This window comes from Dipodomys spectabilis, unplaced genomic scaffold (assembly GCF_019054845.1).
Source record: "Dipodomys spectabilis isolate Male_0828 unplaced genomic scaffold, ASM1905484v1 ptg000019l, whole genome shotgun sequence".
NCBI classification, from domain to species: Eukaryota; Metazoa; Chordata; class Mammalia; order Rodentia; family Heteromyidae; genus Dipodomys; species Dipodomys spectabilis.
The window spans coordinates 205033-272686 of record NW_024870696.1 but is presented as its reverse complement, the minus strand read 5'-3'; the positions used below and the strand labels follow the sequence as shown (position 1 = coordinate 272686).

Here is a 67654-nt window from a genome sequence, read left to right as displayed (position 1 = left end):
TTGGCTCAGGATTTACAATGATGGCGCATGCGCAAAGCTAGGGACCCGCAGCCCCGCCAAGCACTTGCCTAATATGGAGTCGTTTACCTCTAAGCTGAAAGGAAGTGGGCGCCATCTTGTAATGGCGTTTGTCCCGGCTCCCTGCAAGGTGTAAGTGAAGACTGCTGGGGATTTTTGCTTGAGATTTAAGTGATATCTTTTCCTCTCATAGGTAATGCAATCTTCATTTTGCTTGTAGCTTATGGCTGTGTTAATAGGTAAAAGAGGATTATTACTTGGATGATAAACATGGTAAGTTGGTTGATGATTAATTCACAAAGAATATTTTACAGTTAAGGTGGGTGTAGGCCTGTGTCAGCCATGTGTTTCTTAATGTACTTGCTTAATATTTGAGGGATAATGTGTGGCTTAGTTAAGACAATGTATCTCTGTGTAGTCAGAATTTCAAGCCTTGAATCTTTGTTTAAGTCTATATTCCACAAGTAGCTTCAACAAAGCTAAGTAACTTGATATATGTACCCCACATATATGATCCATATAGGTAGTCTGCATTTATTGAATAAAATCCATACTCAGTTCCTTGTACATGATATTTCTTTGATCATTAAGAATGATCAAAGATTCATTCCTGGTTTGGGATACTATTCAGTTTATGTATAATGCATCTGATCATTATCACTCCTTTCATCTACTCCCCCTTCCCTCCCAACCTCCCCTTTTTCCTCTACACACAGGGAGGTTAAAAATATCAATATTCTGGTCTCAGAAAATATGAATTGATTCTCTAATAATGTCAACTTTCCAGTTACCTGAGTTTACAGGATTTGCTTTTTATTTATTTTTTACCTGGGATTTGCTTATTCTTGACACATTACTCCTTATACCTTTCTGAAGTTCTTGACATTGTCTTTATTTAAAAAACAGAACAAACCCAGTTTCCAATCAAGGGTAAGTATAGCAGCTATGATCTCTATTAGAACAACCTAATGAACACTCAAAGCCCATCAATGGGAGAATGCAGGTTTGCCTGCAGCAGAATTTAAAACTCAGCCTGAGCCAATTAGTACAGGAAATTTATAGTATATATGAATAGTATCTTTTTCCTATTCATTGTTCATAATAAAAAGGGCACTAAATTTTTAAGAGTAATGAAGATTCTAGGATAAACTCTGAACAAAAACCAGGAAAACTCAATCATTTTAAAAGATTTTGGATAGTAGCCACATATTTAAAAACATATTACAAGAGACCGGAGGAAGATGGCAGAGTGGGGAAGCAGGAGGCTAAACAAGCTCTCACATAGAAAGCAATTTTAGTGTTCCAGTGAACAGTCCTAGTCTAGAGAATCACACCAAGTGTGCCATCACAGAGAGTTTGGCCAGAGAGGGAAAATCCAGGCAACTTGGTCAAGGAGACAGATCTGAGCACTTGCCGGTAGCTGTGGCTGCAGTAGCTGTGGCAGAGGCCATGGCCACCATACCAACAGAGAAAGTCCAGGACAAAGGTACAGACGCGGCATGCACTACCAGCAAGAATTGACAAGGAGCAGAACTCTTCATCCTGCTGATCACAGACCAGGGATGGCCCAGGAACCAAGAGTATGGCTTGAATAGAACTCTAATATCCTCCTCATGGAGCCTCGGTGGGAAGGCAGCTCCTCCCCCACCACCAAAGAAGATCTCCATTTTTGATACTGACAAAGGCCTGGCCAAGCATCTAGCTCCAACCCAGGCCTTGGAAGGAAACAATTGGAGCCATTAGCATGTCCAGGAACCTGACCTGATCTGCCAGGCTCAGCTCTACCAAAGGGAAAGTCACCCCACCCAGGCAAAGGAAGCTTTGCCCCCGGAGGAGTGACTCTTCATTGGGTAAACCAAGCCAGAGGCTGCCCCTCCCTACAGCAGACTAGACAAACAATTGAAACTCACTAAACATAAACCCTGAGAATGGCTCCAGGCTGGGCTCTGTGAACGTCTCAGGAGCTAGCCTATCGGAAAAGCTACTGTTTGCTGAAAGGCCTGAACCCTACCCAGAACCTAGCCTCATCACAGCATCTCCAGACTAGAGAAAACAGCCATCTCCCACTTTTGTGATACTCAAAGTAGATCTCCCTCCCAATGAACTAGCCTGGGAGGAGGATCACAAAGTCCTGGGTAAGGCAGAGCTGAGTTACCTGCTCAAACAGACTTAAGAAATCAATCAAGCCACAGGAAAACCAAACACCACAAGCAGACCAGAGACGAGACTGGTTACAGACACAGGGGAGATACAAGATCTTCTTCCCCTCCCAAAAAAAAAAATCAAAGAACTCTTTTTTCTACCTATTTGTTCTTATTATTTATTAATTGTTTTCTATTTTTTCTTTCATAATTATATTTTAGGAGTGTGTGTGTGTGTGCTTTTTTAAAAAAATCATTTTTGACCTCTTGGTCCTTTTTTTTCTTTTCTCTTTCATTCTTTTTTGCGTGACTTAATTGCTGTTCTGCTCATCCCCAGATACATACCCATTGTTGATTATTAGACCTTATCTCTCATTGTGTACATACTTAATCCAGAAACTTCTTACTCATTACACAACCTCCTAGACTTCTGTAATAGTAGTATTATTTCTTTATACCTATATAACTTTCAAATATTCCAATTTTAAGAATTTTTACTTTTTATTTTTTCATTTTTCCTTTCCCCTCTTCTCATCCTATACTTTTCTTCTCTTAATATAATTTCTTTAACCTTACATAATTTTTAAGTGTTTCACTTTTTAAATTTAAATTTTTGTTTTTCCATTTTTTCTTGTTTTTTTTTTAATCTCTCCTATCATTCTGTCCTATCCATTTCCCTCTGTGAGATTAGAACTTGGTTAAATTCACTATCCTTTAACCTCTCCACAACCCATTAATCCTCTTTTTCCCCACAATTCTCCATAAACCTAATAATTTCTTGTTTGCTGAATACCTCTTGGATGTTCATAGCCCATTAATCCATAGTTTTTTTTATGTTGAATAGATTGTATCTGTTGAACTAGATTGTACCTGCAACCATTTTGACTGTGCAACTACAGGACTCTGGTTGATGCTTGCCTTTATATAGTATACTAGCACAAAATTGGTGTCACTTTCATACTAAATGGGCATAACAAGCCAGAAAAACACAAGAATAATGACAAGTCTCAGCTCCCACTCAAGTGACAGAACAGTTAATGAATAATCCAGAGGAGAGTTCTCAAAAAGCTCTACAAATACTACTGGTAAACATGGTGAATGAAAAGATTGAAAACCTGCAAAGGACTCAGTGCGAGCATGATAGGAAGTGAGAAGAGCAAACCAAAGATTAATACAGGAACATTATGAGAATATTGAGGTTAACCAAAAATTACTACAGGAATCTGTGAGCATGAGGAAGGTACTCAAAGATTAATACAGGAATTGCATGGGCAGGCTAAGAACAGTCAAAGAGAAATACAGGATATACATGAGCAGGCTGAGAACAGTCAAAGAGAAAGACAGGATTTGCATGAGCAGGCTGAAAACAGTCAAAGAGAAATGCAGGAATTGCGTGAGTGTGAGAAAGCTAATCAAAGAGTAATACAGGAATTGCGAGAGCGGGATGAGAATAGACAAAGATCAATAGAGGCATTCATGGAATCCATAAACAGACAGCTGAAGGAATCCAGGGAGACCACAAAGGGAGTACTGAATGGAACCCAACAGAAGGAAAGGGAGTCCAAAGAAACCATAACGACTCAACTAATTGTTTTGAGAGTAAACACTGAACACCAAATTAAGGAAGTAAAGAAGTTAATACAAAATCTAAAACAGGAAGTGGCGCTGTAGCTCAAGTGGTAGAGCGCTCCCATTGAGCTGAAGAGCTGAGGGACAGCGCCCAGGCCCAGAGTTCAAGCCCCACGACAGACCAAAAAAAAAAAAAAAATCTAAATCAATGCTCTAACAAAGAATTTGAAGCCATCAAAGCCGACCAATTAGAAGGAAAGGAAATAAGATCGAATCTTGGGAATTGAAGACAGCCTAGATATTATAGAGAAAGAACATACAACCATCCAAGACAAATCCAAGACAAATCCAAGAAATCTGATAGATCTATTCAACATTTGGAAGACACCATCAGAAGGCCTAACCTGAGGATAATGGGTGTAGACGAGCACCTAGAGACAGAAGTTAATGGTCTAGGAAATTTACTTAACAAGATTCTAGCAGAGAACTTCCCAAACATGCAAAATGATAGGCCTATTCAGATACAAGATTCTTTTAGAAACCCAAATAGACCAGAACAGAACAGGACATCCCACCGTCACATTATAATCCATACAGGATCATTTTAGACCAAGGAGGATCCTTAAAACTGTCAAGGAGAAAAGATCAATCACCTATAAAGAGAAACTAATTTGAATAACCTCAAATTTCTCAGCAGAGACAAAGCAAGAAGAGCCTGGAATGATGTATGCCATACCCTAAAGACAAAAAATTATCAACCAAGAATACTGTACCCAGCTAAACTCTCCTTCATAACTGAAGGTCAAATAAAAACCTTCCATAGCAAAGAAAAACTGAAATAATATATCTCCACCAAACCAGACCTACAAAAGATACTTAAAGATGTCCTACACATAGAAAACCAACAAGACTACAATAAAGGCCAAGAAACCTCGCCAAACTGAGAATCCAAGAACCATAGGAAGAACCCAGCTGTCCCAGCCCCCAGGAAGATGGATAACATGGCAGGAACTCCCAAACACCTCTCAGTCCTAACTCTCAACATTAATGGACTTAACTCTCCAATTAAGCGACATATACTGTCTAGTTGTATTAAAAAAGGAAGATCCCTCTATCTGTCATCTTCAAGAGTCATTAAAAACATACATATTTTGAAAATGAAAGGCAGGAATAAAATCAACCAAGCAAAAAGGAGTTGCAATCCTAATATCAGCTAAAATAGTCTTCAAATTAACATTAGTGAGAAGAGATTAAAAAAAAAAAAAAAGAAAGGTCGCTACATATTAATTAAGGGATCTCTCCAGGAAGATATTTCCATTCCAAATATCTATTCACCAAACAACAGAGTACCCAAATTCATCCAAGAAACACTACTTTCCCTCAAATCTCACAGAGATCCAAAGACATTAATTGTTGGGGACTTTCACAAACAACTATTCCCATTAGATTAGATCAATGGCAAAAACTCAACAGAGAAACCACAGATCTAAACAACTGCATAGATCAACTAGATTTAACAGATATCTACTGAATATTTCAGCAGCATCATTCAGCAGCACACAGAACATTTTCCAAAATAGACCACGTTTTAGGTCACAAAGCAAACTTGTCCGAATTCAGAAACATTGAAGTTATGCCCTGCATTCTCTTAGACAAAAAGGGAATAAAATTAGAACTCAACACCAAAAGCCACCAAAGAAAGCCCTGTAACACATGGAGACTGAGCAACACACTGTTGAATCACCAGTGGAGCATGGAAGAGATTAGAAACGAAATTCAAATGTTCATGATATTCAACAAAAATGAACACACAAATCACCAACTCCTCTGGGACACAGCAAAGGCAGTACTCAGAGGCAAGTTTATAGCTCTGAATTCTATATCAACAAACTGAAGATATCTGAAACCAACAATTTAATGAGACATCTGAACTTCCTTGAAAAAGACCAGCAAGATAAACCCCAAACCAGTAGACGGAAAGAAATAAAAATAAATCTGAATTAAATGAATTAGAATTTTAAAACCCATAGAAAGAATCAACAAAATGAAGAGATTTTTCTTCGAAAAAAATCAACAAAATTGAAAAACCCTTAGCAAATCTTATCAGAAAAAGAAGAGAACACACCCAAATAAACTCAGAGATGAGAATGGAAACATCACCACAGAAACAGCCAAGATCCAGAACATTATGAGGGAATACTTCTCAAACCTTTATGCTAATAAGCTTGAGAACCTGGAAGAATTGGATGATTTGCTAGCAAATCTAAAACCAAGCAAAACTAAACCAAGATGAGTTAAACCAACTTAACAGGCCCATATCAAGCATTGAAATACAAACAGCAATAAGAGATCTCCCATCTAAGAAAAGCCCAATACTGGATATATTTACAGCAGAATTCTATACCAAAGTAGAACTCACACAAATACTCCTTTAACCCTTCAATGAAATTAAAAGAGAAGGTTCACTACAGAACTCTTTCTATGAAGCCATCATAACCCTCATCCCCAAACCAGGCAGGGACTCATCAAAGAAAGAGAACTATAGACCCATTTCTTTGATGAACATTGATGCAAAACTTCTCAACAAAATTTTGGCCAATGAACTTCAACAATTCATCCAAAAATCATACACTACGATCAAACAGGATTCATTTCAGGGATGCAAAGCTGGTTCAATACATGCAAATCAATATAATTCATCACATCAACAAGAGCAAGGATAAGAACTACATGGTTATCTCAATAGATGCAGAAAAAGCATTTGACAAGATCCAACACCCCTTTATGATGAAGGCTTTGGAAAAACTAGGAATCCATGGAACATTCCTCAATACAATAAAGGCTGTATATGACAAACCTACAGCCAGCATTATACTTAATGGGAAAAAAACTAAAGCCATTTCCTCTAAAGTCTGGAATGAGACAAGGATGTCCACTCTCTACACTTCACTTCAATTTAGTATTAGAATGCCTAGCTACAGCAATAAGACAAGATGCAAACATAAGGGAATCCAAATAGAGAAAGATGAAATAAAACTCTCCCTCTTTGCAGATGACATGATCTTGTATTTAAAGAATCCCACAGACTCCACTCCCAAATTATTCGAGCTGCTTCAAAACTTTGACAAAGTGTGGAGCACATGGGCAGCAAAGATGGCGCTGGGAGGGGGTTGAGTGGGCAGAGCCTAATTTACTGGAGAGCACATGGCCAGCCAAGATGGCTCTGGGAGGGGTTGAGTGGGCAGACCCCAATTGATCTTCTGATCAGTGCCTAACCAGCCGGTGAGGGCTCAGGTGAATGATAGGGTGTGACCTTGACAGTGATTGGTTCCTCTTCCTCCCTTACCATACCACCCACCCTTGTTGTCCTTAAAAGGGGCTGCTCTCTGTTAAAAAACGAGTTTTTCTACCTGCTGGATTTGGCTCCCCGCTGTGTCTGATTGTCTCCTGGGCTGAGGGAGGCTAGGGAACGGGCGAGCGCCGCACTTACCTTTCCTCGGACCCCGTCTGTCTTTCGTGGGACGGACGAAGACCCAACATCTGGCGCCCAACGTGGGGCACGAAAGGAAAAGATACCGGCCGAGGCTAAGCGGTCTCTCGGGGTAAGTGAAACCCTAAATATGGGTAATGCTATATCACAGAAGGAGGAGGAAGAGGCAACAGGCCTAGAAGGAGTACAGGAGGAGTTGGGAAGTGAGAAGGAGAAGGAAAGTGTCAAATCCAATCGAGAACGCACTGAGACGTGCACAGTAGAAGTCAAAACGAGGGTAAAGATTACCCCCTCTGACCCAGCTGATATTACTCCCTCTGACCCAGCTGATACTGACGGTCCTAGGCCCCCTCCCTATTCCCCTGATTGGACGGGAGGTACGGCGCCCTACGAGACCTGCGAGAGGGACTTGCAAAACCCAGACCCCTACCACATGGAGGGACCAAGGGCTGAGGAAGTAACCTACTCGGAGACCTCCTCTGGAAAGGAAGGGCCACCCAAGAGCTCTGGAAAGGAAGGGCCACCCAAGAGCCCAGACTCTCGGCCACAGGATTCGCTTCCCCAAGCGTATCCGGTCAATGTGGCATCAGGGGCTAACAGGCCCTTGGAATGGTATCCATGGGAAGCTAAGGATCTTAAAGAGCTCCGCAAGGCGGTGCCGGAGGATGGCCCAAACTCTCCCTGGGCCCAGACCACTAGTTCTCAGTTCATTAAATGGTGTGCTTTCTTTAAGGAGGAATGCAGAGTGCAAGCGGAGAGTAACCGGCAGGCTCAACCAGCAAAACCTATTACTTATGCCATGCTAGCAGGGAAGGGGGAAGGGTACTCCACCGGCATCCAACAGGCCGCAATACCTGGCCCGTACTGTGACCAGGTGAGGCAGGCAGGACTTGCCGTGTGGTACAAACTAGATGATGGGCCTACTGAGTCCTCCATGGCAGAAGTGAGACAAAAACTGGGTGAGCCTCGACCTGATTTCATAGACCGAGTCCAACAGAGTGTTCACCTCAAGCTGCCGACAGGGAACCTCCGAGATCAGTTTGTAAAGCTGCTGGTCTGGGAAGGGAATGCAGACCACCGCATGGCCTGCACGGGATTGAGAGAGAGTTCCCTGAGCAGATGGGTAGTGGCCTCACAGGATGTGGGAACGCAACAGCACCAGTCCCAATCACTAGCTTTAGCTTTACAGGCTCAGGCATCTACAATGACTGAGGCCATTACTCAGGCGCTGGCAGCCCAGGGCCAAGGAACCCCAAGGCCATCGGGGAGAGGGACTTGTTTTAAATGGGGGCAGGAAGGGCACTTTAAGAGGGATTGTTTACAACAATCCCCTGCCAACTGGCCCGTGGGCAAACCGCCCCCTATACCCTACCCCAGGGGCAGGGAGGGATACAAATTTGATTTAGATGGGAAGTCTTTAAACTTGGGGAGGGGCATCCTCTAGCCCCTTTAACTCAAGGAGGAACCCCCTCTGCTGTGAGGCCCAGGCAGCCTTGTGGCAGGGCGACCCAGGCCCATTGGACCATCCCCCTGGTGGACAGACTCCGCCCTAAAATGATTCTCATAGGCGGAAAGAGGTTTCACTGCTTAATTGACACTGGGGCAGACCAAACCATACTCAGGGAGGAGGAAGTGCGCTTGGACTGGAAGCTTGCACCTCGGCCCCCAATATTGGGGGTAGGGGGCAACTCCCAGACCAAAGAAACGGTTGCCCTTATGACATGGACTAGCCCAGATGGAGAACAAGGAAAGATATGCCCTTTAGTGGCAAAGAACCTCACTGCCAATTTACTAGGGCAAGATATGCTAAGACAAATGGATGCCGTGGTCACTACAGACCATCGAGCATCATATGATGATATCTTGGATGGGGAAGAAGCACAAAGGCTTAAACAGGATCTAGAGGGAGTTAAGGAAGGGGATTTTTTTAACTTTCATAATTACAGAGAAGAACATAGGGGATCCGCTCGGGTGCACCCCCAATCCTAAAGGCCACTGCCCCCAAGTACCTCCCATTAGGTGGAAGCCAGGAAGCCCAATCTGGGTGGAGCAGTGGCCATTGACTAAACCTAAACTTGAAGCCCTCCACCTTCTGGTGGAGGAACAGATAAGCCTCGGGCATATCCGCCCTTCTATAAGTCCTTGGAACACACCCGTATTTGTTATTCAAAAAGCCTCTGGGGCTTGGCGGATGCTCCAAGATCTACGGAAGGTGAATGAAAGGATGGAGCTAGTTGGAACGCCCCTAAGAGGCATGCCCTGGACTCCTGCTATACCTTCAGAATATACTTTGGTTGTGATTGATATTAAAGATTGTTTTTTTTCTATCCCTCTGCATCCAGATGACTGCGAGAAGTTTGCTTTCTCTATACCTTCTCTTAATTTTTCCCAGCCTGATCGGAGGTTTGAATGGACAGTGCTGCCACAGGGTATGGCCAATAGCCCGGCCTTCTGCCAACAATACTTGGCTACACTTTTAGGGCCTGTGCTGGGTTCAGATACCTCCCTTGCCTATGCCTACATGGATGATATAATTCTGGGGCACCGAGACCCAAGCTGCCTGGAGGGCCTTCTGGCCCAGGTCCTCGACATACTAAAAAAGGGGGGTTTTACCATAGCCCTTAATAAAATTCAAAAGGTAGCTCCTTTTAAGGTGCTCGGGACCCACCTTACCTTGACTCAGGCCAGCCCCCTTAAGCCTTTGCTGGATATTCCAGCCTCTCTAACCTTAACCCAACTTCAGAGTCTTTTAGGGGAAATCAATTGGCTGTTGCCATGGGTTTCTGTCCCTAAAGATAGTCTTGTGCCCTTATTTGCCCTGCTAAAAGACAGGATGCCACAAGAAGTTATTACAATTACAGACAGCCATAGGGCAATATTTTTGCAGTTCCAAAAAGCCCTGGATGAAGTTTCCCTAAAGAGGTATTCTATTAGTGAGCCCATTTCCCTTTGGTTGTTTGCAGGGGTCACATTAATATCTGCAGTTTTAACTCAAAATGGGGAGCCATTAGAGTGGGTTCACACTCCCCTGGGGGGCACACCTCGGGTGTACTCTCAAGCAGACCAACTTGCAGATGCTATTGTGAAGGGAAGGACTCAAGCCCAAAGGCATTATGGCCTCGACCCTCACTCCATTGTTTTTCCTTTTCGGATGGCAGACGTTGAGTGGCTCACTCGAGCCAATGCTCGTCTTGCTCTCTCCTTGGAGGGGTTTCTAGGCCAAACTGACTGCCATTATGGGCCATCCAAATGGACTGTCATGTTATGGCGACTTCCCCTCAAAATACCATCCCTATTTTCTCCTACGCCTATTCCTGGCGCCCTCCATGTTTTTACTGACGGAGGTAAAGCGGGCTCTGCATATGCAGCCTTTGAGGAACAAAAAAAGACCCCGAGCCAACAAAGATTTCAACCTTGTCAAGGGTCAGCACAATATAAGGAAATGCTGGCCGTAATTATGGCTCTTCAGGACATTCAAAAACCCTTTAATTTGTATGCTGATAGCCTATATATGATTAACTTGCTCCCTCATATTCCCCAGGCACATATTAAGCTGGATAAAAACCCTATTTCCCCCCTTATGGTTACCCTTAAGGGCCTATTAGAAGGGCGGGGAGCCCCTATTCATATTCAGCATTTGAGAGGGCATTCAAATCTTCCTGGGTTTTTCTCCCTAGGCAATAAGTGGGCGGACCAGTTAGCTACTGGCCCACAAGCATTAACATTACAAGAGGCTACCTGTTTGCATGATTTAACCCATATTAATTGGAGAGGTCTTCAGCATAGATTTCCTCAGATTCCTGTAAAGGACCTCAAAAGGATAGTACATACCTGTAAAACATGCCAGCCTTTCTTAAAAGTACCCCGTTACAACCCCCGGGGGTAAATCCCAGAGGCCTTAAACCCAACGTCCTCTGGCAAACGGATGTTACCCATTTCCCGGCCTTTGGTAAGTTTAAATATATCTTTGTCTCTATAGATACCTACTCAGGAGCATGCTGGGCCACAGCACATACTGGAGAAAGAACTAAACATTCACAAGCACATTTTCTTCAATGCTTTGCTACCTTGGGTCTACCAGCACAAGTTAAAACCGATAATGGACCCTGTTTTGTTAGCAAAGCAATGTTAGAGTTTTTTGACAAATGGCATATTAATCATACTACAGGAATTCCCTATAATCCCCAAGGCCAAGCAATTATAGAAAGAAATCATCAATGTCTTAAAGAGCAATTATTAAAACAAAAAATGGGAATTAGCCCCCATGTACAGTTACAGATAGCTTTGTTTACCATTAACATCTTAAATTTTTCAAAAGGGGCAACTGAATCCAGATTTCAGAAGCACTGGGGACAACTAAACCCTAAGCCCCAAGTGAAAGTCAGGTGGAAGGACCCCCTGACACAACAATGGAGAGGACCTGACCCCCTAGTTACTATGGGCAGGGGATTTGGATGCGTTTTCCCCATAGGGGAGTCTGCTCCCATTTGGATCCCTGCCAGGAACCTTAAGTTTTTACCCATTTCCTCTATACAGGAGAATGCCCAAGAATAAGCTAACCAAAGACAAAAGCCAGAAAGACAATTATTAACCATCCCCAAGGGCAACCAGCCCTTGAGAAGCTCTTGTGTTCTCTAACAATTGCAGATGGTGACACTCCAGCTGTTGGCTGTCCTGACTCCGAATCCTGTGAACGGCCCTACGGAACCTGCATCAACCTCAACGGGTGACCTGGGCGGTGATCAATGCTGGCAATGCAGAAATCGTCAGGAGCACCACAAGAGAAGCTGTCCCTTCGAGCTGGTGGCCTGACCTTCATTTTGATCACCACCCTATGGACTGTTTAATATTTTTGTAGGAGTTAATTATTTTAATGTTACCTGCTTTAATTGTTCTTTTATTGTTAAACAACCACCTTTTGTTATGCTTTCAGCTTAGATTTTGTCCAACCCCACAGGCAAATAGCTGGATTAGAACAATCCCCACCTCTGGACTCTGAAGTGGCAAAGACTGCTATCCCATCCTTCACTAAGGTTAAAGGACTAGTAGTGACATTTCCTGGCCTGGGAATGCTTTTGCTGATGGTTTTTCTATGCCTTCCTTGCATTATACGTGCACTGCAAAACTCTTATGAGCTTAGCCAGCCAGTTATCAAGCTCCAAATGAATGAATTTCCCCCACGAGAGGAATCGCAGCCAGAGACGGGTAAGAGGGGGTGTCAGTCTGACCAACCTAAGACAGGGCCTTCAGCTTCGCTCTGAAGAAGTTCCCGATGACGGGTAAGGCAGACCAGGCGATCCACCCAACCTAAGACAGGCGGGTTCACTTCTTTAAGCAAAGACGGGGGGAGATGATGTTGGGAGCAATTGGGAGCTGACAGTAAAGCTCAAAGGTCATCTTGACTCCTGTGCTAGCTTAAAGGCACATACAAGGAACTGGCGTACTTAAAAGACACCAGGTGCCCAGGAATTAGTTGAACTGCTTCGGACATTTCTAACTGTGGTGGGACTGATGTTAATTACTGTGCTAGGTGGGTCTGCCATTAAAACAAAAATAAAAGGGGGAATCTGTGGAGCACATGGGCAGCAAAGATGGCGCTGGGAGGGGGTTGAGTGGGCAGAGCCTAATTTACTGGAGAGCACATGGCCAGCCAAGATGGCTCTGGGAGGGGTTGAGTGGGCAGACCCCAATTGATCTTCTGATCAGTGCCTAACCAGCCGGTGAGGGCTCAGGTGAATGATAGGGTGTGACCTTGACAGTGATTGGTTCCTCTTCCTCCCTTACCATACCACCCACCCTTGTTGTCCTTAAAAGGGGCTGCTCTCTGTTAAAAAACGAGTTTTTCTACCTGCTGGATTTGGCTCCCCGCTGTGTCTGATTGTCTCCTGGGCTGAGGGAGGCTAGGGAATGGGCGAGCGCCGCACTTACCTTTCCTCGGACCCCGTCTGTCTTTCGTGGGACGGACGAAGACCCAACAACAAAGTAGCAGAGTATAAAATTAACCCTCAAAAATCAATGGCTTTTCTGTATGCCAACAATGAGAAAAGTGCGGCTGAAATTAGGAAAGCAACTCCATTTGTAATAGCCCCACAAAAAATAAAATCCCTGGGAATTAACCAAAGAAGTGAAGGACCTCTATGATGAAAACTTTAAAAACCTGAAAAAGGAAGTCAAAATAGAACTTAGAAAGTGGAAAAACCTCCCATGCTCCTGCATTGGAAGGATTAACGTTGTGAATATGGCAATACTTCCCAAGGCTATCTACAAATTCAATGCCATACCTATCAATTCCAACCTCATTCTTCAAGGACATAGAAGAGGCAATCCAAAAATTCATATGGAACAATGAAAGACCCTGAATAGCAAAAATAGTCCTTAACAGAAAGAACAGTACAGGAGGATTATCAATACCAAATTTCAAACTCTACTACAAAGTCATAGTAATCAAAACAGCTTGGTACTGGCAAAAGAACAGACCTCAGGAGCAATGAAATAGAATTGAAAACCCATAAATGAGCCCACAGACCTATAGCCATCTAATCTTCAATAAGGGAGCTAAAAAAGTAGAATGGAAGAAAGACAGCCTCTTCAGTAAATTGTGCTGGCAAAATTGGTTAATCACTTGTAGAAAACTAAAGCTATATCTAAAGCTAGATCACCCTACACCAGAATCAACTCCTAATGAATCAAAGACCTCGGAGTCAATGCAGACCCCCTGAAAACATTACAGGAAGGAATAGGAGAAACCCTAGGCCACCTTGGCACATGCCAAAATTTTCTTAATAGAGACCCAGAAAAACAACAATTTAGAGAGAGGTTGGACAAATGAGATTGCATGAAGTTGCAGACCTGCATGGCAAAGGATAGATCTAGCAAGATCAATAGAAAGCCTACAGATTGGGAGAAGATCTTCACTAGCCATACAATGGACAAGAGCCTCATATCTAAATATACCTAGAACTCAAAAAATTAAACCTCCTAACAACAAGTCCTCAAAGAAACAACTGCGCAATAAATAAGTGGGCTAAAGACTTAAAGAAAAACTTCTCTGAAGAGGAAAGAAGGATGGTCAATAGACACATGAAGAAATGCTCAACTTCCTTAGCCATAAAAAATGCAAATCAAAACAGCATTAAGATACCACCTCTCCCCAGTTAGAATGGCTAGAATCAAGAATTCTAAAAACAGATGCTGGAGGCAATGAGGCCAGAAGGAAAGCCTACTGCATTGTTGGTGGGAGTGTAAACTTGTTCAACCACTTTGGAAAGTAGTATGGAGGTTCCTCAAAAGACTCCCCATAGAGCTCTCCTATGACCCAGCAATCCCACTTTTGGGTATTTACCCAAATTATCACAAGACCAAACTAAAGCTACCACACAACTATGTTTATTGCAGTATTATTTACCATAGCTAAGAGATGAAACCAACCAAGATGCCCCTCAGTAGATGATGGATCAAGAAAATGTGGTATATATACACAATGGAATTCTATGCCTCCATCAGAAAGAATGGCATTGCCCCGTTTGATAGGAAATTGAAAGACTTTTAAAAAATTATATTAAGTGAATTAAGCCAGTCCCAAAGAAACATAGGTCCCATGGTTTCCCTTATTTGCAATAACTAGTGTACATCTGAGACAAGCAGAAAACGTCAGATAAGATGATGTTAAGCAAAATGAACCCCAAGATAGGGACACAAGTGTTTTTTTTCTTGCTATTGTTTCTAACAATAAAGTATGACATGATTTTTTTGTTGCTTTTTATGTCCCTCCCCCATGGTATAAACTCTGTTCTTCACTGTATTTGATGTTGGCATAATTTGGGGAGTGGAATGGAAAAAACAAATTGTTTCAATAGAGATACAGGTTGACCCAATTGCAACAATGAGATGTACAAGACTATGTTGAAAACAAACTTTACTATTTAGGTGTGGTGGGGGGTGGGGAGATGTAGTTGTGGAGATGGGAGGGAAGGAATGGTATGGGAAAAACAAAGGTGGACAATGCTTGATAAAAAATGTACTCATTACTTAGCTCATGTGATTGTAACCCCTCTGTACATTATTTTCACAATAAAAACTTATTTGAAAAACATTAGAAAACTGAATTTTATAGCCCCAGAGAAAATTTATCATTTGTTTGGGGAAACAATTCAGTAGGCTTTTGTGAGGCTACTCCTCACAGACTATGGATATGAGTGAGGAAAATGCTCTGGGGGATAGGAGATAGTTTATTGGTGAAGTGCTTGCCTCGGATGTATAGGGCCTTCAGTTTGATTGCCAGCACCACTAGAAGAAGCAGAGGAAGGGAAAAGAAAGAGAAGACCTTATTTCTTAGGTACAGAATATCATGTGATTACCTGATGTTTTTCTTGTGGGAAGTTCAAAGACATGAAATTGGGGTTATTTTATTTAGATTATAAAATATGATTATAGGAGTCTGAAACCAATCTTGATACAGCAGGGGTTCACACTAGGTTCACTACAGGTAGTTCTGAACTATGATGCTCTGCTGAACTATGTAACTGTAACTGAACTATGGTACTGATCACTTGAGTCAAGAGGAACTGACTCAAGAGAAATCCTCACCATGGCTACAAAATGGGTTTTCAGAGTCCAGCCTGATTAGTCTCTTTTTTCCCCACTTGGCTCTTCCCTTCAGTTCTCTGTTCTCTTGTTCCTCTGCTTCACATATCCATCATTAGAGAGGCCCCACAACCACTGTACCCTTGAAAACTTTCTATCCCAACTACTGAAGAAGGAACTGTTTCTTCTCAAGCACTGCTATTGGCAGTGGGTCCCTTCAGTCAGCCATGGTTGCTACTGGAGGAAGAGGAACTGGCTCTATTTTTCTGGTGTAAAAGCAATGAGGAAGGGCAGAAATCTGCAATTCAGTTTCCTTATCCAGTGACAGCAGCCAATGTTCTTTAGTGACTACCCCAAAAGATGAGCACAACTCAAAACGAAGCCAGAGGACATTACATAAAAAGGTTAAAAAATAAGACAAACATTAAATATTGCAGTTGGTTTGGCTGTTCCTTTCATAGGGCACATCCTGGTTATTGAAGAATTTGCTCTCTCCTGGACTGTTTTTGTCTGGAAAGGCCTTTATATTTCTTACATAGAAGAGAAAGCATAAGCTCAAATTAAGCCTTTTTTCCCCTATTCTAGGTTTGTTGTGGTAGAATTCTATCTATGCTATTTCAAGAATAGTTTTTTTTTAAAGAGAAAAGCAGTTCAAGCCCTACTGATATTTTAAAAAATATTCTAGACGATATATTATGAATCAATACAGAGAAAGTTTACATATAAAGATGTACAAAATTTTTGAAGCTAAGCATCAGATCTCTCCTTAACATACACTTTATTTTTCTGTGTTTTATATGTGACCAAAATATATGCTATGTTCAGGCTCTGTCTATGGATTTCTCCTCCACCTCCTGGCTGTTGCTATAAATAGAATTATTACAAACCTTAGAGCCTTAGAAGATCTTAAAAGATCTTGAGAAGATCTTAAGAAGAAGGAAATACATTTAATCATCTTCAGCTAGTGTTTATACACCCAAGGAACAGGTTTGGGGAGGAAGAGAAGAAAAATCAGAAAGTAGGTTTTGTTCAGTGTGCTGAGTACATCTTTCTCTGGGTGGTGGGAATACACAATATATCAGGAGAGGAATTTTTGCTGTATTTTGCAAATTTTAAAAGCATACATCGTAGTTATAAAAGCCCTAATTCATGATATTTAAAAGAAAATAGAAAATGTGAGATGACATCATTCCAGAAACCTGATTTTTGTTTCAACACACACACACACACACACACACACACACACACACACACACTCACACACACTATCTTGGAGATTTTTTTGCTACCAGCCATTATTTCTGATGTAAACAGGTACTCAAGAGCCACAGACTTCTGGGATAGGACAGGAAAATCATCTATATTGACCCAGGCTGCTTTGAGTTAAAGTTTTTCAGAATATCTGTTCTATGTATGTTAGAGCAATATTCTGGCAGTAAGCCACCAAAACAAATGTAAAATTTGACAGAAAATTTACAAACAATTATTGAAGAAGTCTGGGAAAAGACTAAAGGCAAATAAGCATTTACTTCTGAGGAATTGCTGGAGTTGTGTCCCAGCAGTGGGAGCCTGCCCTCCTTGCCAGGGCTTCATCCACCTCCCTACTCCCGCTTGGCTTCACTACCCAAGTGGGACCAGCCATACAATCCAGAAGCTTCACTGCTGGAGGGGCCTGGCTTCATTTGGGTAGAAAGTAACATCTCATATTTCAGCAGGAATACTTAGTTTTGTCAGAAATAAATGGGGACTTTATACTTTTGAAAATTATGCTTCAAAAAATGAAGGTGAGCTGAATATATTCACACACACACACACACACACACACACACACACACACACACACACACACACAGTCTTGGAGATTTCTTGGCTACCAGCTGTCTTGAAGAAACACTATAGAGGAAGTGTTTTCAGTTAAAAGGAGGCAGCACAGATGGCAATTTGAATCCATAGGAAGAGAGGTAGAAGACCAGACATGGTAAATATCTGTGTGAAGGAGCTGAAAAAATATATTTCTATCTTCTCTTCATTTCTTAAGAAGCCTTAAGATTGTATAAAATAATAAGTCTAATACTTTACTGTCAAGTTCATAAAGATAAATATATAACATTTATAATGAAGGTATTTTGGAACATGGTTGCTTTATACAACATCAGAATTAAGTCATTATTACGGAGAAGTAGATTGCGATAACTTGCAGGTGCATAATAGTCACTAAAGCCATCACAAGAGAATAATAACAAATTATGGTTTAGAGCACATTAATTAAAATGCTACATTAAATATTTTTAACATAAAGGAAATGTAAGGAACAGAAAAATAAGATGTGAAATATATAGGATACAATACAGAAATAGCAGGAGTAAATCCCACCATACTGATTCATATAACCATATGTAGCCATAAATGATAAGGTTCAATGACACAAATAGGTTTAAAGTATGAGGTAAAAAGAACTTTTCAGACTTAGCTAATTAAGGCTATAAACTGTAAGATAGAAGGTTATTTAGATTATCTTGGAGAGAGAGTCCTTACAAACAGAGTTGTTTGCAGGTAGAACTAGAGATAGCCATGCTTATTAAATCCCAGTTAACTTGGTGTTAACTTATCTTTATTGGTATTAACATCTCTTGTTTTCTCAATAGCTATGGCAGTGCAGATTCACTTGAGATACACTCTCACTTTCTGTTTCATCACATGCACCCAAGAAATAATGAATGCTGCTTGTAGGTATGAACTACAGGATTTGTGTACATCATTTTGGCCAATCTTGGGATCGGTTTATCCAAAATATACTTTCTGTCATAGCAAATGGCAAGTCAATGCAAGTAAGAAGTTCTTTTTTGGGATGCAGCTAACTGACCACTAACTGAATCAATTATGAGGAGATTAATGAAATATGATCAACTAATTACCAGGAAATGATCTTAGTTTTCATAGTCAGCCTCCTGTTTGCTGAGAGGATAAGCATGTGATACTGTACCCAGCTTGTTATTCATTGCAATAAAAAATATTTATTCTAATTTGGGTCCTGGTAGTTTTACACTTGTAATCTTAGCTACTTGGGAGATAGAGATAAGGAGAATGGTTTGAGGTCAACCTGGGCAAAATATTTTTATGACCCCCAACTCAACAAATAGCTGGTGTTCAGTTACTGCTAGTACTTCTCATCTCCATTATGCAGGAGGCTGAGGTCAGAAAAATTGCAGCTCCAGGCTAGCCCAGGTAAAAAAGTTCATGAGATCCCTTTTTGGCTGAAAAAGTTGGGTGGGGTGGTACATGCCCCTCATCTCAGCTATAGAAGTAGGTGTAAATAGGAGGATCATGGTCCAGGCCAGGTAGGCAAAAAGTAAAATCCTATTTTAAAAATAGCCAGAGTAGGGCTGGGAAGGTGGCTCAGTGGTAGAGCGTTTGCCTTGCATGCATGAGGCCCTGGGTTCTATTCCTCAGCACCACATAAGCAAAAAAGAAAAAAGCCCGAAGTGGCGCTGTGGCTCAAATGGTAGAGCGCTAGCCTTGAGCTGAAGAGCTGAGAGACAGCGCCCAGGCCTAGAGTTCAGGCCCCACAACCAGACCCCCCCACAAAAAATAAAAGTAGCCAGAGTATAAAGGGCTGAAGAGGTGTCTTAGTGGGAGGACCTGCCTAGCAAGTGTGAAGTCCTGAGTTCAAATGAAAAGGGAATAGAGTTTATTGTGTTGTAAAGATGTCTTGTTTATGTCTATTACCCATTAATCATAATCTGTTGGAAATGTAGTATAAGTTAACTTTTTTTTCTTTTACTACTAAGAGAATCCAAATACCCTTACAAAAGACAAACTTCAAGACTAACTTCTGACTAGACAAACCTAGTCAGAAGTTATGTTAGTGAATTGCTGGAAAGGTCATGGGATCCTAATAAACAAATCCCAGGAAGTCTTTTCTAAAGCTTCTTCGGGAGAAATGAGCTCAGGGAGGGCAGGGTGTGTCACAGTACATGAAGTCAGGATTTGAAAGAAGTCACTGTTCCTCTCATTCTCCTGGGAAGGGTAGAAGGAGGGGAAAATGCTGCAAATGATATAAGTACTCTTTGAAAACATTTGGAACGTATAGACTGTAAGTAAAAGTATGGAAGTGTTAAAAAGGAATTGTTTATAGTGATTTCCTTCCTTTCTCTTTTTCCTTCTTTCTTTTCTCCTTCCCTCTTTTCATCTGTACATTTCAGATTTTAATGTTTGTAATACTTGTATAACAAAATCTAAGAACCTCTGTTTTATTTTAGAAACACTAGACATTTTGGGTCTTTGAACTGGTTGCTCAGATCTACAGACAGACAGATAGTACCTGGGATTAAGCTCAGGGCCTTACAGTCACTAGGTAAGCTTTCTACCACTTGAACCATGTACCAATCCTATTTCTTTTAGTTTGTTTTCCAGATAGGGTCTCATACTTTCACCCAGGTTGGACTCTGACCTTGATCCTTCTACTATCCCTCCTAAATAGATGGGATTTCAGTCATGTTTGCCACACTCAAATTTGCTTGTTTCTTTTCATCATTTCTCCCTTTCTCCCCACCCCCACCCCACAAATAAGAAAAGGCATCTTAAGAAGACAACTTAAGAAGGCAAAGAATTTCTTTGTGCCCTTGTTATATCAGCAAAGTGAATCATAATTGTATAACATAAGGGGCTTATAGCCATAGAATATGCAGGTCATAGTATTAACTCTGTATCTTTTGTTCCATAGGATGTAAGGATGGTGTGTGTGTGTGTGTGTGTGTGTGTGTGTGTGTGTGTGGTGTGGTGTGAAAAACTCATCAGGGGACCCTTTCAGGGGACCCTTTCAGCTCTGGTGTGGCTGGAGTTTGGAGAACCATGGCAAGATATGGAAACTAGGGGTGAAAAGAAGGAAGAGAAATGTAGGATAAAGTGAGGGAATGGATCTGTAGGACCTGACAGGTCATTTGATGATTTGGCATTTTGCTCTGAGGGACGTAAGAAGGCAGACATGAAAGGATTTGAATAGCAAAGTGACAGGATTCCAGAAATCATTCTGGCTGTCATATTGAGAATGCAATATGGATAGAAGCAAGAAGATTGGCTGAGATACCACTAATCCATGTAACAGATCATGATATATTAGACTACGCTGGACGAAAATAATGATGAAAACAAATGGAATTCCAGTAATATTTTGAAGATAGAGCATATAGACTTTGAATCATCAAGAGTGACTGAATAAGATTTTGGCCTGAGAAACCAGGAGCTAGAGAAGACCAAGAGCAGGGTTTTTGTTGGGGTATACTAATAAATCAAGAGGTCAGGTAGACATGTTAAGAACAAAGAACCTATAAAGAATTAAGTACTAAAGTGATGTCTCAAGGTAGAGTGTCTGCTACAGATAGTTTATCCCAAGCACTTGAAGATAAAAGCATATCTGTGTTCTTCTTGCAATCATTGAATGCCCGAACTTTCTTATCTACTGCAGTACACTTGATTCTGTTACTTAGATGGCACTAAGGTTGTGGGTGGTTCTGAAGGGCCGTCTGTTTACTCATCTTTGCATATCATCCCAATCATCCCATACTTTGTAGGCACACACAGATGTCTCTGAACTTTGTAGCTCAAAACCTCCAAGGATTGCATAAACTTTAGGAGGGTGTGGAATACACTGAGTAAAGATACTGACATTTTACAGGGCAATTTCTTCATTTCACAGTATTTCAAGGACACACCCTGAGCTACAGAAAATTAAAGTGTGGAGGAGTGGTGAGCTAAGTCAGTATGATCTCCTGAGAGTGAAATACTCATGTCTCAGGAAATTGTCAACGGGCAAGTCAAAACACTCATCCCTCTACCACCCATTTTTAGTCTCTTGGAAACAGTGACTTCATGAATGTTCAGGCCTTTCTGAGAACCAAGTCTTGAGATGAGCCAGACTCTTATTTTGGTGCCTTGGATATTCTGCTGAGAAGCAAGCCCAGCATTTTCAGAAGCTTACAGGACTAGTTGAGACCACTACATTCAAAACAGAGAAGACACTGGTGTGGCCTTGCCAGTGCCAACCGAGGTTCAATAAATCAGGGTAGGTCCTCATTGGTGGTACTAAACAAGAAGGCACAGGCAGGCTGGTCACATATCTGACACAACTATAGGGGAAAAAAAAACCAAGCAAGTATCTGTTCCATTAAAATAACAAACCTAGTTTTGTAATATGAAAATAATGTCCACATTATTAAATTCAGAGACTATCCCCCCAAACATACAAAATAATATAAAAATCACTCTGGCCTAATTATGCCTAAAAGACAAAATATTATTGCATTGCCTTCTGAGTTCTAATTTTTTTCACAATAATATCCTATTTAAACAATTTAGAGAGTAGTTGGAAGTATGGATCTGATGAAAGCATGATATATGTACGTAAGGAAATGTTACAGTGAAACTCAGTCATGCATACAACTAACATGTATTAGTAATTTATAAAATAACAATATTTCTTGTTACATTCCAACATAATTTTGTATTTTTAACAGAAGACTGTTTCATTTTTATTTTCCTTTACTCCTCTTTTCCTTTTATTCACCTTGTATTTATTATATAGCTACTTAAGGGTAGGACTTTTCTCATTTAACTAATTCTGTAAGATGTATTAGATATTTTAGTTCAGTTTTGTGTCAACTAAAGTTTCAGATGATTTCCCCTCCCCCCCAATCTCAGCCATACTTGTCTACTTATCCATTCTTCTACCCATCCTTTACCTAGTATATTAAAGTATTAACATTTTTTTTTTGGTTGATCATGGGGCTTGAACTCTGGTCCTAGGCCCTATCCCTCAGCTCTTTAGCTCAAGGCAAGTGCTTTACCACTTGAGCAACAGTGCCAATTCTGGTTTTCTGAGTGGTTTATTGAAGAGTCTTGAGGATTTTCCTGCCCAGGCTGACTTGGAACTGCTATCCTCAGATCTGGGCCTCCTGAATAGCTAGGATTACAGGTGTGAGTCATCAATGCCTGGCTTAACTTTTTTTGTTTTTGTTTTTTTTTAACCAGGATGAGATTATATTACTAAAAGTATGCACAATTTGTTAAGCAGTCTCTCTTTTTTGGGGAGGGAGATGAAAAGGATATTTTCTTTTAAGGCTTCAAACTTCATAGATCCTTAGGTAGACATCTTGCTTTCCTAATTTTTCTTAACCTTTGTACAAATTCCTTCGTGTTTTTCATAGAGCCTGTGATGGTTGTTGAGATATAATTGTGTTGACAGTGATAAAACATCTCAAAGCTTCTAATCACCAAGGCTGAGTATCAAAGGAAACTTCCTGGGAGGCCCTCTCTCACTTCCCACCTCAAACTCTGTTGACTGACCTCCCTTTATGGGAAATCCAATCCCTTCCCTTCCTTCCTTTCCTTTCCTCCCACCCCCCAAACCCCCTCAGCCCTGAAGGCTTTGTTTTGTGTATTTGCGGCAACACTTGAGTACTTCTATTTTGCATAAGAAACGTCTGTCTTTCCTAGGTCAGATTCCTTGAGGACATAGAATCTTTTCAAGTCCCAAGGTATCTGTCACTAGGTCCAGACCAGAGCAACCCAATAAATATAATTTGAATGAACAGGTATTTGTTCTTCATTGAAAGTGTGGCAGTTTAATCTTACAGCCCAAGGGACATTCACAGATCAAGGTCAAAGGATTCCAAGTAATTTCCAGCTTGTACAGGTTCTGTACTCTTTGTTTTTGTCCGTCAGGGGCTTGAACTCTGGGCCTGGGCGCTCTCTCTCAGCTCAAGGCTACCACTTGAGCCACAGCATCACTTCTGGTTTTCTGAGTGGTTTATTGGAGATAAATCTCAGGGACTTTCCTGCTCGGGCTGGCTTTGAACCGTGGTCCTCAGATTACAGGTGTGAGCCACTGGTGCTGAGCAGGTTCTGTACTCTTTAAACCTGTTTACAAAACCATAAGTTTCAGCACCAGAAAAAACAAACAAACAAAAAAACAGTGCCTCTTAGGGAGGTACAGCTTCCAACATAAACAAAGCTGTTTGGTGGCATTGACAGCTTAGGTGACAGTATTGTGACTGGAAACTTCCGCACAAGCAAACTACTGTTTTTTTATGATCACACCCTTCCTTAATCCTTTTCCTGGAAACCTGCCGTGTGCTCTGAGTTTCTTTTGCGTTTGGGCAATCACACAAACTTTTGAAAGCTCCCAAAGGTGCCTATCACATCGAAAAATAACTTATTAATTTACAAATTATGTTTATAAATTAGACAACGCGATTCTAGAGTTTTGGTTGTTTTTTTTTTGGGTCCGGTCGTGGGGCTTGAACTCTGGGCCTGGGCGCTGTACCTCAGCTCTTCAGCTCAAGGCTAGCGCTCTACCACTTGAGCCACAGCGCCACTTCCGGCTTTTTTTCTTTTTGCTTATGTGGTGCTGGGGAATCAAACCCAGGGCCTCATGCATGCAAGGCAAGCGCTCTACCACTGAGCCACCTTCCCAGCCCCGATTCTAGAGTTCTTATAAAAATAAAGAGAAAGTTACGGAAACATCGAAGAAGAACCCCAGCCCTACACCCAGATATTAACAGAGAAGGACACCTACATGCCTGAATTTCTCTATGATAGAGGCCAAATTAGGCCGAGGTAGGTTTGACACTTCTTAAAGGGCTTGCTGCAAAAACTACGAAGTGCAACACACTAAACACACATTTTAACCTGCGTGTAAATATATAACCCACGTGTGCATACCACAGAAGCTTGTGTAACAGGACTGTTACACATCAGCCCTGGAGGTCACCAGTCCACACACCATTTTGGTGGCCAGCGGACCCCGGGCCCACGGGGCCCTGCGATCCCTCTCACTGGACTCTTCCTCCTTTGCTTTACTTCCACGTGCATTCGTGCTTAAGGAAACTGGCCTGGCTTCGCCCGCGTGGGACTCAAAAACCACCACCACGGAGGAAGTCGGGGCTCTGGCAGAGTTAGAGACCAAAGAACCAGCCCAGGGTCAGGTAGGGGCCTCTTTCCCGCCAGCCCAGGGTCAGGTCCTCTTTCCCGTCGGCTCGGGCTCGGGGAGGTGTTCGGGAATCCGCCACCGATGACACCGCTGCCGGCCCAACTGCTCCGCTTCTGGCTAGGGCTTGCCCTTCGTGCCGCGGCCAGCAAGGCGTCTAGGAGCCATGGACTCTTAGTCTGGAGGTGGTTTTTCAGGCCCAGCCCTGGGTGTACCCGAGGTTCTGGGAGCCGCCAGGCTGATCCTCCGCCAGCGTTGTCCTTGCGCTGGGCCGGGCCCCGCTCCTGCCAGTGGACGCAGCTGACTCCGCCCCCCGCCTGTGCGTGGGGAGGCGGTGCCGCAGACTGACAGGACTCCCGGCTGTCTCATTGGGCCAGAGAGTGAGTGACGCGCGGAGTCCCCGCCCCACGTCCCCCCGCCCTTCGGGCACCCTCCCGGTGGCCTGCACTCCTGAGCTGACGTGTCGGGGCGTTCGGCTTCCGCTCCTCCCCGCAACCACTCAACGCGGCCCGAGGGGCGGGGTGGCCGGGCCCGCGCTCCGATCCGCTCCGTGCCCGGCCCGCGCCGCCCCCCACCCCCACCCCCGGATGAGCGTATATATTCCGAGCGGGCGCGGGACGCCAATGAGTGGCCGAGCTGTGGGAGCCGGAGCCGGGTCGAGCTGCCATCGCTGGGAGAGAGGAGGTAGGGGGTCTCAGTCGGTGAGGGGCCGCGGGGACCCGGGACCCGGGGTGGGCGTGGGGCGCAGCCCCTCCACACGCACGCTCCCGCGCCGCGCGCGCGCGCGCAGAGGTGGACACGCGCGCCGTGGGAAGGTGCCGGGCCACACGGGGGCCCGCCCGCGCCCTGCGCTGCGTCCCCGCGCCCCCGCGCCCCCGCGCCCGCCCGAGGGTTGTGTGGGCTGGGCCGCGGGCTGGAGAGCCCGGCGGGGATGAATGGGGGCGCTCCAAATAGAAAAGGGGTGCATGGAGGGTGTGGGGGCCAATGTCTGGAGTCAGAGGTGCCTGGCAGGGCGGTTGGGTGTGGGCCCTCACCTTGGAACCCTGAGGTCTCAGGCCAGAACCTGTGAGCAGTTGCCAAGTCTGAGGGTGCGCCAGGGGGGTAGGTGGTCGTTGGAACTGCCAGGGGGTGCGGATTGGCGTGTCTCGAGTGTCTGAGGGAAGGGACGGAGAAGTCTGACAAGGACAGGAGGTAACTGTAGGGGAGGTGACAGCTGGACCAACGCTCTCCCCCTTATTAAGACTGGTGGTAGGAGAAGGTTCGGATTTTTTGGGTTTCCTTTCACTTGGCCAAGCAGAAGGCTGGGGTTGGAGGGCTGAGAGCACACATGTGTTGAGCAGATGGTTCCTAGAAGATTTTTTTTTTTTTTAAATCAAGTTTGGTCCGATGCCATATTTATGAAATCTGAAGTCTTAGATGACACACGAGTCATTATGTGATGCAGACGTTTGGGGAGTTGAGGTGAGATTCATTGGGTGTGAACCCAAGGGTTTGCAGGAAACTGAAGATTCTTGTCTAGTCTGTCACTGTTAGGTGACTCACATAGCTGGCACTAAAAATGTCTTAAGGAAAGGTACAGTCAGTGGTTATGGCCCAACCTTAATACTCTTTTTCAAAATCTGTAAGAGGTTTGCTTAAAATACATATACATAAAGGGCATACATGGAGCCGCTGAGATAGTGACAGAGACCAGAACAGAGGGAGATGCTGGATTTCTTTAATGCTGGTACTTAAATTCCAATAAAAATCTATTTGATAATGATGGATTATCACCACATTATTCTTTAGGTACCTATCTAGTTTTGTTATAATTTCTAGAGTGAAGTTCAATTTTCTTTTCAGATATTGGTTGTCAGAATAAAAATCCATGTCTTTAAACTCTTTTGTTTTCTTATCTGCATGCCATTACATACAATACACCACACATACACACACCTTATTACCAGCATAAGTGGGAATCAGGATACTGTATTGAAAGTATAGAGGTAGTTATTGTTGCTTCTAGTAAACATCATAGATAATTATACTTGCCCAAAGCTCAAGTTATGGTTGTTATGAATAATCTATAGCATAAATGAGCATATGTGATCTTGTAATGTTCTGGTCAAAAGCAAAGTTTATGAATTGACTTATTTGTCTAGATCCATTTTTTTCCCCCGAAAGTCTCTGAAGGTGCATGGGAATCTAATGACTTCAGAGAAAGTTTTCCTTATTGCTTAAAGTATTATATGCTTGTCTGTGTTTTTTTAGTAGACCAAGCCCTCTTCATTGTTGACTCTTGAGGCTATATGAAAGAGTTGGTTGTCGTAAGGAAAGGTTGGTTTGTACAAGGAAGTAAAATTATTTGCGCTGGTCAAATGATGGGGGAGGGACCAAAAACTAGGATCTCCTGTTCTTTGGTTACCTGTTTACCTATTTCCCTTTCCACTACAATATACTCCCTTAAACAAGGGCAAGCATAATCTTGTAAGTGAAACTATTTCTTGGAAAATAATACAAATCTATCCCTTTCCATTATCTTTCCTATATGATTACAAAAATTAAAAATGTACCATAACTCTTACAACGTATACAAATCAATATTTTATATTTTGCTGGTTCTGAGGCTTGAACTCAGAGCCTGGGTGCTCTCCCTGAGCTTATTTTGCTCCAGGCTAGCGCTGTACCACTTGAGCCATAGCACCACTTCTGGCTTTTTCTGAGCAGTTTATTGGAGATAAGAGTGTCATGGACTTTGCTGCTTGGTCTGGCTTCCAACTGCGATCCTTAGAACTCAGCCTTCTGAGTAGCTAGGATTACAGGTGAGAGCCACCATGCCCCCTGGATCATGATATTCCCTTGTTTTACTTGGCTTACCAAACCCCAGAGTCCTCACCTTGACCACACGATCGAACTTGACCTTGTCTGTGCTAGACTTTTTTGCCTCATTCATTGTACTCTTCCTTGCATCAAGCACATTTCTGAATTGGGGCTATTTGCTTTTCTTTACTTAGAATGCTTTTCCCTATATTATTAACTTGACCTGCTCTATTCTTCATTCAGATGCTTTCTCAAATCAGACCAATAGATGTCCTACCTCACCACCCATCTAAAATATCCTCCAACATCCTGTGGTTCCTCAGCCACTTCTGCTATTTTATTTTTCTTCATAGGTTTGTCTCCCAGTACTGCCTGGTCTTTTATGTTTTTGTCTCCTACACTGGAATGTGGGCATGCACATTGTTGCTTTCTTCATTTCATGTCACATCACCCAGATCAAAAACACACTATAGTTAATAATTTTCCTTCTTAATAATTTCTAATTTCTAACAATCTTAATTTCTAATCTCTTCTAATAATTTCCTTTTAAAGTTGTTACCATATATTTATTTGCACATTAAAAGGAAACTTCAGCTGCATGCTGGTGGCTCACACCTGTAATCTTAGCTACTTAGGAGGCTGAGATCTGATGATCATGGTTTGAAATCAGCCCAGGCCGGAAAGTCTGTGAGACTCTTATCTCCAATTAAGTGTTATAAAAGCTGGAAGTAGAGCTATGGCTAATGTGGTAGAGCACTACCCTTGAGCAAAAAGCTCAGAGACAGAGCCCAGACCCCGAGTTCCATCCCCAGGACTGGCACAAATCAAAAAAGGAAAATTCTAGGGTAAGCTGTTCACGTAATGAAGAGGGCAGCTCAGGAGCTATATATTCACATATTGCATAGCAGTGTCTCAGTCAGCATGACCAAATATAACATGGTGGTCCCATAGATTATGATGGAACTGAAAAATTCCTATTGCCTAATGACATCATTACACTTGTAATATCATAGCATGCCACAACATTTCCTTGTAAGTTTGCAGATGCTGATTTATAAGGATCTCCTGCCTTGACAGTCCAGTAAAAGAACAACACATTTGCATATAATCTGTATGGCTTTAAATGTCTATGTTACTGGCTTGCATATTTATTGTACTATACTTATCATAGTTTTGGAGTATAATTCTGTGTATCGAAATTTTTTACTATGAAACAGTATATGTGTTATACATGTTATGCTGGCAGCAACACCAAACATTTTGTGCATGCTATGTCTCTTGATTGCATCAAAAGGCAGTTGGGTGATTGAGCTACACTAAGTAAGCAGGCTATATGAGATTGACACAGTGATCTGATTTTCAGAACATTGTCTCCATTGTGAAGCTCTGAATGACTGATAAAATTTCAGCTGCCTATATCTCAACCTGAAGGTTGTCTTGTTCTGAGTGAGGCACCCGAGTCACCAGAAAGTTAAGTGACCCAGGCAAACTCTAGAATTATGTTCTGAATAATTTGATATATTACCTTTCACTATTGTGTGAGAGAAGAATGGGTGGTTTCTTTGGTACCTCCTTGTCCTCTTAACTTTTTCATTTGAGTAGTTATAAGTAGGCCTCACATTTATCCCTTTCAATCTTTCTTTTTTTTTTGCAACTAATCTGGTTTATACCTTTGCTTGTTTTCTACCTTCAATTGTCTTTAACCTTTTTTCCCTACTTCTTGTCCCTTATTACAATTTTTTGTTGCCATTTCTAATATTTTTTTCATCTCTGTAGAGCACGATGCTGTGCCCTGTTTAATATTCTACTGTTGGCTGCCTGTTATGTATTCTGTTAGATCTGCATTCCACTGCATAGCTTCCTAGCTTGTAGTCTAGCCCTACCCAACACCATGTTTGCATAGAAGACATTCACTTTCTCACTGCTTTCTCTCTCAGACATGGTCACTCCTCATGGACACCCAGCTCTGCTTTTCCCCCTAATCTTATCTACCTAATCTGTTTCCTGTGAGACACAGTTAGATGGTGATTTTTATCATTAGAGATAAAAGGAGATGAGTTAAAATACTTATTGGTAGCTTAGTGATCAGAAGGCTAGTACAGAGGCAACAAGAATGAAAAGTGTGAGTCCTGGACTCAGGTTTCCTGGGGTTCTGTCCCATTCCACCAACTGGCCAGATTGCTTAGTGGCTCTGTGCTTCATCTCTTCTGTGGTAAATGAATGACAACAACAGCACAGATTCCATAGATGTTAAAAATTAAAGACTTTATACAGCACCTGGGACATGGTGCTAGTTGTTTTCTAACAAATCTAACAAATTTGGTCTATCACAAACGTTGTCAGAAATACAGAAGTCTATTCCTACACATCCAGTCCAGTCATACATCAAACAAAGGGAGTATGTTCTAAAACATGACATTCGGCTGTTTCATAACTGTGTTAGCATCATAGAGTGTACTTACATTCACCAAGATGGCTCAGGTGCAACTATGCATCATAGTTTCCTGGGACCACTGCGGTAGTAAATGTGGTCTGTCATTTCCTAACACTTACTTAGATGTACATAGCTATACTTAATTAAGTATAAAACTGTACTTAATTTAGTAGGGAACAATCTCTCAGGTTTGGAGCTTGGACTTTGGTCTGCTATTAATTCATTTTTTTTCTTTTAGGTTTACAGCTGCAGCAATCCCACACCTGTTCTCACAAAACTTAGCTGTCAAAGCACTATGAATGCTAATGAGCTCAAACTCAGGTTGTCCAAGGCTGGGCAAGAACACCTGCTGCAGTTCTGGAATGAGCTGGAAGAAGCTCAACAGGTAGAACTTTATGAAGAGCTCCAGGCCATGAACTTCGAGGAGCTGAACTCCTTTTTCCAAAAGGCCATTGAAGGATTTAACCAGTCATCTCACCAAGAAAAAGTGGATGCACGAATGGAACCTGTCCCTCGAGAGGTGTTGGGCAGTGCTACCAGGGATCAAGATCAGCTCCAGGCCTGGGAAAACGAAGGTACTGGGCGTGTCCTATTATGTAGGTTTTTATGAGACATACAGAAACTGTTAAGTAGCTAAATCATGTAATTAATATTTTGACTCTCATGCTGCCTTAAGCTATCTTCCTAAAATAGCTGAAGTGTCTCCAATCTCTGTCCTCAATTTCCATACTTCTGCTAGATTTCTTTTTTCTGAAATTGCCTAGCACAGGTTAAACTATAATTAAAGATAGCTTAATGTCAAAACCTGCCATGGCCTTGTCCCTTGCTAGTATATTTTTGATCTTGTTTTCTTCTGTATTTTCCCTATTTCTGTTGCCCCACATATTTTACCCAAGCCAAATCATTTACCTCTCCCTGATTATTATATTATGCCTTTTCTGTCTTTTCTAAGGTTTATTATTCTCAGCTTGGTCTGGCCTTTGCCTTTTCTCTACCTAGCCAGGATTCCTTGTTAGGTCATGTTTTAGAATAGTTTAGTGCAGTGGATCTGCTGCTTATAGGACTTTACACTTTCTTTTTTTATTTTTGCCAGTCATGGGGCTTGAACTCAGGACCTGGGTACTTTCCCTGAGCTTCTTTTGCTCAAAGCTAGCATTCTACCACTTGAGAGACAGTGCCACTTCCAGCCTTTTCTGTTTATGTGGTACTGAGGAATCGAACCAGGGCTTCATGCATGCTAGGCACGTGCTCTACCACTAAGCCACATTCCCAGCCCTTTAACATTCATTCTTTAACATTCATCATACCTGTTGTTGCTGCATGACCATTTTGTCAGTGTTCATGTTGGAATTAGTTGTCATTCTTGCATCTCATTCTGCCTTACAGAAGGACTTCTTCATATTTTTTTTCCTCATTACATTGTAAACACTTGAAGAGAGACACCTATGTCTTGCTCAACTCTATGTCCAATATCATGTAGAAGAGAATTTGCTGTTACAAACTGGTCAATAATGTTTGTTGAATCTCCTCAAAAATTTTTATTCTAAAATGTAATAGAATCTGTTCTCATATCTAGCCCTAATTTGAACACTTGGATGGCAGAATCGCTCATCTATAGCTGTTTGGTACAGTGGAGAGCTGTATTTTAAGTAGAAGTTTTCTATATATTGTAGTCAAAGCCCTTTGTGTATACATGCTCATTGTCAAATGCAGATCTCATTTTCCCAAGTGTGATTGAACAGATTCAATTAATAATTTTCTGTTCTTTTTATTATTTATTTATTTGGGTCTGGTCATGGGGCCTGAACTCTGGGCCTGGGCGCTGTCCCTCAGCTCTTCAGCTCAAGGCTAGCTCTCTACCACTTGAGCCACAGTGCCACTTCCGGCTTTTTTCTTTTTTCTGCTTATGTGGTGCTGAGGAATCGAACCCAGGGCCTCCTGCATGCAAGGCAAGTCCTCTACCACTGAGCCACCTTCCCAGCCCCCTTTTCTGTTCTTTTTAAAAGACATTACTTTATGCAGAAATTAGTATAAAAACAGCAATTGCTTATAACCTCATCAAGTTTGTTTTTATGTACTCAAATCAGTACTTGGATGTGTGCCTGTTTACTTTTATATATGTACAACAATTTCTTTTAATTTTTATTTTATTGTAAAGTTGCTGTACAGATGGGTATTCTTATATTTACTCTATCATTGCTATTTTTATTTTGTCTTCCACTAGTTGACCTCTCACTTCTCACCACAACTCCTCCCCTCCACTATAAAAAGAAGCATAACTGACACTAATAACCTTTTGTATACCTCTCTGTATCTTTCTCTGGGCTCATAATTGACATCTTTCTAGAATGCCTGCCAGAGAGTACTAGAGTTTCACTTCTGGGTAGGCTAGCTCATAAAAGAGGGGAAATAGAGCCTAAGTAGACATCTATTCCCTTCATCTCCCCACTGTTAGAGCAGTTCTGCTTTTTCCTATTTTGTGGACCTGATCTTTACATGAAGCTGGTGTGTGTGTGTGTGTGTGTGTGTGTGTGTGTGTGTGTGTGTGTGTGTGTGTGTGTGTGTGTGTGTGCACGCACATGCGTGCAGATGCATGCTAGTCTTGGGGCTTGATTTCAGGGCCTGGGCACGGTCTCTGAGCTTTTTTGCTCAAGGGTAGTGCTCTACCACTTGCCACAGCTCCAACTCCACTTCTGGCTTTTTGCTGGTTAAATGGAGATAAGAATCTCATGGACTTTCCTGCCCAGGATGGCTTTGAACTGTGATCCTCAGATCTCAGCTTCCTGTGTAACTAGGATTGCAGACATTAACCACCAGTACCTGGCTATATGGTCTTTTAAAAATTAAAAAAAATTGTTTGTGCTAGTTCTGGGGCTTGAACTCAGAGCTTGGGTACTGTCTTTGAGCCTTTTTGCTCAGGGGTAGAGCTCTTACCACTTGATCAACAGTTCCACTTCCTTTTTTAAAAATGGCAATGCCATTATACCAGCTAATGAAATTTACAGTAATCCTCTTGTTTCTAAAATGAGTTCAGATACAGAGTTCCCCAAATAGTCTGCTTTTTGTACTTAATGGTTTTGGGAAAACTTTCAGCTATAATATATGATTAAAACTTAAAGATAAAATATTTCCTCTGAGTAGCTTTCTTGGGTAGTTTCCTTTAGTTTTGCTAGTTGAACAGCTAGTGGATGTCACTCTACTTGTCCTTGGAGTACTGACAATTTAAATGAAAGTTCTAGTGTGCTCTGCTTCAAACATACCTGGGCTGCTTTCCCTGTTTGAGGTGCATGCCCAAGTTAAAGTTTATAGGAAGAACTCGTTCAAGCAGGAGTTATCGTGTTAACATTTGACTGTAAACTCTTTTCTGTTTCTTGCAAATGGTAGGAAAAGTGGCATAATCTCTTGGCCTCATAATACATGACTCTCCAAAGAGAGACATGTATTCCAGCCCTGGACATGGCTCACTCCGCCTTTAATTTTTTTTTTTAGGCCCTGTTTTGATTTGTGTTAGAGTTTCTTTGGTAGGAAAAAAAATTAACTTCTGTGTCCTATAATGAAAGGTTGAAAAGGATGATACAGTGACATACCTCTTAGGTTTCTGCTCATTTCTGCACAAGTTTATGACACAAGTTCTTAATTTCCCAAGTTTCACATGTGTGAAACTATTGGGAGTTAGTGTTACAATCCTTAACATTTTCTGTATCAGTGCTTCCCCCATAGGGTATTTGAAACATTGTCGCATATATTTTGGAACATTGTAGCATTGCTATACATTTTCCCCAAAGTTTACTGGATTGTATTTTCCCACTTCATTTTGAGCAATGTTTTTCTGTCATAAGACATACACTAATTTTAGAGCTCCACACTTTCTGTAGTAGATGACTACTTTAGCCAGGGTATCTGCAGTTGATACTATGAGCAGCACAGCTGCAGCTATTGTTTTTGAATGGCCTCTTAATACTCCAGGGACTACTTGTTTCCACTTGTTTCTCTGCTTGTAAGTGGGATGAGTACATAGAAAGAAGTTAATTCAGAAACCCCATTTTATTCCAAATGCACATGGATTATGTTAGAATTCATTATAATAGTTGTTTCAGGAAGAGGAGAGGTAAATGTATGTTGTTTTGGAAAGCATGTCAATACCAGTTATGAAGTGACCAGATTGGTTATCTGGCCCACAGATAAAAGAGTGGAAGAAAGCTTGGCAATCCAGCTTTGGGGAAAAGACAAAACAAAACACATGTGAATAAAGGATGAGGCCTCTATAAGCTTCTGATTTGCAACATTTTACAACTGAAAAAATTAGAAACTTGGGATGGAGCAATAGTTTGGGGAAGTGATCCAAGGAAAAGAAGTTTCTTCAGAGTTGTTTTGTGAAATGGTTGGAAGTGAACAGTAGATTGGTGTGGCTGGAATCCAGGCGAGCAGGGGCTGAAGCTGCCTGTAGGCAGTAGCTTTGAACTGAGAGTAAAAGGAAAAGGTTAGGAAGAATGGCAAGAGTTGTGATAACTGAAAGCAATCTAATGTACAACGGGCCACGTAAGGAGACTGTAAGAACAAAAAGATCAAAGATCTATGTCCAAAATAGGTGTCTGGAACTTGAAAACAAGATGTTCAGAAATCTTTCTAATTCAGGGCTGTGGGGCAGCAGTTTTCTATTTGCAGTTCTGCAATGATGCAAAATTGGTTCACAATAAAATGTGACCTGAATGAGGCTATTTATGAACCACATTTATCCCCCTTGGTGTGATTTTAGGCTTGACCTGTAATTATGGCCCAGTGCCTAGGTTTATCTACAGAATTCTTAAAAATTTTAATAACACTATGAAGTTCTAGAAAGCAGCTTTGCTCTAAAACTAGAGCAAAGCCATCAATGTTTGTTTTAATCTTACTTCGCTTCTTAAAGTTTTTCTTGCTTGCAGAGACACAAGTTCATGCAGTCTTTTCCTTCCAAGGTTCTCTGCCTTCTGGTGCTGAGATTGTCCATCTTTGAGTGATAAATATAGGCTTTAGATAGGAGATCTAGCAAGATTTTGGTATTATTTTAAATAATCTAGATGGAGAACCTCAGTCTTTTAATAGCTATTAGAGTATATATATATCTACATATCCATATATATAGATATATATATGGATATGTAGATATATATATATCCCCAAAAGCAAATATTTATCCATATGTGTGTGTATTTGCATTTAGATCTTAAATCCATCTTTATTTTTGTCCAGAGAATAAAATGTATTTTATTTTATTTTTAAATTAACATACATTAAATATACAAGGGGGGATTTCATTGTGACATTTCCATACATGTGTACAATGTACAAAGATTAACATTTTTATTCAAGCATTGTGTTTGATCACTACTTGCTGCTGAGTATTCAGTTGATGAAAACTGATGGGTTCCATACAGAAGTAAATCAATAGTGAAAAGACTCAGAGTTTTATTTTCTTCTGAGCTGCCGTAGATTGACCTATTGATTAAGAATGGCAATTCCTTTGAATAACTGCTTAAAGACAATAATAAAAAGAAAGAAAAAGAAGGAATTTTTTACAAATATTACTGAGGTATAATTAAATACAATAAAATGCAAATGTATATACAAATATAACTACTTCCCTAGTCAAGAATTAGAACACTTCCAACACCCTACACAATTTCCTAGCCTATGGATGACTCTTGAAACAATGAGTTAAGCTGGGTTTCAGGCCAGGTATCCTCTGAGACTGTTTCTTAGCTATTATGCTGTACTTATTCTTTCCTGGCTGAAAGTTTCTTTCCTTTATGTTTATGGTGTGATAGTTTGCCTAGTCTATTTGTGTGTTTATCGGTTATAGGCTGGGAGTAATTTTAGTAGCATCTTCATTGACTTTGGAACCTTGGCACTTTCTTTTATCCTTTCTTCTTAGCACAACCAGAAAGTAGCCAAGTTCTTGCAAAACCTTTGTAGCAGTCCTTAGTCCTTGATTCCTGATGCTTTCATTAAAAAAGTGTTTTATTCATTATAGTATATAAATTTAATCGCTTTGATGATAAAAGTGGTTTTATTGAAATGATAGCTATCCATGAGAATAAGATTCTTTATTCTCTTACCTCATGCAGATAGGTGAGTCTATGCTTATATCTTTGTATGTTTGTATATGTTTTGTGACACTTTTTTTTTTTCTAGGACTTTCCCAGATTTCTCAGAACAAAGTGGCAGTTCTTCTTCTAGCTGGTGGGCAGGGGACAAGACTTGGAGTTGCATATCCCAAGGGGATGTATGATGTTGGTTTGCCATCCCATAAGACACTTTTTCAAATTCAAGCCGAACGTATCTTGAAACTACAGCAGTTAGCTGAAAAATGTTGCGGCAACAAATGCATCATTCCATGGTAAGATGTTTTATGGGAGTGTTTGAACATTGATTGTTTTATAATATTCAAAGTGCATTGATAAGGTGACATGATTTTCTCTCCTTTTATTTCTTTTGCCGTCTTATGCTTTATGCTCTTTGGCAGTTGCCATATCAAATGAGCCATGCCTCCAACCCTAATATATTTCCTATTTTTGCTGATTTCCTTAGGAGTTAAAATTTACTATGTATTATATATGTGCATGTTATATATTATGTTATATATTATATATTGTATATAATATACAATATATATTATATAATAGCTATAGAGATGGCTTAAGCAATATACACTCATCTCTAACTTTTACATCTGTAAGTATCTTTAACAGTACTTGTAGGTACTCAGTAGACTTAGTTCTACTGAATGTACTATGAATTAAATTGCTGATTGAAAATCAGCTTTCTTCTGAAATTAGAAGATGTTGATCTCTGATATCTAGCATTGTTGTTGATATGTTTAATGCCATCCTGATTTGTAATACTTTTTTTTTCTTACTCTGAGAAAGCATTTGGGATTCTTTCTTATCTTTAGTATCCAAATGTTCAGGATGATGTGGTCTGTTATTAGCCACTGCTCTGGGTGCCCCATGGGCTTTCTCAGTCAAACAACTTGTGTCCCTAAGAACCAGATTATCTAGTTTTTGTCCCATTGCCATTACAGACACATCAGACAAAAGCTATGCTGATTTTTTTCCTCTATGGGTCAAATGTGTTAGCTTCTACTTGTGTGCTATGTTCTCAGGACTTCTACTTTGGACAGTATTTGTCTCTTAAGCACCAAGAGATCACAGGAAATTCTGCTGTGTTTTTAAAGAGTATTTGGTTTAGTTTTTTCATCCCTTACACAGAGCAGTTTTGGAAGTTAGTATGTTTTGAGGGGGAAACCAGCTGTGTGTGTCCTACGGTCTCAAGTCCCCAATCTTGTTATTTCATTCCTACGTGGCCAATGAGAGGTCTGTGCCTTTCTTCTCTGCAGCTGTGGTCCGAGGAGTGCAGATTCTTCACCAGTAGTCTGTCCCAGATCAGAAAATACTCTCAGGTCAAGACAGCTAGAGATCCTTAATTCCTCTTTGAAAGATTCTTCCTCCTTGGGACTTTAGTTGTAATCCATATTGCTTCTGGAACTCTCTGATTCCTTTGAAGATATCCTTTTTTGTTTTTTGTTTTGGTATTTCCCCCCCAGCTTTTCTAGCTCTTTTCAAAACAAATACTATCCTACTGGGAACTGTTTTTTCATCTTGATTCTCATGAGATTGTTGAGGGACAACTGTGTTGTAAACAGCCAGCATTCTTCTGTCAACCCTGGCTTCCTACTATCCTGTTGGATTTTTCTTCTCTTTCTCAAGTCTCTTCAAGACTAGAATTTCTATTTTTTTTAATAGAGAGAAATTTGGCAATATCTTTTGTCATTTTCTAAATTATGCTCAAAGTTCAGAATACCCAGAAAGATTTGTTAAGTAGATGTATCTGCTATATTTTGAACACAAAGTTTAAAATACTCAGATTTGTTAAATAGACATATCTGCTATAATAGAAAACCATACTTCTTTTTGTTTACTATTTTTCATATTCTTCTTTCATTCATCAACTAGTAGTTGAGTGCCTGATACTAAATGTTATATTAACTATGCTGGACAAAAATCTCTACTTACATGTAGTTTATGTTCTAGTAAGGCAACATTCTTACTGAAGTTTCTAACTGTGTTATTTAGTTAATTCCATGATGGTACTGAGGCCTGAACTCAAGGCCTTGTGCTCTTGCTTGGCTTTTTGCTAAGATTGGTGCTCTACCACTTGAGCCTTGAGCTACAACTCTACTTCTGGCATTTTGGTTTTTTATTGGATTTGAGTCTCAAGGACTTTTCTGCCCATACTGGCTTCAGACCAAGATCCTCAGGCCTCAGCCTCTTGAAAAGCTAAGATTATGTCATGAGCCGCCAGCACCTGCCTTCTAATTGTGGTTTTCTCCTTTGTCATACCAGTATGAATTAAATTTTTGAGACAAAGCATGTATATTCTTTTGAGATTGTTAATGAATGGTGAACAGAGTTTAGATTCTATTTCAATTTTTTATCAAGAGAATCACTGACATCATTATGTATGTCAGTGATTATTATATCACAGTTCTCCATTTTGTCTATTTAGAGTAAAAGTTACAAATGTAGAATATACTGTGACAATATTCCACATGTTTACTTAAGCCAGTTATAGGTTCTATGCTACAGGACATGGTTAGTTCTGTTATATTTATTTTATATATCAGAATTGATTTCATCAATTTTGCTAAAAGAAATTTCCCATAAGTAGCAGCTAATGAATGTGTCTTCTCCAAGAAAAAGATGAAGGAAGTCAAAATAAACAAATGCTCTCATAGCTATTCATTAGCTTAGGAAATAGATGACACTTTACTTTGCCCTAATTCACATAACACTATTGCTTAGGAAATCTATTTTTCTTTTGCAAGGTACATAATGACCAGTGGCAGAACAATGGAATCTACGAAGGAGTTCTTCACAAAGCACAAGTACTTTGGTTTGAACAAAGAAAATGTGATCTTTTTTCAGCAGGGAATGCTGCCTGCTATGAGTTTTGATGGGAAAATAATTTTGGAAGAGAAAAATAAAGTCTCTATGGCTCCAGGTTTGCAATCATTCTTATTTAATGGTGGCTAAAAATAGTAATGATTATTACTATTACTTTTTAAAAATGTTCTTTTTAGCATGGGCAATTTGGATGTTCAAAAAATGAATATTTTTTATTTTTTTGCAACTTACCAACGATTTTAAAAGCTGCAACTATCCATTGATGGAGCAGAAGAATTTTTTTCTTTCCTTTTTTTTTTAAATAGATGTCTGTCCTAGATAGCATTCAAGATACTCACTCTCTTCTCCCAGTATTTTATATTTGCAGCAGTGTCTATGACTACCTTATTTATTATACATAGTACAAAATTAGAAAATATCTATTATTTAGTTAGTGAGAGTCTTGGCCAGTGTATGTAAAGCCCTGGGTTCCCTTGCCTCGCACAGCAAAAAAGGAGAGAAAAAAAGGCTAAATTACAGTTTGAAAATGAAAAATTCTTACAAATTCTTTTCATTTTTTAAAGAATAAAAAGAATTGTGTAGTGACATTAAATAGAACAGAGAAATAATTTCAGTAGGTAGAGAGAGCACAAGTTCAGAACTTTATGCTATGATTAGGGGCACTGCTTTGCATGGTTCCAGGAAGATCACATGCATTGTAGGTTGTTAATGGCCCCCACTGGAACTGGGGAGCCTGCTGTTTGTATATCCACATACAGTGAAACCGATAGGATCTCAACTACAAAAATAAACCTGTTGACATAGGCATATCTGTGTGACTCTGCACCTAGAAGAAAGACTAAAAAGGAAGAACAGTAATATTAACAGTGGTGCTCTCCAAATCTAGGCTGTTATTTCAGCTTAATTCCTTTATAAATACCTTCTTTTTAATTAATTAATTAAAATTTTATTGTTTATTTATTTATTTATTTTGGTCTAGGGCTTGAACTCAGGGCCTGAGGGCTGCCCCTGAGCTCTTTTGCTGAAAGCTAGTACTTTTCTACTTTTAAGTCACAGCGCCACTTCCAGTATTCTAATGGTTAATTGGAGGTGAGAGTCTCAGGGACCTTCCTGCCTGGGATGGCTTTGAACCACAATCCTCAGATGATCTCAGCCTCCTGAACAGCTAGGATTAAAGGGGTGAGCCACCAAGCACCAGGCCTGAGTGCTGTCCCTGAGCTTTTTGTCTCAAGGCTAGTGCTCTATCACTTTGAGCCACACGTGACTGCCTCTTCTTTTAGTTTACTATTCTTAGTATAAAATACTCATGTCTTCTTATTTTTAAAATAGGTGAGACTGTCAGTTTGGGGCCTATAAATATAGAGCTGATTTGAATTGTATAAATATTAATAAAACTTTAATGAAATAATCATTGCTTGATAAATAATTTTACACTGCACAATGTATTATGGGCTAAGTATTTAAAAGAAGCTGAGCTAAAAATAAATATTTAGTCTTTAGGGTTGCCTGGTTCTGTATTAGTAATGTTAGTAATGTTATTCTGTTCTCTTTAGCTTAGCTAACTGAACATCATACACACTTTTTTTATTTTCTTTTGTCGGTCGTGAGGCTTGAATTCTGGGCCTGAGTTGCTGTCCCTCAGCTCTCAACTCAAGGCAAGCACTCTACCACTGAGCCACAGCACCACTTCCGGTTTTCTGATGGTTTTTTGGAGATAAGAGTTTCACGGACTTTCCTGCCCAGGCAGCTTTGAACTGCGATCCTCAAATCTCAGCCTTCTGAGTAGCTAGGATTACAAGCATGAGACAGCAGCACCTGGCTTCATACACACTTTTTTGACACTTGAATATCCTTATGGATATTAAGTTTTCTTGGTTCAATACAAAACTGTTTCTCAGAGAACATCATCTCAATTTGGAAACATCAGGTTACCCTCAATAGGTTTTTGCTGTGCTAGTTAAGGGCTGTTTTATTTTCCAGATGGAAATGGTGGTCTCTATCGGGCTCTTGCAGCCCAGAACATTGTTGAGGATATGGAGCAAAGAGGCATTTGGAGCATTCATGTCTATTGTGTGGACAACATATTGGTAAAGGTTGCAGATCCACGATTCATTGGATTTTGTATTCAGAAAGGAGCCGACTGTGGGGCAAAGGTAATGTCTTTTCAACTCCAGTGAGACTTTAAATGATCTGTGTCCATACAAACATTCCAGGAGTCAAACTAGCATTGTCGAAATAATTTGAGTATTTTTGAGCCATTCAGCCTTCTAAAGTACCTGAACTGTTCCACTCTTCTTTTTCTCTTTAGTGCTTGCTTGTAGTCACAAGTTAAGTATAAAGTATGAGTGTTTGTAGATGCTCAGACTGAATGAGTGTCATTGGAATGGGATCATTCATAGCAGGTTGTGTTCAAGCAGATGAACCTACTGCTTATCACAAAGTTCCTGGAGTGACTAGAAATATCGTAAGAAATAACAGATTTAGCCAGTATCAGTAATGCACTCACAAGATATGATATTCTTGTGAATAAGAGAAATATGCAGGACAGTTAAAGTAATTAACTTCTGTTGGAATGTTCACAAGCACACTGCTGTTACAATGCAGGGAGGTTATAATGTTGGGTATTATGAGACTCACTTTTTGACCTTGTTCTTTTCAACATCTTTGCATAGTTTGATAGTATAGGAGGCATTCCTTTGTGGAAGCAGACAATATAATTTAGCTGGGAATAAAACACAGGGAACATGCAAACTCTTAAAAATGTTCCAGAGATTGAAAGTATTGATATAAACATTGCTTTTCTGGAAGTCTTTAAATGTATCCCCTATTATCAAATAAAGTATGATACAATCACAATCAAAAGCCCAATGAGACTCTTTTTTGGGGGGGGGGGTCCGGTTGTGGGACCTGAACTCTGGGCCTGGGCGCTGTCCCTCAGCTCTTCAGCTCAAGGCTAGCGCTCTACCACTTGAGCCACAGCACCACTTCTGGCTTTTTTCTTTTTGCTTATGTGGTGCTGAGGAATCGAACCCAGGGCCTCATGCATGCAAGGCAAGTGCTCTACCACTAAGCCACCTTCCCAGCCCCCCCAATGAGACTATTTTGGAAACATTCGACAAGATGATTACAAAGTCTAGAAAATGTGGAAAGATGACTAAGAAGGTATTGAAAAAGGATGATGACAAGGAAAGGAAGAAAAGGGACAATCGTTCCAATGATTATAAATAGAAAGCAACTAGGAGTATGCTATTGGAATCAGAACAGAATGATATAGTCTCAGTAATACATTGGTCAGTAACAGAAATGTGTGTAGTATTCATAAAAGTATGGCAGTAAGGCATCTCCAAAGTAGAACAAAGGTTCTACTTGCTCATCAAACAAATAATAAGACATTATAAGCAGTAATCACTCCACTGTGCATTAAAGTACCAAAGCTTATCTCCCCTATCTGTGTGGTAGAACTCATTATCTAGCTTCTTTCCCCTCTCCCCTTTGCCCCATCCCACTCTATAATGATCACTATTTTGCATTCAAATAGACTTTTTAGCATTCACATAAGAGAGAAAACGTGTTATCTTTCTGTGTCTGACTTATTTTGCTTACTGTAATATCCTTCAGGTCTATCCGTTTTGCTATAAATGATATAAGATCCTTATTTATATGTAGATATGTATACACATAATATAGTGACACATAAACACATATTATTCACCCATTGTAGACATCTAAATTGATTGCATATTTAGCTATTGTGAATAGGGCAGCAGCAAACATGATAACAGATCTCTGTATGCGAACTTCAGTTCCTTTGGCTTTATACTCAGAAGTGGGCTAGCTGGATCATATGGTAATTCTATTTTAATTTTTATGAGGAATCTCCATATTTTTCTGTAAGCAGTTTACATTCCCACCAATCAAGTGTGCAAAAGGTTTCATTTCTGTGTATCTTTACCCACACTTTTGAGTAATAATTAGCATAGCTTGATTAGTTGCCCTAACTTGATCAGTACACATATGTACAATGATTATATCTTAATTATTTTTTAATATTAAGGAGATGGAAAGGCCAACTACTCTGCTTTGATCACTACACATTCTGTCTATGTACTGATTAATCACACTATGCCTGATAAATATATACAAAATGAACTTGGGCTGACCTAGTACTTGCTGTGTGTTGTACTCTGGCCTTGAACTCAAGATCCTCCTCACTCTGCCTCCCAAGTAGTTACAAATGTGTACCACCTCCTGGCTAATCTATCCCATTTAAATAAGAAAAACAAGGTATTATATATTTCAGAGACTAATAATTAGGGAGGGAACATACTATGGTAGTAAAATTCTTTGTAGTACTTATTTAATAACCAATCCTTATTAAAATAATAATTTAAAAATGTAAAATAAATTGAAACATTAATATGTAAATATATCATGGCATTTAAAATCATTTTAGAGCATTTAAATGATTAGATAATTTAATAATGTAATGAGATAACTAGCTAAAAGTAATCTCTTTCCCAAAGCTCATACCAAAATCTCTAGCAAATGGATTAGAAAATTAAGCACAAAGAATGCAACCATACAAGTGTTAGAAGAAAATTCATAATAATTTAATAATTTTCGTGTGCAAGGAAATTTTTTCTACCAAAAGTAGAAACAATATAGTCTTCTGACCAAGAAAATTGAGACTACATAGAAGTTTAAAATATCCACGGCTGGGGATGTATGTAGCTCAGTGGTGGAAGACTCACCCCAGACCTTGGTTCAATCTCTAAATACCACAAGAGAACAAAATTTGAAATATCTGAATTTAAAAGAAAAATCTTCCATAAGGGACATTACATATTCTTGGGGATTTTCTGTTATAATAATGTAATTTCTTATAAATATGTTAGAAACAATTGCAAGAAAGAAAAAATATTTGAATCCTTATCTTGGGATTCATTTCGCCTAACAACAACTTATCTGACCATTTCTGCTTGTCTCAGACATATACTAGTTATTGCAAATAAGGGAAACCATGGGACCTATGTTTCTTTGGGCCTGGCTTACTTCACTTAATAGAATTTTTTCCAAATCTTTCCATTTCCTAACAAATGAGGCAATGTCATTCTTTCTGATGGAACCATAGAATTCCATTGTGTATATATACCACATTTTCTTGATCCATTCATCTACTGAGGGGCATCTCTGTTTTCACTGTATTTGATGTTGGTATAATTTGTGGAGGGGAAGGGAAAAAACAAATTGTTTAAATAGAGATACAGGTGGACCCATTGCAACAATGAGATTATGTTGAAAAATGAACTTTACAACTTTGTTGGGGGGGCGGTAAGCGGGGAAGGGGGACGTGTTGAGGGGGATGGGAAGGGATGGGAAGGGGAAACAAAGGAGGAGGCAATGATACTTGATAAGAAATGTACTCATTGGAAATGGTGCTGTGGCTCAAGTGGTAGAGCGCTTGCTTTGAGCTGAAGAGCGCAGGGACAGCGCCCAAGTCCAGAGTTCAAGCCCCACGACCGACCAAAAAAAAAAAAAAAAATAGAAATGTACTCATTACCTTGCCCATGTAATTGTAACCCCTCTGTATGGTATTTTCACAATAGAAAAATGTAATTTCTCTCTAACTTAATTTACAAATCTAATGCACAAATGTGTCCAGAATTTGCAATCTTTAATTTACCATTAATGTTTTGAGAGACTGAATTTTGAAATCTTATGATACCCCTCTAACTGAAAAAAAAAAAAAGAACTGGTTTAGTTAATCTATTTAAGACTACCTGTCTAATCAAACACATAGAAACTAATAAAATACATTGGATTATAAAGAACTACTAGAGCTAACAAAACTAAAATGTATTTCTGACTATTCCACTTGGTATCACTCTTCTTAAATAGAAACATGTTTTTTTTCTACTATCAATGTCAGATTGAACTTAAATGTATCTGTGTTCTTAGCAGAGTCAGGAATTGAATTTACTTTCTCAGCTCTTACTTTGTTATGTCACATTATAAACTACTACAGTTATGATTTCTTGGGCAGCTCAAAACAACTTTAAACTACTGTGCTAACTGTTGTGAGTGTATAATCACACAGAGACACGAGGGTTAACTGGTCATTCTTCCCCAGCACTCGCTCGCCTCTCTAGGATAAATCCAGCTTCTATATTCCTTGCCTACTCATTGCTTAGTCCTATGTCAGGCATTTATTTCTTCAGCTAATGAACAAATTAACATTCAGATGTAACCAAAAATATCATTAGACTGATAATGTGTTAAAAAAAAAAAAAACTTTTAGAAACATCAGAAAACATTCACTTGCCTTCGTCACCCCTTTTGTTTGAAATAGAGTCTCACTATATAGCCCAGGCTAGCCTGGCCTATGTAATCCCAGGTCTAATTCATGATCCTCGCTGAGATTACAGGTGTGTACTCCCCATACTAACTCTCCTTTTATTGAATGAGAAAATGAAAGTGTTAAAACACATATTTTAAAATATCCGATTTAGTGAGTGATTTATAGTGTGGTAGTAAAATAATTTGCAGTACTTACTCAATAAGCCTCCCGTCTTGATGTATGAGGTTTTTTTTTTCTTTCTCTAATTGAGTTAGAGCCTTGAGAAAAAACTGAAAGAGTGGAGGTAGTTTAGAAAACACAGAACTACAAAGGCAGGTAGTATTGTTAACAGACATCATTTTGCAAAGCAGTTTCAATAACTTTAGTACCTTAGGTTCTTGGTATCTTAGAATTCAATTTACAGAATATTGACTTCTTAATTTTATACTGTGCATCTTTTTTGTATAATATAGACTGATTTCTAACTTTTTGCAGTTTACAAATGCTTTCTTCGGTAATGTAGACTTTAATAAGATTGGGAGATTAATAGTTGTCACAGACCACCTGCAGATTAACATTTAGAAAATGTGCAATGTAAATATGCTTATTTTTATTTTTTCTGGTTGGTTGAGAGTAGAGGGAAATAGGATTGGAAAATGAGATTTGTGAACATTGTTTTAAAAAAGATGTCAATGAGAGGAAGCTGTTCCAAAATCCCCCACCTGGTAACACACCCATTGTGGAGTTGTATGCAGTGAGAGATGATGCTAGCTTGACAGACAGGAAGTGTAAACAAGTTGAAGTTGTTTCATTTTATGTTTCCTCCAGTTGCCTCGATTTACTTGGTAGAAAAATTCCTTCCTTCCTTCCTTCTTTTTTTCCTTCCTTCCTTCGTTCCTTCCTTCCATTCTTTTGTTCTTTCTTTGGTTGTGGGTCTTGAACTCTGGGCCTGGGCACTGTCCCTAAACTCAATAAGTTTCATTGAATACTGTACTCCTTTCAGTGTGGTAAACATCACAGCTCCACAGGAGCTAGGGAACCCTGTAGCCCTGTCTCCAGAGCCGGACTTAGTGCCTGTATCTAATTGCTGTGTAAATGAAATTCTCAATAGTGGCTTTAGTTGAGACTGGCTTTAGTTGAGAAATCAGTTGCTGAAGAAAAGTTGTAAGTTTGTTGGTACAATTTCATATATACTTCAGATACAATTTTCAAACTAGGGACTGGTTTTTAAAAAAGACATGAAAACATGTTGAATTAATTAATCAAAACAGTTTTTTGAGATATTCTTTATTGTTGGCTTCTTGTGTGGGTATTCATTTCATGTTGCTTTGATAATAATGCATTGTGTATAGTTCTTTCATAATTTTCCTCTAAGTATTTAACTTGGGTCAGTGATACTGGGGTTAGATATCAGAATCACTTGTGAATTTTTGGTATTTTTAATTACCTACTCAGGCCTTTTGCCTCTGATTTATACATTCTTTTCTTGCAGCTCCTCATATGTAAAATGATAAAACTTAAGAGTTTTTCAAAGCTCTTAAAAAACACAGAATGTCTAACTTCAAAGAAAATCTAGTATCCAAAATGGATTTTTTGTTTGAGTACAGTTGGAGTGGGAGCCCAATGACTTGCTGGCTTTAACACTCCTAACTCCTATACAAGATTCTTCTAGTTAGAAAAATACTGTATTCTTAATTGAAAAATTGAACATCAGCCCCAATGTTGTAATGAGATGGAGATTATAAAATGAAATGCAAAATGTACTCCTTATGTGTTCTGTCTTATGAATCTTGGAGAAATATAATTTGTTCTCAAATCATTCAAATATAATTGAACTAAATTGAATATTATAAAAATATAGTTTTTGGGAGATACGGACTCTTCAAGTACTTCTAGTTTTACACAGTTTCCGCTGGGCTGTGTACAGATCAAGGTATTTCTGCTCTGGTTTGGTGAAATGATAAATAGGAAGGAGATAATGTTCTTCATTTCCACTTGGAAAGTAGCCTGTCAATGAATGTCAAGATAGATGGTTGATGTATCTAAAGTTAAACTATTTTCTCAGTTCTTTAAAGACAATGTAAGCAAAATGAAAAATGTGGTCTTTGATAAGGCAAATCTTCAGATCTCCAAAGGGTCATTCTATAACGTTTCTTCCTCTTCTGTTATCTTTTTCTGCTGTCCAGGTGGTAGAGAAAACGAACCCTACAGAGCCAGTTGGAGTGGTTTGCCGAGTGGATGGAGTGTACCAGGTGGTGGAATACAGCGAGATTTCTCTAGCAACAGCTCAGAAACGAAGCTCAGATGGACGACTGGTATTCAACGCGGGGAACATTGCCAATCACTTCTTCACTGTTCCATTTCTGAGAGACGTGGTCAAGTATGGACAAGATTGGGCTGTTGAGACATTGTTATTGTTGCAAATTAAGCCTCTGTAGATGGATATTCTAGTCCCACAGCATTCACCTTTCCACTCCCCTTCCCCCACTCACCCAGATCACTTTTATAAGAGGGAATGTAAAGTAAAAACATTGTGATGTTTTTAGTCAGATAAAGCATACGGTGGGACCTTGGTAGAAATCCCTCCCAGTGTATTAACTGGAGTCCAAGGCATTGCCTTGTTCCCAGCCCCTTAGCTGTGCACTATGTTCTGTTGAATCAAAGAAGAAGAAATAAAACTGTTGACTACAATGGAGAGCCAAGTCTGCCTTCTAGGAGCAGAATCAGTATTTCTGGATTGCATCTCAGTTTTAAAACAGCTTCCCATATCATTCTAATTGAGTTGGTTCTAACACTAACATTTGGAATTGAGTGCATGAAAGGAGAGTAAAGAAAGAAGCGCTTGAGACTTGGATGAAAATCAGCATGGCAGTAACACCACGTATAAAATAAGGACTGTTTTATCTCACAGGATTTTAAAGGACATTTTCACTATTAGATTCACGTGATAGTTTTCAGACAATTCAAAATGATTATCTACTTTTTTTTTTTTTTTTAAGATACTGAGATTTGTTTAATTGGTTCATTAGTTTAGGGCCAAAGGCTTGCTAGGCAGGCACTATACCATTTGAGCCATGCTCTCAACCCTTTTTGTTTTACTGTTTTTGGATACGGACTCATGTTTTTGCCCACTTGCTATGTGGACCTCAAGCCTCCTATGTATGTTCACCACCTAGGTGAGATGGCTGGTCTATGTCACCATGCCTAGCTATTGGTTGAGAGGAGGTCTTGCTGAGTTTTTGGTCTGGGTTGGTCTTTTCCTGCTCTTTATCTCCCAAGTAGCTAGGATTATAAATCTGAGGCACTATACCTGATCTTTTGTTTTTATTTTTAATTAGCATGTAATACTTGCATATGTTTATTGGGTACATTGTGATTTGTGAGTACACATACATGTTGTAAACTGATGAAATCAGGTTAATGTTTGTATTAATTCATCTTAGTAGTTTTTAATACTCACCTTGCATAATGTACTCAGAGTTAGCGCAGAGTGAACATTTTATAAAAGATAGAAATAATGGAAGAGGCATTGGTATAAGATGTGTGTGTGTGTGTGTGTGTGTGTGTGTGTGTGTGTGTGTGAGAGAGAGAGAGAGAGAGTGTGAGTACATGGATGTGCTTTTCTAATATATTTACTTTTTTTTTTTTTTTTTTTTGGTCCGGTCGTGGGGCCTGAACTCTGGGCCTGGGCGCTGTCCCTCAGCTTTTCAGCTCAAGGATAGCGCTCTACCACTTGAGCCACAGCGCCACTTCCGGCTTTTTTCTTTTTGCTTATGTGGTGCTGAGGAATCTAACCCAGGGCCTCATGCATGCAAGGCAAGCACTCTACCACTGAGCCACCTTCCCAGCCCCTATATTTACTTTTTGATACAGAATCTTACTATGTATCCCAGACTGACATGTGCCACTTGCATCACCCTCCCCCCCCCCCCAATATTATAGGCATATACTGTAGTGATGTCCAACTTTCTGCTTACTTTTTAATATGAAATCACTTGATTTTTCTTTAAATGTAAGGAAGTGGAAGGAGGAGATATATTCTTTTATATTTAAATATGAACTGAAACTTAAGTATTCTTCACTTCAAAATCTTAATACTGATAGTTGTTGTTTTGTGCCTGGTTGTTATCAATTTTTTAAATGACATTTTAAATCTGGAAAGTGATTCTGTCTTTTCTCCTTTACTTTGTAGTGTGTATGAACCTCAATTGCAGCACCATGTGGCACAAAAGAAGATTCCATATGTGGATTCCCAGGGGCAGTTAATTAAGCCAGACAAACCAAATGGAATAAAGATGGAAAAATTTGTCTTTGACATCTTCCAGTTTGCAAAGTATGCTTTGAATTGCAGCAGTAAGATTAAATATATGTCTTGAAATGTAGCTTTTTTCTCTCTAAGGCAGGGAACTGTTCTGAGGAAATTTTTAAAAATCCCATTCTCTCTCTTTTATCATCTCTATTTTTGGTGGTGCTGTGGTCTGAACTCAAGGCCTTGCACTTACCAGTCATACCTGGTAAGTCATACCTCTAGCAGGAAAAGGTTGAGAGTACATAGTTCATAGTCAATCTGATTGTGAGCATGTACTCTCTATATATTATCATTCTCTAGTATAAAACCATTGCCCCATGAGTGTATGTTCTGAGGTTCCTGGGAATATGGGTTTCTTTTTATCAACTAATTTGCCAAACTTTTATTTTTGGCTAAGAAACTAAAAGCAGAAGACAAAGATGAACAGTTAACCTACTTGGTGTTTAAAATATATCTCCTCTATGTACCTGTTTCAGTGAACGTATTGTATGGCTTATGTAGATCTCTATAAATGTCTCATTTGATGTAAGATACATGTTTCGGAATATGATCAATTTGAAATACAGAAGATAGATTAGCTATATACGATCATTCTCCCTGTATATAACTGATAGTATGATCTTTATGCAATAAAATCTTGAACGTTTCTGCTCTAAAATGAAGTATTTTTAGTTGGAGAGTGAGAGTGATGGTTTTAATTTTATACTGGAGACAAAAATTCCTACTTTCTTTGAACCAGGGATGAGCATTATTTTGTCATTTGTTTGGAACAAGGTGAAGAAAATGTAGCAGTAAATAACCAAGTTTAGTTAATTTGAAAGAAGCTGTGATACAGTTTATTTATTGATTTATTTATCTATTTATTGCCAATACTGGGGCTTGGACTGGGGACATGGGAGCTATCTTTCAGCTCTTTTGTTCTACCACTTGAGTCAGAGCTCCACTTCCAGCTTTTTGCTGGTTATTTAGAGATAAGATTCTCCTGGATTTTCCTGCCCAAGCTGGCTTCTAACTGTGAACCTCAGATCTTATTCAGCCTCCTGAGTAGGTAGGATTACGGATCTGAGCCAATGGCACCCAGCTTCTGCAATCTTATTTAAGAATGAAATCTTCATATGGTTTCACGGCAGGAAGTTTGTGGTGTATGAAGTATTGCGGGAAGATGAGTTTTCCCCACTGAAGAATGCAGACAGCCAGAATGGGAAGGACAACCCTACGACCGCCAGGCATGCCTTGATGTCCCTTCACCATTGCTGGGTCCTCAATGCTGGGGGCCACTTCATAGATGAAAATGGCTCTCGTCTTCCAGCAATTCCCCGGTAAGTCTGCATCTTTTCTCTTTTGTCTGAATGCTTACTTGGACTCTTCCTCTTCTCTTAAATATCCCTAAATAAATTTTTAAAAAGCAAAGTGTATGGGCAGTGCTTGATGTGAAATATCCAGTTTTGCCCATTACAAAGAGAATAATAACTTTACTGTCCATTGAAGAGGAATCTCTTTTTAAGTCTCTATAGTTTTGTTTTGGAAATATATTCATAGATCAGTGAAGTCATTCCTTCTAAATAATGGTCAGAAAGTAGTGATTTTGATGTGTTGTGTGGCTAAAGCTCTAGCACAGGGAAAGTTCCTCAGCTATGAGGGTTGTACATGGGAGGCACCCAGTGCCTGATGAGGTGAGGCCCACCTCTGTTCCAGCCGTGGCATGCCCTAATGAATGCCAGCTGTACTCATCTATCTACGAACTTTAGAAATGGTTTGGATTTCAGAAGCTAAAAACAAAACTGTACAAATCTGAAATAAAGGATTTTTTAAGCTAACTCTTATGTTTTATGATGAAAAGGTTAAGTGTTTATGTACGCAGACAGAAAGCATTCTGCCATGCAGTTTTCATTCTTACAGGAGAAAACTGCAGGCTGCATACACAAAAGCATGACTGCCTCACCAGATGTGGACCCATTGGGCCTTAGAGCTGAATGTGCCACACGGCTTCACAAGGAGCAAATGTCAGCGTGGCTCTCAGGCTCTCAGCCTGCTCTTTGGGTGGGCTGTCCATTGTCAGCAAGCTTGTTCCATGGCATGTCCCATTGTTCTTCTGCTTTAGTTTTGAGAGCATTGAGTTGGTTTTGTTACAGCATCAGGTCTCTTGGGTCAAACTTATGATTAAGTTTGACATGTCATCAGTCAAGTGTGTTTATTATTTGGTTTGTTTCCATTCCCATTAATGTTTATTTATTCCTACATAGCAGTGCTTCAAATGGAAGGTCAGAGACCATCAGAGCTGATGTCAATCAAAAGTAAATATACCAGCCTGCCGGCAGTGCATGGTGATGGGGCTGTGCTTTCTCCATACTAACTGGCATTGTAGTTTAGTGCTCTGCATTTTGGGGTCTGCAGGGAGGATGATTGAAGCTTTGGTGGGGGTGCATTGCTTACTTGGTGGCAGGTATCTGTCTGGTGACACTAACTCCGAATCTCAATGCATGCTGGAAGTGGGGAGCATGCATTACTAAAGAATCTGACCATGGGTGTTTGGGCCCACAGTGACAAATTTGTAGGTGTTATCTAAAATCCAGGGCAGGTTATAGGCCAGGGAGGTTAAATGTGGATCCCAGCTTGCACCTATTAGCAAAAGCAAGAGGCTCAATGAAAACAGCATTCAATTCTTACTTAATTGAATTATGTGCTGTCAGTATAAAGATCAACTGCTTCTGACACATTTGAAATATATAAATTTTTTTGTGCCAATACTGGGGCTTGAACATGGCCTGGGCATGGTTCCTTAGCTTTCTCTGCTCAAAGCTGGTTCTCTACCACTTGAGCCACAGCTCCACTTACGGCTTAATTGTTTTGATGGTTAATTGGAGATAGGAATGGTTTTCCTGCCTAGGATGGCTTTGGACCATTATCCTCAGATCTCAGTCTCTCCTGAGTAATTAGGTTTATAGGTATGAGCCAATGGTGCCTGGCTTAGGTATATATAGTTTTTATGGTCAAAAGGATTATTGTTGAAAATGATTTGGGGTAATTCAGTGTGTCTGGACTTGTTTGAGTTGGATGCAGCAGGACTAAGTATTCTGGGGCAGGATATTGAGTGCCTTAAATGCTGTGAGTTGTTCTACTTGGAGAAAGTGGCCTGTGACTAACCTCAGGCCTTCTGCTTTTATTGGTTCCACAAACATTTGAGACTTTGTACTTGGGAAAGAAGAGAAGACCTGTGACTTGAAGCTGCAAAAGACTAGGTTTTTGTGTACTATATCGTTTTCTAATGCTAGGATTCTTGAAATGACAAATAATGCAACAGTCAAGAATTGTATATATATTGGAAACACTATTTGTTGATGATTATGTTAGATAATCTAAAAAGTAAGAATTTCAAAAGGCTGTTAAATATTAGATTATAACCTAGAATTAGGCAAGTGATGACTTTGCCCTTGACTTTAATTTGGGTGTATTCTTGCTTAAGCACTTTGAAAAGGGAATTTTGGTAACATAAACACTTATAAACATCCCATGAATAGATAAACTGAGCTAATCTAGGAGATTTGGATTGTATAAAAAGAGCAACTACTGACACATGATGTAACTGACTGCTAGATCCATACTGCCTAGTGGAACTTTCTGCAATGAATATTTATCATTATCATTTCTATCTCTCTCTATCTCTGTATATAAATGTTTGATGTTTAGTAGTCATTAGTCACTGATGGCTATCGATCACTTGAAATGTGATTATTATGATTGAGAAGATGATTTTGAAATTTCAATGATTAAAAAAATATATTGAGTAGCATGTGTACCCATTGGCCCAGTAGAGTGGCCAATAGAAACCCCTGCTGCTCAAAGTAATTAATACAATAGAATTTTTCAACATTAGTGGCTGACTTGTCAGATTGTAGTGAAATGCAAAGTATTCAAGGTATGTCCAACTTTTGGAAATGGCAACAAGTTTTTTGTTTTTGTTTTTTTTTTGGTAAGGGCATTATAGATAAATATTGTTGAAATGCTGTAAAGAATTAGTAATAATTATTGCCCCAAATAGTGTTTTCTGACTATGAAAATTCTATGTTAACTTAATGGGGTAGGATTGATTCCATTTGTTTAATTAGAAGAATCTTATTATCTGCAGGCTTCTCAGAAGAAAGTTATTGTCTCTTTACTCTGGTAAGAACTGTAGGAGAAGCAAAATTCTTAACGTATTTTCCCCCTTAGTTTGAAGGATGCCAATGATGTGCCCATCCAGTGTGAAATCTCTCCCCTCATCTCCTATGCTGGTGAAGTAAGTTGCTTTATTTTTCCCCCAATTCTTTTTACAAACTATTCTATGTTTCTAAGCAGCTAAAGGCTGATTTCATATGTTCTCACCGCAAAAGTGGTATTTGAAGAGATAGAAATGTTCATGAGCCAGGTGCTGGTGGTTCATACCTGTAATCCTAGCTACTCAGGAAGCTGAGATCTGAGGATAGTGGTTTAAAGCCAGCCCCCCGCAGGAAAGTTCATGAGACTCTTATCTCCAATAAACCACCAGAAAACCAAAAGTGGTGATGTGATTCAAATGGTAGAGTGCTTGCCTTGAGCTGAAGAGCTGAGGGGCAGCACCCAGGCCCAGAGTTCAAGCCCCATGACTGACAAAAAAAAAAAAAAGAAATGTTCATGAACTGGATTCTATCACAATTTACATTTTCTGAAACAACATCAATATATACAGTTATTTATCAGTGAAAATAACCTACCTGGGCACAGTGGCTCATGCCTATAATCCTAGCTACCCCCAGTCTTAATGAAAAATCTGGGTTTGATGCCATACATGTATCATTTTAGCTACAAGGGAGGCAGACAATAGCAAGATTTCAGTCCAGACTGATCCCAGCAAGAAAAATGAGACTGAGAAAATAATTACACTGAAAATAGCTAGGGACTTGGCTCAAGTGGTAGAGTGCTTGAGACAGGCATCTAAATACTTCTCTTTGACAATTCCTACTAGGTCTTTGCATCTGTCCTGTAAGTGAGTTAGTTGTCACTAACAGAAATGTAAAGTACTTTGTCCCTTTCACCTATCTACTCAATTGCAATAGGCTTTAAATATATATAGTCAACTGAGTGCTGGGGGTGAAGGCCTATAATCCCAGCTACTTATAAAGCTGAGATCTGAAGATCATGGTTCAAAGCCAGCCTAGGCAGACACATCTTGAGACTCTTTTTCCAGTTAACTGGCAAAAAGACTTAAGCTGTGGCTGAAGTGGTAGAGCACCAGCCTTGAATTAAAAGGCCTGAATTCAAACACCAGTTTCCAGGATACACACAAACACCAACCCCCTCACCCCCACTAAAAAAAATCCAACCCCCTACCAAAATAACCCCAACAACTCAAAACAACAATATATATGTGTATATGTTTGTCTGTGTGTATATGCATATATGTATATGTGTATACATATATATATGTATATGTCACCCTTGCCTTTTTTTGATAAATTATCTTTTAGTGCTGTGAAAATTTACTTTCAAAGAACCTATTTTGTTCTTAAAATGCTGCATTTAAAACCCAGGGATTTGAGAGTGTCAACTGTTGTATTTTTTTCTGGAGTGGCTTATCATTATTGTTCCATTGTGGTATCAGAGATCATCATCTTGCGAGAAAATGAACTTAATTAGGCAATGATGATAGAAAAGATAAATGTCATTAACTTTAGGAATGGCATCATAATCTCTTCACTAGCAGGTGAAGGCCCTGGATTTGATTCTTAACACTAAAAACAACATCAACAACAAAATAAAAAGAAGACTAACATCAGTCAGAGTAACTTCCTTTTTTACAATTTATTTTATGCCAATCTAAATTACCATAAAGTCTAATCACATGTTAATATTTTTGTCTTTTAAAATTATTATCTTAACCCAATCTTTGATGTTCATGCTTTTAAGTCTATTACCACTCTAGGATTACCATTTTATGACAGGCACTTACTACTTTTCTAACTGTATTTCATTTCAATCTTTTTTGTTTGTTTGTTTGTTTAGGGAATTGAAAGCTATGTGGCAGATAAGGAATTCCATGCCCCTTTAATCATTGATGAGAATGGAGTCCATGAGCTGGTGAAGAATGGCATATGAACTGTATACTGAGTTCTACCACTAGAAGGAATAGCTTTTATTTTTGATAGACAAACTGTGAACTACCGGACTTCTGGAAGATTGATATTTGAACACTCATGGGGTTTCATAATTACTACAGACTTCCTAAGATCTAGACAACTGAACTGCAGATAGCATTTTTATGATCCAATTCAATGAAAGTCTTATTTATATTTTTTAATTGTATGATTTTTTTCAAGCCAAGGAAAACGCTGGCCATCCATGAAATTTCCTACAGCTTAACTCTTAGGTTGTTCAACATCCCTTTACTTGGAGCTGGAACCATTTGTTTGGAGTTGTACATAGTAATAATATGTCATTGTACATGTCAGAAAGTTTTTATGGTACTAAATTTTGTTTTATTTTATCAGGTATTAAACTTTTTTAAGAAAATAATTGGACATCCAAATAAACATTCCTTATCGTGTCTGGGGTATTATTTGTACATTGAAGAAATTATTCCATGAGAAAGATATGAAACTTGCAAAGAACATTGAAATAATGCCCAAAAAGAAATTGGTGCTTCTGTGCCACATCAAACTGTGTTGGCAGCAAATATCTAACTCTGGCTTTAGTCTTCTGCCACCGTATAATAGCTCTCAACCAAAGGTTTCCTGCCCCCACCAATGGACAGTTGGCAATGTCCGGAGGCATTTTTGAGGTGTCATACTGGGAGAGTGGGATTGCATTTTGAAGTGTTGCTAAACATTTCACAATGTATGGGATAGCCTTTGACCATAGGGGAGTCATCTTCCCCAAGACATCAAGTGTCAAAAGCTTAGGCTGGCCTCATACTTCTGCCATGATAATGATGGAGCATGACATACCTATTAGAATACCTAGAATTAAAAAAAAATGAATTGTGCCCCAAATTGGCAAGGGAATAGAATGCTCATAGATTGCTAGTGTCAGGATAAATGAGACAACTGTGCTGGAAAATGGCTTGACAATTTCTTTAAAAAATTATACATAAATTTAGCATATGTTTTAGAAATAATAATGGAAGAAAGAAACCAGACACAGAAGAGTGCACATTATATTATTCCAACCATGATGATCAGATACCAGCAAACCAAACTCAGGGTAGAGGTCAGAATAGTAAAGCTATATGGAAGGGATAACGATTTGCGTGAAGACTACAATGGCTCCCCCTCTGTGCTGTAAATATGTTGTGTATTCACCCAAACATGAGAGACATTTGCAAAAAGCATCGAACTGAGCGGTTAGGATTTATTATTCTTACTCTTCAAAGTTATACCAGAATTAGGAAGAATTATTTTTTACCCTACATGCATTATGAAGACTACATTAGAAGGTAACTAATCAAAGATGGAGTTTAAGTAACTTACTCAAAGTTTCATAGTAGGTGTCCAAGTCTGTTGTGCCTTAACAACTTTGTTTTTGTCTCAACTCCTAATCCCAACAGATTCTTTGTGTACTAACTAGAGCTTTTGTAAGAGCCAAGGTATGACATCGTGCTTTACAGTTACTCTAAGCTCTTCAAGCAGAAGAGGAATATTTTGCAATCAGCACCTCGAGGGAAAGGCAGGTTGGCAAGAGTACTTTAACCCCAAAGTGATGATGACCAGGGCCAGATGGTTGTACCCAAGGCCATGCTCAAGTTAGAGCTAAGGGAATCATGACAAAGTTGTGCAACACCAACCATCCCAAAGCCAGTTATTGTTCTGGGCTTCAGATACATTTCCTCATTTATAGGGAAGTTGTGGAGGTTGGTTATAGGGAACAGTAAGAGCAGTTCTGGGAACAGTTGATCCGCATTTGAGAGGATTGAGCTATACTTAGTCAATTGTTTCAGTGGAAAAGTTTCTCTCATACTCTCTGTTTTCCTTTTTTATATTTTTAGCACATGTCCATCTACTTCGCATGGAAGACATACTGAAGGGCAGTATATCTGGCAGACTGAGTTCGGCCATGGTCAGACTGTCACACTGACTTGTTAAGAAATGGAAAAGAAACCTTGATAATTTGCCTCTCAGAGTTGAGAAGATAAACAAACTATAGCCTACATACTCTGTGTTGCAAATGTAAGGTGAAACTCAGTTTCTCCAGGGAAGACTGTCCTGTTTTATGATAGCCAGGTTTTAATTACAGAAACAATATTCAAATGGAGATCTAACTAAAGGCCCATAGTACACTTTTTTGTTTTGTTTTGTTTTGTTTTTTGGTCCAGTTGTGGGGCCTGAACTCTGGGCCTGGCCGCTGTCCCTCAGCTCTTCAGCTCAAGGCTAGCGCTCTACCACTTGAGCCACAGCGCCACTTCTGGCTTTTTTCTTTTTGCTTATGTGGTGCTGAGGAATCGAACCCAGGGCCTCATGCATGCAAGGCAAGCGCTCTACCACTGAGCCACCTTCCCAGCCCCCATAGTACACTTTTAATGAACTTTTATTAGGAAAAGTCTTATTTTTGTTTCGCCCTTCATGGCTCAAATCCAAATATCATTAGCCTTCCAACAGTGATTCATCAGGGCTTTTTTCTAGAACTTTCTAGAATCATTTACAATATAACTGCAGTCCTTCATGCCTTTCCTTATCTTACCCTAATCTGCCCAGCAATCAAAAGAGGACTGATATAAGCAAAACTTGGGTTTCTAATATATCAGGGTAATATCTCACACCCTGGAGCAGGATGTATTGGTCAAACATGATTTTATGGTTTGAATTCAACGTTTTCTGAATATAGTATCGGCTGTTTGCCCGTGAGTCAGCGGCCCCACCATGGTAACTGTTCTTTGTGGCCTTTGTAGTAATGGTGATTTCTGTACAGTAGAGGGCAGTGTAAACAAATGTTTGGGACTTAGCTTCTCAGCTTTAGGATAAAATGGGAAGCAAGGCCCGGGAAAGTATACACACAGGATGTCAGCTCGCATACCCAGGTTCCCACTTGCTATCCCTTAGCATTTTGGAGTAGGGGAGAAGCTGTTGTCACTGTCCCCACTTGCAGGAGACCCGAGTATTTAGTCTGAGTGTTTCACTTTGCTGACAGAAGTTGAAGACCACAGAAAAGTGACTCCCTCAAGGTTGCACTGCTAAAGCTCAGATTAGATTCTAGGTCTGAGCCAGAGCTCCTTGTGTGGGTAAAATGATGGGAACGATAGAGGAAGGTGAAAAGTGAAGAGCCCAGGATTGAGGACTAGCACAGATGGTAGGAATTAGTAACATTTATTTTTAATATTATCTTTCCTATATTTTACTCCAACTAAAGTCACAAAAAAGATGTGCATTAGGGGTATAGCTCAGAGGTAGAACATGTACATAGAATACACAAGGTCGTTTAGTACATAGCGGCACACATATACACACACAAGTTGTGTGACAAATTCACTAATACTAAAATATTTCTTGATATTTAATTTAGCATGTTACCTTTCTGGTGTTTAGCAAATTAAATGATAATGAAGTGCTTATAATATAAATCCTGATGTCTTGCCCCTACCCCAGCTCAACCTTCCCTAAGTTGGGTTTCAGGACTTTAAATTCGTGTAGCTTTTTCTTTTGGTGGTGTTAAATTTGAGACCATGTGTTGTTAGGGTTTGGTTGCCGCCTTGTGCTGCTACGGAGGAGGGGAAAACCATAGGAGGTGGAACTTAGGGGAAGGAAGTCAAGTCATTGGTACCCTTGAGTGGAGTATTGGGACTCTGGCCTTCCTCTTCCCGTCTCTGTCTCTTTCTTTGTCTCTCTGTCTCCCCTGGCCCTCCTCTCTCTTCCTTGCCACCCTGATGTGAGCAGCTTTGCTCTATCACATGCTCTCTAACTCTATGATGTTCTGCTTCATCTCAGGCATAAAACAACAAGGCAAAAATGCATCATGGGCTGGAACCTATGAAACTGTGAGCCGAAATATTTCCTCCTTTCCTGCATTTTTCAGTTAATTTGTCATAACGAAAGAAAGTTGGCTGATAGGTATTTTTAGTATTTCCATGTATTTGTTTTTTATGTATATATTACTATGACTTACTAATTCATAAATTTTAGTGTAAGCTTCAGCCAAAAGGAGACCATCGCTTGGTTCAGGCAGAAAAGCGTTTATTGGGGGGAGAGCATACTGCTGGCCTGTACAAGACAGAGGCATGTGGGGTGCGGGTGGGGTGCAAGGGATGCAGAGGAAGGGAAAGAGAAGGGAAGAGGGGGAGGGTCAAGGGGCAAGGGAAAGGCTGCCAGGGACCAGGAGCAAAACAAGGGGGAACTGATGATGAAGAACAATAGATAAGAGAGAGTGGAGAGGAGGTGTGATCTAAGAGAAGACCTCACAGCCGGGGGACCTTCCACTGCCCCCAGGTATACCAGTTACCTGGATTATGTTAGAAATACTGGGTGGGGACTTCTAGGGAAGGAGCTACAAGTGCACCCAGGAAGAACAATGGGGTAGGGACCATTCCCCCCCGAAGAGAGATGATTAGCTTTCTGTTATGGTTAGATGGAAGTTCAGACTTTTACTTTTTCTTATTCATCCTCTTTCCTCCATCTTCCCATTGTTTGCTTTTGGTACCTTTGTGAAATTTTTTTTTTTTTTTTTTTTTTTTTTTTACCACAAATGTGCAAGTTTATTTCCAGATTTTCTATTCTGTCCTCTTAGTGACAGAATTTATGAAACATATGTTCTAAATAAGTCGATAATTCTGAATCTACTCTGTCTTCCTAAAATTGCTTAATTACTTTTCACCTCCCATGGAGAGTGAGCTATATTCATGACTCATTCCCAAAGTTTCCAGTGCAGAAGACAGCATTAGCAACTTTACAGAGGAGTCTTGTGAACTCTACCTTAACCCAAGAGTGGAATGTTAACATCACTGTTGTCATCCTGTGGATGCGATCTGTCACTCCCTCACCACAAGAAGGTCATTTCTATGTTATTCATTCCACAAAATAAATCGTGTCATTGTTATGAGGAAACCAGCAGACAAATCCAGTCATCTTATAGGATTCTTGGCAGAACTCCTGAAAACTAACTTAAATCATGAAAACCAAGACAAGATTGGAGAGACTTCATGAACTAGAAAAGGCTGCAGATGGCAACAGCTGATGCAAAGTAGCCCCCAGTTGGATGCTGCATAGACAGAGAACATTCATGGAAAACCTGACAAAGTCCAAGCAAATATAGACTTTAGTTCACACAAAGCCCCAATGTCAGTTTTTAGTTTTGACAAGCATGAGATGCTTATAAGGGGAGAATAGAGAAAGGGATCTGTGGGAAGACTCTGAAATATCGTTGTTACTTGGTTGTGTGTGTGTGTGTGTGTGTGTGTGTGTGTGTGTGCATGCATGTGTGCCAGTCCTGGGGCTTAAACTCAATACCTGGGCACTGTCCCTGAGCTTTTTTGCTTACTGCTAGCACTTAAGCCACAGCTCCACTTCCCCGCGTTTTTGGTAGTTAGTTGGAGATAAGTCTCATAAGTTTCCCATCCCAGTTAGCTTCAAATCTTGATCTTCAGATCACAGTCTCCTGAGTAGCTAGGATTACAAGCATCAGCAGCACTGACACCTAGCTTCTTTGCTACTTTTATGAGGTTTCCATCATTCCCAAATGAGAAGTTTAAGAGGAAAATAATTTAAAAATACAGTAGAAACAATGTTATTTCTGTAATTTATACTGCGGCAGTTTGTGTATCTTTCATGCTCTGTTCTCCTTACTGCTTTTGAATACATAAAGTAAATAATTTTTCTATCACTTCAAAATGTACACAGAAGCATGGAACTTCTCCATGTCTCTTAGCTACCAATGTCCAAGAAAGGCTAATCCATTCATTCATGACACTCACTGCACTCATTACATTCACTCATTGGTATTTGCAGAATCTATAGTCATCTCTCACCTAGCTAAAGCCTCTGGAACACCAGCTCTGTGCCAGTTGATGCTGTGTCAGTTGATGGCAATAAAATGCAGGAGAAAATAAAGGCCTCTTTCATTGACCTTTCATCGTGCATTGAAAAAGTTTGTGCATTTCTGTAGGACTTAGCATGCCAAGTATTCTTTGTCCGCTTAGTTTGGGGAACTGCTCAGAGGTTTTCTTGGTTCTTCAAGTCACACCGTATAGGGAGCCACCTGATTCCTTTTCCAGTTCCAAGTTACACATGCTTGAGAGATGCAAGCAGCATCCATACCCACAAACATGGACCCCACCCGGCAGCTTAAAGGCACCCAAACAGGAAGAAATTCTCAGAAATACTGAGAAATAGAAAGCATACCCAAAGTTGCCTTTTCTCGAATGCAGCTGCTACTAAGGTGGTAGGTATTTTTCTTTAGACATTTTTTCCCTGATGTACTTTAAACAATGTTTATATAATTACACCATTATTCCATATTATTACTTAGTATTCATAAACCTAATTTTTATTTGCTGATGAATTTGTTAGTTTAATCTTTCACTTAGTGTTGAATAGTAATACATACATACATACATACATACATACATACATACATACACACACAGATATTTAATGTACTCTGGTCTGAATTCAGGGTCTTACACTTGCCAGGCAAAAATTCTACCACTTAAGCCATAGCCATAACTCTTTTTTGTTGTAGATAAATTTTTCTCCCCAAAATCTTAAGCAACAGTCTCAGAAAAGGGGGGATGGAAATTAAACTTCCTGAATTCTTATACACTTTGTTTTCATCTTTGATAAATATTTGGGCCTGGTAGATCATTACAAGACTAGAGGAATTTTTCTTCAGCACTTGAATGGTTTTTTTTCATTATGTTCAAACATCTGGTACTGTGTTTTTGGCAATTGCATTTGTCATCATGATTATGTAATTTAATACAAGATTATGCAAGTAATGGGAAAATGGTACTGTTAAAGAAAAATCTGGTATCTATTTGATTCTTATTTGTAGGTATAGGTAGACTATTACTACTCTCTAGAAGAAATTTCACAACATCATGCCTAACAAAGGGAATGAATCCTAGTAACTACCTCTTTCTGATGGGTCATTTTTAAAATTAATTCACAAATTGATTATGGAAAATTTAAAATATAGTGTAATGGGTCTACACAAGTTCACAGACTTCTCATCAACAATAGGGATCCAGTTTTGTTAATTTTGTTCCATCTGATTTTCCAGTTTTCATAATCCAGTTAGTTAGAAGTAAATCTACACTCACAAATGCCTACGAATAATCCAAAGATTAAAAAATATATTATCAAATATCTAGTGTAAAATACTTTTCCCTAGTTTTCTCTTTTTGTATATGTGTATGTGCGTGAGATTGCTCCAATCAGAAGTCAAATAAAATCCATTCATTGTAATTAATTTTTAATCTTGAACCTAATTTAATCAAGAAACGTCCCCTTTCCGCTGTATGTCTCCTTATGTCCTTTTGGCAACGTATTTGTTTTAAAAAGAAGTGGTTCCCAGAGTTTACATGTGATTGCATCCTGTTGAAACAAATCCTTTTGATCTCTGTGAATTAGAGTTAGACGTCGAGGCCTAATTAGATTTTATTTATTTGTTTGTATGTTTGTTTACCAGAACATGTCACAAATAGTTTCTGTCAGGAGGTACATAATCTCTCTCTTTCTCTCAGATAAGGCCATTGCTTTGGTAGAGCCCTTTAATTTGAAGCTGTGCTAGAAAATACCTTTCACTATTTCTTCTCCACTTTACCTTGCTTAAGTTTTGAGGGAACACTGTTTAATTAGAACTTTTCCATTTTGCATTTTGCATTCTTTTAAGCATGCTATTATTTTCTGTCTCTGAATTTTGCTTCACAGCCATACTTTTTCTAATTTTAGTATGTATAGAGTTCTACTGAAATATATTTTTCCTCTATATTCCTTTATGATAGCATCCTATTATTATTTTATCAGATGTAGTAGCTTCTCACCTCTGCCTTTCAGAATGCTTTTATTCCTTGGATTTTATCAATTTGCTCCTCGATCTACCTTTCTACTTCTCCGATTTGATTTTTTCCTTTTCCTTACACGTATTTCTCAAATGCCGTTAAACCTTAAGAGTTTTGCTTTTAAGAGGAAGTCCAGACAGTTTCCTGGGAGTTCATTTGATCTGTTTTACTTCAGTGTAGAGACGCAAGGAAGAAGCTCTTCAGTAGTAGCACTTCTGGGCTGCCATTACATGAGGTCTATCTTAATGAATGTTGCTTTGGAACAAATTTCAAAACCAGGAAGTATGAGTCTTCCACCTTGATGATGATGATGGTGATGCTTATGTGTGTATGTGTATATGTTTAAATTGTTTTGGCTATTCTGAGTCTATTTCATTTCCATTGAATTTCAGGACCTGTTTGCCAACTCCTGAAGAGAAAACAGGCTGTTGAGAATTTGATGGGAATTGTGTGGAAACTGTGCATCAATTGCTACTTTAGTACTTGTTAATTACTTTGATCCACACATATGAATATATTTACTTAGGTCCTTTGGATTTGTGTGTGTGTGTGTGTGTGTGTGTGTGTGTGTGTGTGTGTGTGTGTGTGTGTGATGGGGCCTGAATTCTGGGCCTGGGCACTGTCCCTCAGCTCTTCAGCTCAAGGCTAGCGCTCTACCACTTGAGCCACAGCACCACTTCCGGCTTTTTCTGCTTATTTGGTGCTGAGGAATCATACCTAGGGCCTCATGCATGCAAGGCAAGCACTCTACCACTGAGCCACCTTCCCAGCCCCTTTGGATATTTTTTGAACAATTTTTTGCAGTTTTCTGTGCATGAATCTTTGCAAGTTGTTTTTACACTCGTTTTGAACAAAAGGAATGTATATACCTAAGTATACTTAAGTATTTTATTTATTTTTATATTTTTGCTAGTATCAAGGTTTGATTCAGGGCCTCCAGCTTACTTGGCTTGCTCACTCACTCTTGGTGCTCTACCACTTGTTTCTCAGTTGTAGTTATAATAGTATTCTGGTATGTATTCCATAGGATCTTCTGTAAGTGAGATCATGGCATCTGAGAAATCTTTCTTACTGATCTAGTTTTCTTCTATTTCTCTTTCTTGCATATTTTTGCATGTAGGACCTTCAGTGAAACCACGAAGATGGACCTCTGAGTGTTGTTCCGGTCTTAGGGGAAAGCCTTCAGTCTTTCACCATTGATTTAATGTTAACAGTAGATTTTCAAAAATACCCTTTGTCACTTTGAGGAAGCTGTCCTCTCTTTCTAGATGGTTGACTATTTTTATCATGAAGGTGTTGGGTTTTTTCAAATGCTTTTTCTGCATCGAGATGGCCATATGTTTTTTCCCCTTTCATTTTGTTAATGTGAAATGTTTTATGGAGTAATTTTTATGTGTTGAATCACCCATGTATTCCTCATAAAATGCCACTTGGACACAGAATATAATGCTTTTAACATGCTGCTGAATTCAATGACTAGCATTTTGTTGAGGATTTTTATGTCTATTTTCATAAGGGGCATAATGCTTTCTTTCCTATGGTATCTTGTCTAGATTTATCAGAGTGGTGCTGGCCTCATAGAGTGTTAGGAAATAGTCTTTTCTCTTCCACCTTTTGGAAATAGTTAGAAAGAACTAGCTTAAATTCTTCATCAAATGTTTGGTAGAATGCACCAGTAAAACCTTATGAGCCTGGGCTTTATTTATGGGTAGTTTTTAAGTCAAAAATGCAGGTTTTTTTTTTTTTTTTACTTAATTATAGGTCTGTTCAATTGTTTATTTCTCCTTCAATTGTGTTACTTTGAGTTTTTCTAGAAATGGTACATTTGATCAAGGTTGTATAATTGTTTACATTATATTTAACAGCCTCTCTCCCTCCTCCTCCTCCCTGCCCCCCAAACACACTTTTTGAGGTACTGGTAGTTTGAACACAGAGCCTCATGCTTCCTAGGCTGAGCCATGACTCTAGCTCTGATTTTATACTAATTATTTTCTAGCCCAGGCATGCATGTGAACTGTGATCCTCCTAATTTTAGACTTCTCATCATTGCTAGGATCATAGCCCCAAATCACTACATGTTCCAAATATTATAGGCATGAGTCACCAACATCTGGCTATAGATACATTCTCAAAGATACAAATGTGGTTGTCAGGCTCATTATTAAAGTGAAGTATTGAAGTCTCAATTACTTGTACCTATTTCTCCTTTTAACTCTGTGTGTCTTGGCCTTATGAACTCTGGAGCTCTGTTGATAGGTATATATATATATATATATATATATATATATATATATTCATAATTATGTCTTTCTGATAGACCACTGTATTTGTAATTATAAAATGTGCTTCTTTACTTCTAGCAACATTTTAATTTCAATTTTTGTTTGATATTGATATAGCTTCCCAGCAGTCTTTTAAATTATTGTTACCTGGTGTAGCTCTGAGAATGTATCTTACACTCTCAAACTACTGTTTGTTTGAATCTGAAGTGTTTCTTACAGAGAGCATGGAGTTAGATCATGTTTTTTTTTAAACCCGTTATAATCTCATCCTTTCAATTAGCTGTTTATTTACTTAATGTAATGACTAACAATATAGGATTTACACCTGTCACTTTGTCATTTGTATACTGAAATATTTTCTAGTATAATTATAATTCTCTTGTTTTGCTTTACTATAGATATTGAGTTTTTAAAAAAAATGCCCTTGGTTTTGATTTTCAACTATTTCATGAAAGTTAATGTCCACTTAATTTTACTATATAAGAAATAATGTTTCACTATGTTGAAAATGAACTATACAACTTGTGTGGGGAGGGTATAGGAAGGAGAAAACTAGGAGAAAATGAGAGAAGGGGTAGCACTGTTCCAAAAGAAATGTACTCATTTACCTGACTTACGTAACTGTATCTCCCTCTGTATATCACCTTTACAATAACAATAAAAATGATAGCCAGGAAAAAGAATAATATTTATTATCCTATCCTTTCTATTATAATCACATAAAAATTATGTTTTTATACTTGAGCCCAATAACTCACTTTGTAATTATTGATTTAGACAGTTATCTTCTAAATAAGTTAGTAGTAGATGAAAAAGATTAAACCAAAATGTACCCATACCTTTTTATATTTGTGTTAGTTGTACTAGTACTTTTAATTTGTCATATGCATTTAGGTCACTATGACTAAATCCTCTTGCTTGAAAATAACTTCTTCTAGCAGTTCTTGTTGAAGTGTCTGTTACTAAAGAATTCCTTCCCTTACAAAAACCTGGTAAAATCTTAATTTCTTCTCCAGTTTTGAGGCAAGTTTTTCTGGACGTTGAGTTCTTAGATTTTGTTCTTTCAGCACTCGAGTCCATTTCTCGTTGCCTTCTAACCCCTGTGGTCACTGGTGAGGAATCAGCGTCAGTCCTGCTGAGATTCTCTTTTATGTGGTTCATTTTTTTCCTATGATGATTTTTTGATATTATCTTTAACTCTTGGTTACTCAGTTATGTGATTAGACTGTGCATTGAGAACTTGTAATTTTATTTGAATTGCTGTTTATTAGACTTCTTGGGTGTGCAGAGTAATAGTTTAAACCAGAAATAGGATGTTCTTGAGGGACAATTTGTCCATATATTCATTCTGCCATTTCTCTTATTCTAGGACTCCCATTATATATCATTTACATGGGCACGGCCTTTAGTCTTAGTTCCTTTGTTAATATTTTTTCCCTCATATTTCTTAGGCAGGATAGTAACAATTGTTCTGTATTTAAATTCAATAAAATCTTCTGATGAACTCACAAGATTTTTTTTTTCTTGTACTAGAGATTGAACTCAAGGTTGAGTCATGTCCCCATCCTTCTTTCTCTTGTGGTTCTGATGGGCTCTGGGTGTGTTCTGGGTGCTCCTTCAATGCGCTGGCCAACAAATTACAAACTCCTTATTCTTCAGTTTCTACTCCCAGAGCCTGAAGGTTAGCCAGAGGTGAGAGTAGATTTTTTTTTTCTTTTTGTATCTTTCTGTAATACTTTGAGACTCACACAGTTTTGGCCTTTCACATACT

General features: G+C 39.4%; 1 protein-coding gene across 3 annotated transcripts; it reads left to right on the top strand.

Annotated features, from left to right (window-relative positions):
• The first annotated feature begins 25318 nt into the window (after window positions 1–25318).
• Window positions 25319–56164, top strand: Uap1 (UDP-N-acetylglucosamine pyrophosphorylase 1). Of its 3 annotated transcripts, none has more exons than XM_042674461.1 (11): window positions 25319–25468; window positions 30256–30592; window positions 36189–36393; window positions 38881–39056; window positions 40940–41112; window positions 47483–47676; window positions 49489–49629; window positions 50736–50924; window positions 51852–51899; window positions 53815–53881; window positions 55624–56164. In XM_042674461.1, exons 2-11 carry the CDS (start codon window positions 30313–30315, stop codon window positions 55714–55716), a joined length of 1566 nt encoding a protein of 521 aa, XP_042530395.1. In that variant the 5' UTR covers window positions 25319–25468; window positions 30256–30312; the 3' UTR covers window positions 55717–56164. The 3 variants fall into 3 exon arrangements, with proteins under 3 accessions (XP_042530395.1, XP_042530394.1, XP_042530396.1); XM_042674460.1 differs by having other exon boundaries at window positions 51849–51899; XM_042674462.1 differs by lacking the exon at window positions 51852–51899 and having other exon boundaries at window positions 25322–25468.
• The last annotated feature ends 11490 nt before the right edge of the window (window positions 56165–67654 follow it).

What these genes read in the sequence shown, in the direction of transcription:
- Uap1 (XM_042674460.1), top strand. Translation starts at nt 30,313, where the DNA reads ATGAATGCTAATGAGCTCAAACTCAGGTTGTCCAAGGCTGGGCAAGAA. An exon ending in TTTCTGAGAGACGTGGTCAA is followed by an intron (nt 47,677 to 49,488) that starts GTATGGACAAGA and finishes TTTACTTTGTAG; the next exon opens with TGTGTATGAACCTCAATTGC. An exon ending in CGTCTTCCAGCAATTCCCCG is followed by an intron (nt 50,925 to 51,848) that starts GTAAGTCTGCAT and finishes ATTCCTACATAG; the next exon opens with CAGTGCTTCAAATGGAAGGT.